The sequence below is a fragment of the Rhinolophus sinicus genome, chromosome 15, assembly GCF_057876585.1.
Source record: "Rhinolophus sinicus isolate RSI-liver-muscle chromosome 15, RSI-T2T, whole genome shotgun sequence".
Taxonomy (NCBI): Eukaryota; Metazoa; Chordata; class Mammalia; order Chiroptera; family Rhinolophidae; genus Rhinolophus; species Rhinolophus sinicus.
The window spans coordinates 1,931,915-2,002,345 of record NC_142515.1 but is presented as its reverse complement, the minus strand read 5'-3'; the positions used below and the strand labels follow the sequence as shown (position 1 = coordinate 2,002,345).

The following is a 70,431-nucleotide window of genomic DNA, read 5'->3' as shown; positions in this document are numbered from 1 at the left end:
TGCGGCCCCCGGCGAGCTGTGCTAAGTACTTCTCCCTGGGATCCTGCATCACTAAAAATACTGTTTGCTTTTTATTTAACACTGAACTTTCGATGCTCTAGAATACAAAAATAGTGTCTTATTATTTTAAAAGCTTAGAGGGAAACTAGCCATATTATTAGAAAAAGAAGATATATGCAGCTATAGTCTGTTCAAATATCAAGAGGTGTGACTTTTCAAATTCACATTTCAATCTTTATTTACATAAGACTTAGAAATAGTGGGTGTAAATATTAAATCACCCAAGCCTCGGTGAAATTTTATTGAGAATAACTACAAATAAAGGGAAACTGATTTTTTAAAGTCGGTTTCTGAAATTTAGATGAAAAAGAATATCAAGCATTAACAAAAAAATGATATATTTACATATCAATATAGGTTTTCTGCTCATAGATTCATTTCCTCTGAAACATAACAGAGGCAAGCTTGGGGAATTACAAAGGAAGGAAAACCCTCATCAAATAGGTGCTGTTGTTCAAACAGAATATTAGCTAAAATGATCCAATCAGTTGCTTGAGCCAAATTTTTTTTCCCTTTACACCATTCATGCCAGAACACAAGCTCCCAGGGCGCCGAGAATCCGTGCTCCACTCGCAGGGTTTGCCCCACAGATGGGGGTTTGAAAGCACATTCCCCTGGCGTGCGATGAGAACAAGGACAGTCACAGCATTAATGCAGGTGCCCAGAACGGGGTCCTGTTTCTCCAAGTGACTTATCTCTGCATGGCAGGGTCTGTCTGGCAGTTGCATGAGTCAGCCTAAGCACGGCAGTTCAAACTGCAGGGCCCTGATTTCCCGCTGTGCAGGAAGGACTCTGCCAGGGAACGTACAGAACCAGCGGAAATGCTCCTGGAGGTGGAGACACACGCCTTCAGGGACTGACTCCGAAACAAAGGCTCTGTTTATACTTGTCTAATGACTTCAGATAATCAGAGGTTCACACGGGTGACAACTGCCACAGTTTCAGGTCTTGGTTTAAAACACACTCATTGCCTCTCGTTGTGAAACACAGTAGCTTGCCAGCGTGTCCGTTGAAGAGCTCTCTAATTTATGGACTCAATCTTTTGCTCATCAAAAACACAGCAATACATTTCTCTAAAAATCTTTAGGGGGCAATAGCAGAAATACACAGACACGCGCACACACACACACACACACACACACACACACACACACACACTCCTGGTTTCTGTGTTTGGAAATTAAACACAATTCTATTTTATTACAGTATTAAGATTCCAAATTTTAAATTTAAAAAACCCCAAGAATTACAGAGCTTATCAAATATATATTAACTTGTTCTTAAATAAGCTCAAAATTAATAACAAAGGTATTATTATGCTAATGTGCACTCTAGGACGTTCTGCCTGATACAGGACCCTGAGACTGACTGGCAGAGTCAGACCTCCCTTTACTTTGAACTAGTGGTGTGACTGCTGCATGTCTCCTTCTGAAATGTGTGGTTTATGGGAAGTTTATGGAAACATGACAGAGCAGCTTAAACAGAGACCAGAGAAAACAATGTGCATTCTATTTGGATGACGAAATGAGGGCAGGTCTTGTCTCCCAGATGCCCTGAAAAGATCTCTGTGTCACACTATTCCATGGCCTGTTCCCTTCCCTGAGTCCTGCTTTTAGAAAGAATTTTAAATGTATTTTCCATTTCTATTTCCAACTTGAAGCTGGAAACAAATTAGTTTGCACCCCAGTAGAATACTAAGAAAAGCTTAAATCAATCTGCACCTTTTTATTTACATCCCTCATTCCTTAGAAACGTAATTGCCATTTTTATTAACTTTGTTTTATGGATCTAATATTTAAGAACAAGTCTATCTTTTATGTCACAGCAAGAAGGTTAATGCACTTACAGATTCTCCTGCAATACATCTCGGGCACGGCTGGGCCAGGCTCCTTCCACCGTTTGGAGGAATCTATTTAACAAATCACAGACGCAGATGTATCAGAACAATGGTTATTTACACTTTTTATTAAAATATTTAAATGGGTTCCCAGCTGGTGTGGCAGGAACAGGAACCTACCCCCACACGTGGTGGCCCCTGGCCAATGTCTGGCCTCGTTGCAGGGAGGTGGCCTCCAGGCGGCCAGGCCAGATTCTCACAGCCCCAGGACCCCAGGACGCTGGCCTTGCCTGGGGGGCAGCCCCGTTCCTGTACAGCTGCTTCCAAGCTCCTGCATGCCCGTTTCTAAAACAAACAAAATTTCACATGAGATGGCCTCATAAAGCACACAACACTCTAATTAAATTTGCTTTCTGAAAACTTTAGTGGCACATACAGACCCCTGTGGAGCGGGGAAAGTTTATAGGACATCTGAGGAGATGACTTTAAACTTTATCTTCAGCAATAACCGCCATCAATTACATTTAACCTGATTATTTCCTGCATCGTCTGATATTTACTTAGCTTTATAGATTTAAAATAGTCATTTTAACAATTTTGGCCGAAACTCTTGTAATAAACTATTGTGATTGGTTTATTGATATTGAAAATGTACGAAACCTATAAATTTTGTTCAAGAAACTAGTTCTATGCTTCAACACATTTTGCCCAGTGCTACATTACATACTTTCTTAATGCAATAGGAATAATTCACATGTGAATAATTCTTTCTCTTACTGACACTTTAGAGCAAATTAATTTTATTTCAAAAGTTGCAAACACAGTTCATAACTGGATACCTTTGGGAAAGTTACCACTTGGTTTTTGCTTCCCTGAACTGAAGAAGATAAATTATCAAAACAATCCTCTAATGCTAAAGACAACATCATTCACTCTCAAAGTTCCAGGACTTTGTGTATTCTGAGAGGTAACTCTGCTTTCACTGACAGAGGCAGGAGGGCCTTTGCAAACAGCCCCGGAGTCGGCCTTGCTGGCGCCAATGGCGGCCGGGTCCTGAGCCAGCCCTCAGGCCCCGCTGCTGGACAGCTCCTGCTGCCGGCAGACACTTCTGTTAACACAGCGGCTCCCAACGCCTCCGGTCACTTGCAAACCACAATTGCTATGATCGTGCCACATTTGTTTATCTGTACTATTATGTATTTAATATTTTCTAAATTGACTTCTTTTTATTTAATGGATTTATTCAATATAGAAACTTCGTATCATTGGTGTATACTGTTAGTTTTACTATTCTCTAACATACCTTAAAACACTCAAGGATTAAAATGAAAAATGTTGAACTCTGAGCCCCGTAAGCCACTAGAATAATTTATTGGGCTAAGCACTTGACTCCCAGGTAGCCAAGGACAAGCGCAGGGCACAGCTGTCACCCACCTCTCTATAGTTCTTCCCAAACGACACAAAATTACAGAAAGGGAAACCAGAAATTCTACACCTAACCACACCCTGGTTAAAACTTAAAGACAGAGACTGCCGAAATCTGAAAATAAGGCTTATAAAAATACAAACGCCACCAAATTCAAGTGTGCCCGCCCCCCCACCCACCGACGTGGGCTCCGTGGAGGGAAAGAGCAGAAGGAAAAACTGTGATGGACGGAGGAGGGACACTAGCACAGAGGGTGCGAGCGATTTACACGCCACCCTCACGCCCTACCCCCTGCAAGGTCCACGACAAACATGAAAAAGCTATGAAAGGACCTGCGCAGACCACAGCAGGGACTCAGGGAAGCGATTTCAAAGTCCACACAATTTAAAGGACCAGCTACCATGTAAAGATGCAGGCTTCAAAACTCATGACTACCGGGGGGAGAACAAGGCAACAGAGGAAGGGAGAAGCACTCTTTGGGAATTGGTTGGTGAAGATAAAAAGAAGGAAGAGAGGGGAAGTTTAGGGACCATAATACCAGAAGGGTTGCACATGCGGTTCCCCGTCAGTCACCTAAACACACACGCAAACAGCAACCTGAGCTGGGGACTTGGCTCCACTAACAAAAGAGGTGCCATCACACTAGCGAGCTTTTGAAAAACACAAATACCATGAAAATTTCCTCCTGAAAACAATCATGAATCTAAAGAAAACTGTAGGTCAGTACTCTAAAAACATAATTAAATATGTTCAAACAAACAAGAAGATACGAAAAATCACCTTGAATTAGAAATGTAAAGTTAAAAGCAGAAGGGGACCAAAACAGAGAAAGGAAGGAAAAGGTGAATGAACTCAGGAAAGTAATGAAAGGAAAAAACGACATTATTTCAGAAACAAAGAAAAAATTATAAAGTGCCCAAGGAACATAAATTCAAATAACAATTAGTAAAGGGCATGGAGGAAAGATAGGAATACAATGGAGAGAATGAAAATGCCATTTAAAAAAAGAATTAAAGAGTAAGAAATAAAGCAGCGGGAGTGGAAGACAAAGAAGGAATAACGCTCATAAATCAGAGTTCCTGAAAGAGGAAAGCAAAATAAAGGGGCAAAGCTAATATTTAAAACTATAATCCAAGAAAACTTTTCAGAAATAGAAAAGGGACTGAATCTTAAAATGAAAAGGTTCACAGGGTACCTGGGAAATCAACCCAGAATGATCAACTCGGAGACGTATCCTAACAAAACTATGAGATTTCAAAGACAAAGACAAAAATCCTCAAGGCCCCTGGCTGGGCACAAAGATCAGTGAACGTGCCAAGGAACGAGACTGGCATCAGACTTTGCAAAGCCAACATGCAAGTAAGACAACAATGGAGCAACACTTCTAAACAACTCAGTGAAAGAAAGAACGAACCAGGAATTTTAAATCCAGCAAGCTGCCTTTGTTATCAAGACTATCAAAAACCGTTTTTAACATACGTGAATTTAGAGAATACTACACCCCTACACCCATCAGCCCTTCCTGTGGATTCTATGTGAGGATGAGCTTTATCTAACCAAGCGGTGACTGGGAAAATTCCAGCAAAAGGATTCTGACGAGCATTTCTAGTTATTTAGATGCGTATCTAAGACTGAAATGAAGGTGGGATTTGGCTGACAGACTAATGTACAAACATTATATACAAAGCAGAAATAATTCAATTAAAATATGGGAGATGAAGGGAGAAGGAAAGTAGAAAAAGTCTGATTAATATCTAGGCTATTATTTATAGGTGTGTATTAAAGGATACCGGAAAAAACTGGTAAATCAGACAGTGACGAGTAAAATAATAAAACAGGTTACTAAGGACATCAAAATAGGTTTAAATACAAATCTGTGTAAATCCAAAGTTGAAAAATCTCAATAAAAGAGAAAAGAAGACAAATCTCATAGAGAAAGAAATAGCAAATACAACAAAATATACATAATTATAAAATATTACGATAAAGAGTTGCAAACAAATTAGTCATGCCAATAAATATTAATGGGCTTAAGTCATCTGTTAAAAGAAAGAGATTTTTAATTTGGCTCACAGAACAAGACCCAACTATATGCTGTAAAGAAGAGACATACCTAAAACGAAGTCATTCTGAAAGGCTAAACATAAAAAGGATGGACAAAAGTACACCTGGAAAATGAAAACAAAAAGAACAGGAGTAGACCAAGTCGAAATCAAGCCCCAACGTGTTAAACACAATTGAGGACATATTTCATGCTAAAAGCCGCAGTGCACGACGGAGACATAATACTCATGAACATGTACGCACCAACTAACACAAGCACGACCTTCATGAAGCAAACACGACAGCGGACCCAAGGAAACCCAGTTAGAAACACACTAATCTTAGGAGATGTACTACACTATTCTCAGTACAAGGTAGAGCAAGTATACACGAAATAAGGAGACAGACGATCTAGACGCTATCAATCAAGGTAGAGCCTATGGCTATATCTTGAACTCTACACCCTGATGACAGCAAATACACATTCTTATCAAGAACCTGTGGCACAGTCACAACAACTGATCATACATTAGGTCACAAAGTAAATACCAACATAATGTAGAAACTACCTCCTTAAGGTAGAAATACTGCAAACAACACCTTCTGATCACAATGCAATAAAACTATACATTACTAACAAAAACAAAACACAGAAAGGCGCTTGCACCTGGGTATTTAAAACCCCCATCACTGACTCTTAGGTGAATAAGAGGAAATACAAACTAAATACAGACTCTAAAACAAATAATGACAAGAAAACATTACATATCAGAATCTATGGAATGGTTTATTTAAAGCAGTAATCAGAGAAATAGTCATTATGCTAACATTTTTATCAATAAAAATGAAAAAAATAAAATTAACAAATAAATCTCAGCTCATGAAAACTAGAAAAACAACAACACAGTAACCCAAAAGAAAACACAAGGAAGGAAATAATTGAGGGAATACCTGATTGATGAGGTAGAGGTTTTTCCATTGTAAAACAGATCTAATAAATCTAAACTGTAGGTGTTTTTGTGTGGTGGGAGGAATTAACAAAACAGACAATCCACTAGCTAAGTTGATCAAGAAAAAAGAGGTAAAAGCACAAATGTAGAAAATAAGAAATGACGAAGAGGAAATAACCAGTGAAAACATACACTAATTGAATGGTCTCAGCAACTACATCACACGTGGGTTTGAGAGAGACTCGCACCCTCCACAACCCTCGTGTCTTCTCCACATGAAGCAACTGTCCCATTCCTGGCCCTTACTGAGTGTCCCTCTTCTTTAAATTTAACTGCATGCTCTCCTGCAGACCCTCATTAAATTTAATTTGATTTCCATGTTGTATTCTAGCATATCAAAATATAATCAATCATTCTGCCAAATACTGCAGTAATCATGTTAATGCTGCAGTAATCATGTTAATGCTGCAGTAATATTAATGCTGCAGTAATCATATTAATGCTGCAATAATCATGTTAATGCTGCAGTAATCATACTAATGCTGCAGTAATCATATTAATGCTGCAGTAATCATATTAATGCTGCAGTAATCATGTTAATGCTGCAATAATCATATTAATGTTGCAATAGTCATGTTAATGCTGCAGTAATCATATTAATGCTGCAGTAATATTAATGCTGCAGTAATCATGTTAATGCTGCAGTAATCATGTTAATGCTGCAGTAATCATGTTAATGCTGCAGTAATCATATTAATGCTGCAATAATCACAGTAATCATCTTCACGACTTGCAAATAATGTGGCCTCCTGCACCTTCACCTACATCAGATGACAGTACTGGAGAAGAAAAGACCAAGGGCCTGGAGCTCTGGTCATTCGGGATCTGCTCAATCTTTATACTGTAAAAAGAGGGTGAAAAGACATGGAGACAACCTCAGTGTCCTTCAACAGACGGCTGGACAAAGACGTGGTACGTACACACAACGGAATACGGCTCGGCCAGAAAAAGATGAAATGCTGCCATTGCAACAAAATGGATGGATCTTGAGAGTATGATGCTAAGTGAAATACAATGGCTGGAAAAGGACAAGAACCGTATGGTTTCACTCCTATGTGGGATATAAAACAAAAAGCAACAAACAGAAAATAGAAACCAAACTCAGACCACACTATGCTGGTTACCAGAGGGCAGGGGGAAGGACGAAGAGTGTAAAGGGGGTCAGATACATGGTGACGGAAGGAGACTAGACTTTGGGTGGTGAGCACATAAGAGCGTACACAGGTGTCGTATTATAAAGCTGTACCCCTGAAATCTATATAATGCTATTAACCAATGTATCCCAATACATTCAATTTAAAAATCAGGTGTAATGTGTTAAAACTGGTTTACTCTCAACTTTCAATAATCTGTGCTAAAGGGAAAAGGTAGAAATACTACTTTATGCCTAGGTCTCCCTTCCCCATCAGTGACACCAGTCGGCTAGGAGCAATCATCTTTTCCCTTGTTCCTCCTGAATAACGTCAGACCTGCCAAGAAGGAAAGCACAGGGCATGGACGGACGAGTGAGAGGCAGAACCTACACTGACGATGAAACCTGGACCCTCTGGGGCTCCATTCTGAACCAGTTCTGTGGGCTCACCTAACGTGTGGCACATGAAGCTTGGCAGACCTGTGATCGTCCATGGTCCAGCTGGCATCCTTCAAGTGGCTCAGGTCAGGCCCCCACACACGTGTGGCAGGCGAAGGGGGAGCCACTCTGAGACCAAGGTGCTGGGTGATGGCTGGGTGACGGCCGGGCTCCTCCAGGGACGTGATTACGGGCTTGGTGGCCCTCGGCCAGCTGAGTGGACTGAATGATTCATGTTCCTGCTATTTACTGCGGACACGGAGAGCTGACTGTACACGATATTGACCTGGACACTTACTTGGCAAACAGCCCAGTGCCGGGGGTGGTGGGACCCAAGCAAGTGAAGGCTGCAGAGGCACTTAGCTCCAAGGTGCGCGCATGACGGGTCACTCTACAGCCTTCTGGAGGGGGTATCAGCCTTCCTAGAGGCAGGTGAAGATTGGCCACCTGGCTACAAAGCCCCCATACTGTAGAAACAAAATTAAAATCCTGCGTGGACACAAAGACCCCATTTCTCCACAGTAACTGAAGACCGGTCCAACAGCAACCTCGCCAGAGAACAACTGCAGGAGCAACATGACCAAGACACTTGATAAGATGCATAAATTAAAATATAAACTACAAACTACGTCTCACGTTCCTCAACGGTGGAACAGAGGTGGCAGGTCTGGGAAAGACACGCTGCCCTCACTGCGGAGGCCGATCGCGCCTTTGTTGCCCGGGACCTTCTCCCCTATTGGAAGTGAGGGGGCCCCAGTGAGCTTGAGGAGAGGGCCTGGGCGGCTGGGAGGGAGGGGCAGGTGCTAAAGGCTTCACGGCTCCTATGAAATTTGAGGCCCATGAGGAAGAGAGAAACCAGACGGGGATGCTGTCACCCCACAGCTGGGCACACACTGGTGAGCCCATGAACAGAGCAGGGAACAGGGCACAGAGAAGACACAGGTCAGGTACCAGCACTGCGGGGGCTGAACTCGGACATGTGGCCACCTCCCAAAACCCACCCTCCACTCTACTAGGGAAGAATGTGGAGAATAAAGAAAAAAAAGACACCAACTTCCTTGCACACTTCGACAGAAAATCAGCACAGCCAGAAAATGGCACGTCCTTAAAGATTACACACCTTGAATTGAACATACGAGCGTCTAACATATATGCTAATATGTGAGTTAGGTATATGCACCATGTGTTGGAATACCAGTGTAAATCATTAGAATGCAGTAATGCAATCAACGGCGTCTACACACACACACACACACCCTTCATTTTGAGGATTTGTATTGACTAGTGGCCTTTATTCTGAAGATCATGTGCATTATAAGTGTGTCATGCTGGTTAATTGCATCCTAGCTGCCGGAAACAGTTTGTCCAAGGAGGCGTTTTAGTTTAGTTTGGTTTAGTTTTCATTCCACCGAAGTAAAAACAGTTTACTTTTGCTGATGTGGATGGAGGAGCTGACGTGGACGTCCACCAGCCCTGGACACAGAAGTGTCACCGCTGACGAACTCGACTGGCAAGGCCCGTCACACCGCCATTCAGAAGAAAGCACGGTTTCCATCACAAAGTGTCCTCCTCGATGACACTTTCATCTGGAAAATGACCTTGCACTTAGGAGGTTTGCTCTACAACACAGTGAAATCTGGCACCGTGTCAACGCCAGAGAGGACAGAGCGAGGATTCCTGCTCTCCACTCCCATGTCATCAGGGCGAACGGGGCTCGAACCAAACAGATCTGAACGTACGGTGCCAATCCAGCTTGGCAGAGAGAAGGCGATTTCTGAGGAGACGACCAAGAGCCCCTGGTCAGAAGGGTGCCAACTCAACTCTATGAGAGCTGGTTATCTGAAGGAAGACAGCAGGGAAGAGCAAAGAAAAACCAGTCACTTCTAATCCACGTAAAAAGACATCAATGCACACACTAGACTTACTGAGGATGAATTTTACGCTTGCAACATTTATCAAGAACACTATAACCTGAGTCATACTCCGGATTACAATTAAGGACCTTAAGGCAAGCAGGCACACACATTTTCTTACAACAGACAGACCCTAATGAGCATCCCTTCCCATCACAAAAACTAGCTTACAGTGTTTCCACATTTCTGTCATTTGATCCTCACAATAATTCTGTGACACGGGAAGAGCAGGGAATTCTATTTCTATTTCATAGATGAGGAGAACAAAGTCCAAAAACCGAGGTTAACTTGCCTGATGTCCGATGATTTGAAATGTAAGACCTGGATCTTCAGTGTATTTTCAGTCACAGACAAGACTGAGAAATACAACTAAAGAAGCACTAAAAGTTAAACCGTGTAGGAAAAAGATTTCTAGTCTTAACGTAAGTCTACAATAATTGAGGCAGTGTGTACAGGAACAAACACAGAACTGAGAATCAGAAGAAAATCCTCATATTTATGGCTAACCGACTTGTCAAAGGTGCCAAGACAATTCCACCAAGAAAGAACGGCCTTCACAAAAAAATGGTGCTGCCACGATTCAGTATCCACATGCAAAAGGAGGGACTTAGGGCCCTACCACATATGACAGATGAAAATTAACTCAACATGAATAAGAGATCTAAATGTAAGAACTAAAGGCATAAAATTTTTAGAAAAGAACACAGGAGAAACTCTTTGTGATCTTGGGTTAGAGATTTCTTAGATATGACACCAAAAGCATGATCCATGAAAGAAACAAATTGATAAATTAGACTTCATCCATATCTAACTTTCGGACTTCAAAAGACACCATTAAGAAAGTAAAAAGTCAAGCCACATCCTTGGAGAAAATGCACATCATACATATGTTAAAGGATTTGTACCCAGAATATATAAAGAAGTCTTTCAATTTAACAAGACAAATAACGTAAGTTTTTGAATGGGCAAAGGATTTGAATAGTAATTTTTCCAGCTAAGATGCACAAAATGCCAATAAGCACATGAAAAGAGATTCAACATCATTAGTCCTAAGAAAAACGCAAATCAAAAACACAATGGAAAAAAAACCATAACCCACAATAGGATACCACTTCCCACCCACCAGAATGGTTACAACCAAAAAAGAGACAATAGCAAGTGATGAGAAGGGTGTGGAGAAACTGGAACCCTCATTCACTGCCCGCGGGAATCTAAAGGGTGCAGTTGCTGTGGGTACAGTCTGGAGATTCCTCAACCTGCCAAGCACAGTCACCCTATGGCCCAGCAATTCCACAATTAGGTAGCTACCCAAGAGAAATGAAAACATCTGTCCACGCAAACTTGGACGCGAATGTTCTCGGCTGCATTGCTGATAAAGCCCGGAAGTGCTAACAACCCAAATGCCCATCAGCTGATAAACAGGTAAAGACAATGTGGTCTGTCCAGACGATGGAATACTGATTAGCAACAAAAATGAGAAAGGCACCGATTTTCCACATGGATGTACCTCAAAACCTATTATGCTAAGTGAAAGAAACCAGTCACAAGAGACCACATATGAACTATTCTGTGATTCCATCAATACCAATTGTGGAGAACAGGCAAACTCAAAGAGACAGAAAGTGAACTGACAGTTGCTTAGGACGGCGGAAGCAGGAAGCAGGGAGTAGCCGCTAACGGGTGCCAGGATCCTTCCCAGGAGATGGAAATGTTGAGATTAGATTGTGGTCTTTACACAACTGTGAATATACTGAAAAGACGGATCTGTGCATTCCAAAAGAGTGAACTGTAAGCTATGTAAATTATACATAAAGCTTTTTTTAAAAGCGGGCAAAAGATTTTTTTTAACAGTTCACCAAAAAAGTTCTGAGTGATGAATAAGCACATGAAAAGATGTTCAAAATCACTAGTCATCAGAGGACATCAGCTTCGTACCTATTAGAACAGCTGTCATCAGACAGACGGATGCGCATGTGGGCAAACAGGAACCCTCATAAGGCGCTGGCAGGGTGCACTCTGCAAAACAGTTTGGCAGTTTCCTAGAAAGTGAAAACATAAATCTACCGGGGGACTAGCCATTCCAGTCCTAGGTGTCTACCTAACGGAAATGAAAACGTGTCCACACAACGATCTACATGTAAATTTTCCTAATTTTCAGCACTGTTCATAAGAGCCAAAAAGGAAAAGAAGGCCTAATGTCCATCAACTGATGAACGGGCAGACTGAGCGTGGTCTCCTCACAGACCAGAATATGAGCTAGCAATTAACAGGAACAAGCGACTGACGTGTGCTTCTTCATGGACGAACCTGAAAAACATGCCTTGAAAAAGAAAGAAAATTTTGCAGTATGTGACAACATGGATGGGCTTTGAGGACATTAGGCGAAGAGAAATAAGCTAGACATATACTGCATGATTCCACTTATAGGCGGTATCTACAATAGTTAAATGCATAAAATCAAAGGTTGGTTACCAGGTGGGGAGGGGAAATGGAGTCATTAATCAACAGGCATAAAGTTTCAGGTAAGTAAGATAAATAAGCTTAGAAATCTCCTGTCTAACATTGTACCTACAGTCACCATTAGTGTACTGCACATGTAACATTTGTTAAGAGAATAGATTTCATGTTAAGTGAAATAAAATATTTCACTTATAATAAAATAAAATAAATTTTAGAAAACAAGTCTCAGTAAACTTAAAAGGGCTCAAGTCATACAAAGTATGTTCTCTGACCATGCTGGAATTAAATTAGGAAGCAATAAAAGATCTCTAGAAAACCCCAATAGTTGGAAACTAAATAACACACTTGTAAATGAGAAATGCATCAAAGAAGAGATCAAATGGAAAATTATAAAGCATTTTGAATTGCAAAAAATGAAAACAAAATGTACCTAAAACTGCACTAAAGAAAAACTTAGGGGGCGATGTATACACCGAATGCCGACAAGAGAAAACAGGACAGGTATCCACCCAATGAACTCAGCTTTCACCCTAAATACCACCTTAAGAAACAAAAGAACTGAACCAAATGTAAGAAGAAAAGAAATAATAAAGATCTGGGTGAAAGTTAATGACACAGTAAGTAGGAAAGCAATCTAAAAACATCAACAAAACTTAGAAAGACATTCAATATTCACAGAAGACTCAATATTGTTCAGACGGAATCAAATTAATCTATAGATTCAACACAATCCCTACCAAAATTCCAGCTGCCTTCTTTGCAGAAATTGACAAGGGACCCTAAAATTCGTATGGAAATTAAAGGGCTCAGAACAACAACAAAGAACAAAATTGGAGGACTCCCATTTCCAGGTTTAAAAACTTACCAGAAACTACAGTAATCAAGACTGGTACTGACATAAGGATATAGACATAGATCAACAGAATAGAATTGAGAATCCAGAAAAAACACCCTCACATTTACAGTGTATTCGTTTTCAACAAAGGGGCCAAGGTAATAACAAGGGAGAAAGAAAAGCCTTTTCAACAAACAGAGCTTTGAACAATTTACTACTATACGCAAAATAATGAGGTTGGAACCTTACCCGACACCATACAAAAAACTAACTTGAAATGGAACATAGATGTAAATGTAAGAGCTAAAACGATGACTTTTAGAAGGAAATAGGGATACAGAATGGGCGAAAAAATACGCAAATCATACATCTGTTAAGGGACTTATATTTAGAATACATAACAAGTTATTATAACTCAACAATAAAAAGACAAAAAAACCCAATTAAAAAATGGGCAAAGGATCTGATAGACATTTCTCCAAAAAAGATACACAAATGGCCAAGAAGTACATTAAAAGATGCTCAAAGTCTTAAGTTATAAAGAAAATGCAAATCAAAACCACAGAGAGGTAACACACAGGATGTCTATAATTTTAAAAAACAGATAACAAGTTTTGGTGAGGATATAAAGAAACTGGAAACCTCATACACTGCTGATGGGAATATGAAACGGTGCCGTCCCTTTGGAAAATAATCTAGGAGTTCCTGAAATGTTTAAAGATAGTTACAGTTACCACACTGACCCAGAAATTCTACAACTGGTATATACCCAAGAGAAATAAAAACATGTCCATACAAAAATTGGAACATAAATGTTCATAAAAGCATTATTTATAAGGGCCAAAAGTCAAACTATAAACATGTGTAGTTTGTTATACCCCAACAATGGCATTAAAAATAAATAAAAAGAAACAGAAACAATAAGCAAAACATCCTAATACCAGCCAATGAATTAATGCATCCTTCTATTTTATTTCTAAAGGACATCGACTAAGAATGGAAAGAAATAGCAACAGAGGAAATGGCTGCTTAGCCTCGGGATCAAAAGCTCGGAAAAGGATCCTGAATCAGCTCTGATGGAACCCGAATGGTACCGAGTGGACCGTGAGCCCAGGCATCTCAGGTGTGCTCAGAGCCCTTGCTCTTTCAGGAGAATCTTAGCGGAGAGGAAAGACTGAGTGGACAAGACGCTTATGTGCTCCCGGAAGACAGTTTCATTCTGAAACATGTGGTGTGGTGAGTGGCGTGGGCAGGGGGACTGACAGAGCCAGCACGGGATGCCCCACGTCACAGGGTCAACCTGACTGAAGACTTCACTTCTCTTCTTCCAGAGCCCAGAACACTGCTTGGTATATAACAGGTGTTCAAAAAACATCTGCCCAAGGGACACAATAAACACCACTGGTACCTAACTGCTACACGTGTTACCACATTAGCTAACTTCCCACAGTCAGAATTACCGAGAGGTGCCAGATGCCAGCTCGGCACGAGCCCCACTTGCGAAGCTAGTAAAGATGGGTCCCGGCTGCTGCAGTTCCTAAACCTCCACTGGTGGTTACAGCGCACAAGGTGCAGAGCCACGGGTGTGTGGGGGGCGGGCAGAGGGGAGGAAAACTTGGGACAAGAACTTGAACACTTTATTGACCTCAATCTGGATTATTAGATCAAAGACTAGGACACAATACAATATAAACAAGAACTTTATCAAATTAGGAGGCCACACACACCAGGGCAATAAGACACCCAACTCACTCTTCACTGGTCCAAGTATTGCAACCTGAAGCTGGGCACTTCGTTTCAGCAATTTCAACCTGAAAGATCATTCGAAGTTTCTTCCAGAAGCCTTTCCTGTTCTTTCTGATCAATAATGACCCCTGGTTGCCCGTCCCTGACAGCCCGTGCCATCACACTTTCCATCATTTTATGGCCAACTTAGGACTTTATTGCAAAGCCTCCTGTTTCAGTTCCACAAGTCCCACAGTGGAAGCTGTAGGGCCCGGTGGTTAAGGGGGCAGGCTTTGCAGGCAGATGGCAGGGCTTCAGACCTCGTTCCTCCACTTACTAGCTGGGTATCCTTACGCCAGCCGATTAACCTCTCTGTACCTGTTTCCTCACTCACAATAACAGGGTGCTATGAAATTCAGATAATCCAGCCGGTAACCACTCCATAACTCGCAGGATGTACCACATCTCTGCTAAGCGTCTCAAAGGCCGGACACTCAGCACGGCCTAACTGCAATGCCTCGTTTTCCCCGCCACAGCCCCACACCGACCTTCTCTCAATAAAAGCACCACTTTTATTGGGAGGTGCTTTTATCACAAGGCTGGGAGTCATCCTGGACGGCTCCCCGTACACTACCTTCCACATCCACTCCATCAGCAAGACGTGTTAGTGCTTCCTCCAAACTAGAGAGCTGAGTCTGTCTACTTTCACCATCTCACCGCTGTCTCTGCCCAAGCCTCCGCCACCTCTTGTGATCTATATGTTCCTTGCCCACCCCTCACCTCACCCCACCTCCACCTTCACTCTGACCACCATCCCTGTCATTTCCACAGAGCTGCTCTTAAAACGTCAGTGTGACCCTGTCACTTTACTATTTCCTTCCCACTGTATGGACTGTGAGCACCGTAGTAATGAGCCAGCACTGACCACGCAGAAAAGGACAAGCAAGACTCAGGGGTAGTAGCAGGGCTGAGACAGAAGGAACTGGGTCCCTGGATGTCATCGACCTGTATTAGGGTCCCTATGCTCCACCTCCCCAGACCGCTCACCTCCATACTGTTATGTAGCAGAGAATCAAACTTCCACCTTGTTTGAGCCAATGTCGTTTGAAGTGTCTCTGCTACAGAAGCTAAACCTAGTAACATGGTCCCTGAGTAGGGTGGAGCTGTGACAGTGGCTTCGTGGTCAGGCAGTGGGTGGCGAGGAAACAATGGAGCAGGGAGAATGCTAGTCACTCGCTGTGCTGTGCAAAACACGTGAAAACAACGTAGGCTGCATTAACTCGGAAGACAGACCCTGCGCTCATCCAGCCTGTAGTCCGGAAGAAGCAAACAGAAAGTCAGATGCCGGGTACGCTGGCTGCTCTTGGCGAGGACCCAAGACGTAAACGAGGTGGAGGAGGAACCAGCAATTTGCAGACAGAGGCGGACGACAGCAAAGCTGCCCCGAGGCTCTGCCTTCCCGCTCGTCCCGCTGCTCTTTCAGTTCCCTAAAGGGCCAAGCGCTTTCCCAGCTCCTACGCTGTTTTCCCTTCCAGTCTCACAGGCCTGATTACCCACCCACCCTGCCTATCACCTCTCATCCTGTCGACCCCGGTCAAAGCACTCAGCCCACGCCCGACCGACAGACGACTGCTTAACTAGTACCCCGACCTCCCGCAGCCCAGCGCCTGCGCGTGTCGACGGGACTCAGAAAGAAGAGCGTGCAGACCGTGCGGCACCACGTGGACTAGACACCGAGTCACAGGCGGCGCAGGGAGCCCCGCGCACCTTTGAAGGACCCTGGTCTCCAATCCCCGGGAGCGTGCGGGTCTGGCGGCGCCCGGGTCCCGCGCCTCTGCGCAGGCGCTACCAGAGGATGGGCCACGCCCACCCGGGGCTCCACGCCCACCCGGGCTCCGCCCCCACAGGTGAGCCGGGCGGCTGCCGCCAGGCCTCCTCCTCGTCTGGGCCGCCGGGAGACACGAAGCCCACTGTGGGCCCGCCCAAGGACACCGCCTTCCCGCTGCTAACGCCCGTGCCCCGGGGGACTTACCGCGTCCCCGGGAACCTGCAGCTCCTCCGGCTTCCGCCGTCGCCACCTGCCCAGCGCCACAGTGTCCATTTGGCCCACAGGCCAGAGTCCGCGGACTTCTCATCCACACCCTTGGCCGACCGCCGCGTCCACGCCCCCTTCCCTCACGTGTCCCGGGGAAGCCAATGAGAGACTGGGACAGGGCACCGCAAAGACGCGTTTGAGTCTTATCCGGCGAGTGCCGCAGGCAGGAGTAGCGGAGACCCGAGTTCTCTGGACATAATGACACGTCTGCCCAGGTCTTTATTTCGCAGAGGGCCGGCCTGTCATTTCTTCGATCACTGAGTTGGCACAGACGCACCGAAGAACCTACTCTTTAAGGGTCCCGCCACGCTTCGACCACAGAGCTTGCATCTGCCGGAGGAGCGCCCGCCTCCTCGATTTTGTGATTGGTCAGTGAGCCCCGTCTGCTGTCGTCTTCCTGTGACTGGTTGGCTAATAGATGGCACAGAGAGCCAATCAGTATGGGCGAAGCCGCAGGGTCTCTGGGAATTGTAGTCCTGAGGAGGCGGCCTCACTTCCGGGAGGGAGGGACGTGGGACGGCTACGCGGCGGCACAGTGGTCTCAACCCGGGCTTTGCCTTCTGCACTATAGCTTCCGGCCCGAAGGCCCTGGGGCCGCCCCACTTCTCTGCAGGCTGAATGAAGGCTGAACTGCCGGGGCCCTCGGGCTGTGCAGAAGGGGAAACCGAGGCCTCGCCGCCCACGCGCTCGGGGTAGGGTTCCATCTATACGTCTCCTGAGCAGGGGCTCTATGCCCAGTCCTCTGCAAACCGCGGGCTTGGGCCCAACTCCACTGCGTTGGGCTACTCAGGGCCAGGAGTCTGTTCACACCTGTCCAGGCTGGAGGGCGCTCAGGCCCTGCGGGCCCCTGTACCCGTCACCCTCCCCACCGCCGAGCTCCCGCCCGCAGCAAAGTGCCCAGCCCGGGACCCATTTTGATTCCTTAAAATTGGTCTAAACCCCTCCTTTGCTTTGGCTCGCGGGGGACGGGTCACCTAGTCTGGGTCAGTGGGGAGAAAAGGCGGTCTGTTAAGGCCTGGACTCTGGGGAAGATGTTCCCTCCTGTTTAAAAAGGGACTGTTTGGGTGGGCACTTGCGTTCCTCCCTGGGGTTGTTGCCAGTGTAAGCTTCCTGGAGCTGCTGCAGCCCTGCTGTCACTGTGAGGGTGGCTGGTGGGAACTCTAGTGGAAAACAGGGAAGCACCCAGGCCCAGACAACAGGAGCTTCTGAACCACCGAACAGCCAGCTGCCTCCCCGTCTCCAGAATTCTTATGTCTCTCGAGCTGCTGTGAGTTTACCGTTGCGCTACAGTTGAAGGCTCCGTTATTACAAAGCCCTGTTCTTAACCTGGTGAGATGTGTGAAGAAGCCCTGCTCACCTGGGCTACTCGCTACATGATGTTCGGCAAATTAAGTAGCTAATCTACCTTAGTATTTTCCTTAATAGAAGCTAATGACTCGGTATCGTGAGGCTTAAATGATGCGTTTACATATAAAATACTTTGAGCAATGCCTGACACAAACTCAGTATTCAAACAGTGGTTTCTTACGACTAGTAGTACTCCTAGGACTAATACTCCCACAACAGTTCACGTTGCTGGATCAGAAACCCTTGGGGGTCTTCAAGTTATGAGATGAATAAGGTCTGGGCGTGTAATTGTCAACCAATACTAAACTGACGCCAATTCACCAACAGGAATCCCTGATTTGGGGGGCTATGAAGAAGGAAATTATTCATTCCAACAGCTCAAAGACCTCTCCAGAAGTTGGGAAATGCTTTCCCCAAGCCACAGGGGAGCTGATGTAGAGAGAAGTCCCCACCACTGGTCCATGATTGGTCTGTTATGAAAATGAGGACTCCAATTTCTCACAATTTGGTAAAAAAAAACTATTCTTATTGGTCAGTGAATATGATGGAGCTAAGCTGCTCAGCTCTGATTGGATGGGGAAATCTCAGTCCTGTTGGTTGCGATGCAGTTCCAGGAATTCCTTTAGAAGGGCTGGCTCAAGAGGGCAGGAACATAGTGCAGGCAGGAGCTTAGTACAGGCTTCTCCCTGAAGTGCAATTTGAGTGAGAGGGCCCTGTTGAGAAAGGCTGCTAGGATCTGCTTTTCAATTGGAACCCAGTTAGCCACCAGGAGCCCTTCTTAGTAGGTGTCAGGTTTCTCAGGGTCCACATAACGTACAGCAGGGTGATTATAGTTAATACTGTGTTGTGTGCATGAAAGTTGCTAAGTAGATTTTTTAAGTGCTCACTGTGCGTGCGCACAAATGTAACTCTGAGGGGGTAGCATACGTGTAACTATGATACACGTCCAGCAGCGTCTGGGAAAACACCAATATTTCTGCTGCAAAAATGTGTGAATGTCCACAAATAGTCACCCTAAGTGAGATATAAAGGCTATAACTGCTCATATTCGTTCAAATGAGTTTGCTCCAAACTTAGGGATAACCTAAGTTTTAAAATTTTTGTATTTCAGGATTAAAAATCGGATACTATTGTGCACTGTACTGTTGCCTCTGCTGGAGATAGCTGCTGGGTAATGGGGCTGGAGGGGGCGAAGCTTAGCCCCTGACCTGGTAACAGACACTCTCCTCGATAAACTACACAGGCTCCCCTGAATTCTCTTCTCAAGTAGGCCCTGGCTCGGGGCTCCCATGCTCATCTCTGCACTGGCCCGTTTTAGCAAGAATCCTGCTAAGTCAGCTTAGCTAGAACCCCCCCAGCCTCGCTATCTGCTGGGCTTCCTCCCCCTCCAGCATCCCCCAGGAGATGTCTCATCACCCCGGCCTGCCTTCAGCAAGAGTCCTATTAGGTCAATTAGCCAGAATCCCCCCTTACCTCTGATGTTGGCTCTTAGTGATTTTCCACCGCTGCCCCCCACCCCACCTCACCATGCTCCACTTGTCCTGGTGTTCAGAGTTGAGCCCAACCTCTCCCCCTACTCCAAAACCCATTGCAGGGTCTCTACTTTTGTGATAGTCCCTGAATAAAGTCAGCCTTACCATTTTTTAACAAGTATCCTGAATACTTATTTCTTTAACATTGCATACAGCAATTGGTGTATTTAGAAGGATGCAGTATAGCTTAGCATGCTGTTTACCGAACATCAGTCATTTGGGTACCACCCACAACGTGTACACTAAACCTCTCCTACTATTTACCCAGTATATTTATTTAAATTCTTACTACCTAAAACTTAAAACCTTTAAAATTAATGTAAAACATCTATGAAATGAGAGTTTAAAGTGCTCGTTATTTTAATATTGTGTTTCCCCGAAAATAAGCCCTAGCGTGATTTTTCAGGATGACAGCCCCTGAACATAAAGCCGTAATGCGTCTTTTGGAGTAAAACTTAATGTAAGACCCGGTCTTATTTTTGGGGAAACATGATTTATTAAAATAAATACATTAACTATTAGAAGAAAACATAGGGAAAGCTTCATGACATTGGATTCCAGCATAAGATACCAAAAACACAGTCAACAAAAGAAAAGATAGATAAATTGGACTATTTGAAAATTAAAGACTTTTGTGCATCACAGGACACTATCAACACAGTGGAAAGGCAGCACACGAAATGTAGTAAATATTTGCAAATAATATATCTATCTGATAAGGTATTAATATCCAGGATACATAAAGACCACCCACAATTCAAAAACATAAACAACATGGGTGAAAAATACACAAAAGACTGGAATAGACATTTCACCAAAGGTGATACACAAATAATCAATAAGCACATGAAAAGATGCTCAATGTCACTAATCATTAGGGAAATACAAATCAAAACTGCATACCCATTATAAAAAACACACAAAAGTGTTGGTGAGAATGTGGAGAAATTGGAACCCTTGCACATTGCTGGTGAGAATGTAAAATGGTGCGGCCACTTAGAAACGCATTTCCTCAAAATATTAAAATTACCTTGATTCCACAATTCCGCTTCTGAGTATGTACACAAAATAACTAAGCAGAGATTCGAACACCCGCTTTATAGCAGCCTCATTCGCAGTAGCCAAAAGGTGGAAGCAACCCAAATGTCCGTCGACGGACCCAGTGCTCCGGGCACACATCACTAGGTGGTACCTCTCACTTCCAATTGGTGTCTGTAGCCTGCTCCAGAATGCTGGTGCCCGGACGGAGCCGGGCCTGCAGTTGGCACTCAGGACATAACTGCCCACGGATGGCAGAGACTTGACTAGCCAATTTTGCACCTGGATTTCATTTGATCCTCACAGCAATGCTGCCGGTTACGTTCGTGTTCAGGTCGAGAAGCAGGCTCAGAGATGCTACCTGTCATGCCCAGGGCTGCCAAAGGATGAAGTGGCACACCTGGATTCAGAACAGTGTCCCTTTCTACCCTCTGCTGCCCAACAGCCCTGGGCTCCTGTGAGCGCTTCTTATTAAGCTGCAGTCTTCATGCAAATGGCGAGTTTGATAAAATAAGCAAACAAACACAAGCTCTAGCACCACCATTTCTAAGGGCCTTAATTTGACAGGACAAGTGCAGGGCCCCCCAAGGGCCTTAATTTTAAGGGGCAAGTTTGGAGGGAGCAGGGCCTGGAGCGGCTTACATGGGCACCAGTGGTCTTTATTCTGAACACCCACCTTTGCATTTGGAATGACAAGGGCTTTGTCCTCCTAAGAATCTGTGTTCCCAGCATCCAGCAGACGCGGGGCCCAGAGAGGGCAAGGCTAGTGAATGGATGAGTTTAGCCGTTAGCTGTGTGGCTTCTGCTCCAGCCATGGCACCTTCAAGGGAGGTGCCCCCACCCACACCCCAGTCTGGTCTGGGCTGTGGTCAACTAAAAACCTCTGTAACATCCCCGGGATGTTAAGGAGAACCCAAACAATGCGAATGCACAAGATACCCACCAGGTCACCTCTCGTCTTCGTAATTACATCTTACATTTCTGTGTTCAGATCAAAATGTTACTGAAGCATGACCAGTCAGGACTGTCTCCAGGGCCCACACCTGGTCCTCAGCTGTGTGTTGTACAGGTAACCGGCATGGTCTGCTCACTGGGGACAGGTTGCTCTTCCCCAGGAGGGTCAGGATCCCAAGGATGCCCCCCCCATCCCCCAAGTCAGCACATGTTTGTTTTTCTGAGGGTCATGGTTTTGTCCCAATGTCATCTTCACTCAGGTGTTTTTTTATGATGAGACTCGGTATAAGATTTTTCTAAATGTAATACTTATAATGATCTAGGCATACTTCATTAAGGCAAAAAGTAAAATAACCCCCTGCTTTTGAACTTTCAAAATATCTCTACATGGAGAACTTCGTGATCTCAGCCAGTGCCCTGTATTATTTACTGACCTTGTAACTATGCTCTTCAGGGATGACCAAAAATAGATAATTATTTACCATTGTAAGACTTTATGACCAGTGCAAATGAGAGATGTACAGGCTACTGGGCACTGTGCCCTGACCCACCCCCAATGTAACTAAACACTGGCTACGTCCAGAAGGCAGGGATCTGAGAGCCTGTCGTGTTGCGTTTTCTTCCTAGGTGCTATAGGTCAATAAAAATATTAGTAACTGCAAGTGTGCCTTCTAAAGCCCACAGCTTTAGCGTTGGCCAGAAAGCATTAACTGTGTCCCATTTTAACTTATCCCTGCTTCTAATGTCTTGGTAATGTTTGTTAAATGCCAGACACCAGTGCACTTTCTGTGCTGCGCCATGTTTCAACAACAGACTGAAATTTTAGCATGTTTTATATTTCATCCTAAAATTTTTTATTAGCAAGTGTATGAAGTCACATCGGTTATGTTTGATAATCCATTTTTGGCACGTATTCTCACATAAGTTATAGGGTGTTTTGCCTCTCAGCTCTCACAACATAGTACAGAGAAACCCCAGCACGTGGAAATATGACTGATGCCACATCAGTGTGTGGCTGGAAATAATAAGGATTATAAATGACTCACTAGGTATAGAAAATAAGGGGAGAAGACTTATTGGGGGGAAGCAAAAAAGCTTGCTCTCTTTATGCACAGCTGAAAGAAGGCACCGTGAAAGATATATTACTATTCACCTTTTTTATTTCTAAGGGGGTTTTTATTAACCCCTTTTTATCAATCAAAATAAATTGATTGCCAGTGAATGCAATATTTTCTGACTATTTGAAATTATAAAACAAAACCAAAGGCACGCAAACTCACATACTACATCTTCTGGCAAATAAGAGACAACCCCCCCCCCTCCAATGAGACTGTTAAATAGTGTTAAAGATTTTCTGGCCATTCCTTAAAACAGGATGTTTCATTTAAAGACAGGAATAGACAGGCCTTGGGACGTGTCTGGAATTCGGCTTTCTCCTGCTGTGCTAGTGAGCAGGTATTCCAGAACGCTGCTCTTTAACCTTTATGTCCCATCATAAAAGGACATGTTTCTGTGGGGTAAATACAGCAATGGCCAATAACTCGTTTCTGGGTGAGGAGCGATACAACCTGATTCACGGGAGGGAAAACCGGGTGGCCAGGACCCCACTGACAGTGCACCCTGAAGAGGCGTCCAGTCACGCTAGCTGTGATACACAATCTACAGAAAAGAGAACATACACAACAGGAATAAAACCCAGCAGTTAAAAGGTGAGGCCCTGTGGGGCTTCCCGTGAGGGGCTATGGCCGAAGGCCTCCCTGGAACCGGGAGCTCTTTGGTTTCCCGCTCAGCCCTCAGGGCAGCTGTGCCTGGCAGGGCTGGCCGGGCCAGGCCTGTCTGCAGTTGGCCAGACAGGGCTCAGCACTGCTCTGGCCCTTGGGTCCCTGGCATCAAGCGTCACCCATTTCAGGGTCCACACGTCTGTCTCTTCCCCATTGTATCGCCTGTTACTCATTTCTTAGTTTAATAGATGTGAGCTGAAAATAGAGTATGTATCACAGTTAGAAAGTCCTAGGTGATACTGGCATCAACATTTTTAAATGAGATATTTCTTCTGATTAAAACGAAGTGGACGTGTGTCCTAGGAATGAGCGGATAGTAGACACTAACTTAAACTTGGGCTAATAATGGAGTCACGGCAAGTTTGGGCTTTGAGGAGAGGACAGGAGTGAGCACAGAGGTTTCAACCTTAGCGTCTCTATCATGAGAACGTGCACTACGGCCCCTTTATTTTATATACTTCCTACAGAGCAACAGGGCTACACGGCGTTTAAACATCAGCGGGTTGCTTTTCTCTTTCCTTTTTTGTTTCATTCTAGAGGAAGGAAATTAAAATCAGCAATCATTCCACAGAAGAATCATCCCAGCCATTGAAATCCGAGGTGGGCAGGGCCGTTTGCAGACCCTCTGAATGGGGAACCCTTTCAGAGTTTGAAGCAAATCCAAACGGGTCACATGGCCCAGGGTTATTTTATTGTCACCATCTTCCTGAAGTGCCCCCCAGCCTCGCTGGGAGCAGCTGCTGACCCCTGGGCACGGAGGCCCCACGGCTGACCACGCGGGGTGCTGCTGGCATCACACAGCTTCCGTTCTGCTCCCTGGTCTCTAATGTGGCCACCGTGGTGAGTAGCATCACACAGCCCAGGCCAGACGGCTCTGGAAGAGGCTCGAGAATACAGATTTCAGATGATTGAAAGAAACAGCACTCGGTGTTCCTTTGTCCTGCACCCGGGGGACATGCCACCGTCATGTTTTAGAGGACACAGAGAACGGGAAAGGAGCCATTGTGGCACTTTTGAGGCACTGTGGCAAACATAGGGGGACTATGGTGGTCACGATCTAACTGTAGTTAAACTGATTAGCTTTCCAGGCTGGGATGGCACCTGCTCAGTGGGAGAAAACTGGCGACCAACTCTGTCCTTTGGCCATAGCTTGGACCCCAGAACTTAGCTGTGTCTCTAAGGGGTGTGTATGCGCTCTCAGTGTTCCCACACCTCTGTTCTCTGACTCCCTTCCACAGAGAAGGGCCAGGTCTGCTTGTGGTGCCCGCTGGACACTCCAGACGTCCACTCTGTGAGGTGTCGTCTCTCTGCCAAAGCAGCCTGTGAGAGAGTGCCAAGGTCAGCAGGACAGAAGACCCTTGAGCTCACACGAGGCAGCGTGTGCGTGGGGCCCATGTCCAGAAGGGACCTTGTTGAGATGTGAGCTCTTGGAGCCGCACAGCCTGAAGTAGCTTGCCTGGTGACAAGTTCTTTGCTCTCTGAGTTTTGTAAGCGATCGTGTTTGTGACACCAAGGCAAACTCATCTGGGTCCTTAATTTCTCAAATTTGAAACAAGAATTACAAATAAAAGCAGAAAATTTACTCCAGGTATACTTGGAGAATAAATACACACGTGCGTACACACCATGGTGTTTTTCTGTAAAACACCTGACAAGATACCGTGCAGCTGCATATAAACGTACACAATGATGGCGAATGATAACCACCCCAAATCTGCATCTGGGTCATCACATGGGGAACTGGCCCTTTGCACCCCTTGTTGGCCCCACCCCTCCCGTGCCAGCATGCTTGCACATGCACGGTACAGACTTGGTAAATTGTACAGGGTCTCAAATACACAGCCGACTGAAATGGGAAGGGAGGGAGAAGGTGTGAAGTGTTGGCAGGTCCAGGGGAAGCACACGTTTTTGGTGGCTCAGCAGAGCATCCAGAGACACATCACCAGTTTGTGCAGATTCTGAATTGTGGCCTCTAGGTTGAATACAGAAAAGCACTCAACAAAGGACGCCCCTTCCCAGCTTGAAGAGGTGGCTGATGCCACCTACAGCCGGGAAATCGGCACTGCAGCCCTCACCTGTCACCCTGTCTGGTCCTCCCTCAGTGAGGAATTCTGAGGAAATGAGAATTCATGTAGGATGGAAAATGGGCAGTCAACTCTCAAGATGAATCTTTTTCTGATAAATTGTAAACAATTAAAAACATGTTTAAAAATTATTTTGATGAGAGTTTTTGGAAATTGCACCATGGGAGTGAGATTTGTGAGCTACGTTTCTTACGTTTCCTCTAGAGAGTATCATATGGGATGCGGTCACATCTTCTTCCCCCTGTGCAGACAACTGCAAAACATTCAACCCAACACGTATCTAGGTAGTCTTATCTTCTTAAAGGAAACTGGGTTACTGTGAAACCGTCAGATAACACACTTCTGAAAAGAAATGGAAGGTATTTTTATTGGCAGAGCCAAGATGAAGTATGACTTGAAACCCGTTTTACAAATAAACTTGAGCATAAATTGTCCATTCACTGCTTTGAGATCTTTTTTCACGTTTGAGGAGCTGTCAGAGGTCCTTCATAAATATGAGTCTTATTTAGTTTACTGGATATGTAATTCTTCTTTCCTTTGAAAATCATTATTTTTCAAGCAAGTACAGCAAAAATACAACCCATAAACATCTAGCTACGACAGCATAAACCACCTTTACAGCCCGCATGTACGTAGAGTTCTCCCAGTAAAAGCACTTCCTGGTAAGGAAGACAACACAGAAACTTGGCTGACTTGTGCCGGCCCAAGTTCCGGCTCCTACGGGCTGACAGAGGGGCCCTCACAGCCTTCCCACTTCCCTAGCCTGCATCGTCCTCGCTATCAGGGTGACAGCTGGAGCATCCCAACTGTCAGGCTGGCCCTTGGGCTGAGAAGGAGGGCTAGTGGCTTGGTAGGACCTAGAATCCGGTTTATGTCCACATGGTTTGTGAGGCTCCTTTCACAAAGCCCATTCTTGGGGCCACCAAAGCTAATGGACAGTGGGGTGATATTCCCTGGTGGGCTCTGGAGGGCAAGATGCAGACTGTCCACCTCTCGGTTCCCCCATTCTGCGTCCAGGTTGATGGTCTCTCAGCGAATGCTGTGCCAAGGATGGTGGCAGGGCTGGGCGTGGGGATGCAAGTAGGCTTAGGAGAACCTAGTCCGGGGATTCTGCTCTGGGCTTTGGTCCACCCGTCAGGGCTCCGGGGAAGGCGTTTGGGCCCTTCCCAGCCAGGCGCCCATCGGTCACTGAGCCCCTGGACATGGCCGTGGGCCCCCGGCCAGCTGTGTGGTTAGAGCCCGGGAGACTGGCACTGAGCTGACTCCTCCCGCGAGCTGTTAGCAAGTTCTCAGCAGACGTGCGGGTGCTCACTGATGCTTTTTATAGCAGCTCCAGAAGATATCGCAGCTTGAGAACAGAAATGAAAATATGTATCCTTCAGGTGCCAATCTACTGTACTTACAGTTTTACTATTTCTCTGCAGGGGGCCCCATTAATCTTGCAACAGTGAAATTCCTAAGGAAATTAATTCCCTCCAGTTGGGGTTATCCTCAACTGGTCTTCGGGGGCAGAGTAATTGGAATTTAAGAGTCTCTTAAAAGAAAGGAAATGTTGGCCACTTTACCTGAGTAACACACTTTCCAGTGCAAATGCTTCACCCATTAAAGCAGGCTCACTCCTTCCCTCCTGGTACCCTGTGTGTCTCAGCTCCTGGGGTGGGGTTTACAAAGACTCCGCCAGCTGGGGGTTCAGTTCCAAGTGCTCCTCCACTGGCTGTCACTCCTTTCCACTCTGGGTTATATGTGCCCACCTGGAACTCGGCACTGTGCCCTGCCTGCCACGGAGGATACCACCTGGCTGGGCAAAGGAATAAGCCAGGCATCATCAGAAGGGCATGGCTGCAGTATTTCCCTGCCTTTGCAGGAGCAGTAAGTGTTAGCTGTCATTACTGGGAAAACACACACACACACACACACACACACACACACACACTCCTTTAGAATGGGGCAGTTTGGGCATAGGCTGGCATTCCTTTGCGACCTGCAGCTTTGTCTGGAGCTTCGCTCTCTCAGGCCAGGCCTCAGCCCCGAGGACCCAGAGCCCCAGCTTCCTGGTCCCCATGCTCCCGGCCCCTGAAGTGCCATACAGCACCTGGGGAAACCTAATTGTCCCATCCTTCTCAGGGCTGTGCTGCTGTCCTAGGAAAACTGTTCCTGGTGCCTCACCAAGAGGGGCCCAGGAGAAGCCCCTGCCCAGAGGGTACTTAAGATGAAGTGTCACTGGGTTCCAAAGGGGTCCCCACCTCCTTCACTGCTCCAAATTGGAACTAGGATGTGGCTAAACGATGCTTACATATGGAGTCAGCAGAATGTCGGTGCCTGGGATGAACCCACCCTGGGGACACAGGCCCAAATCAGCCCCCGTATCTTGGTTTCCAGTGGTTTTGAGCTTTCAAGCACTAATAGGGGCGCAAGGAAAAGCCAAGTCCAGAGTGTAACTGAAGCAACAGGCCAAACCAGTTTAATATGACAATGACAAGTTTTCTCCTCTGGGCCTGAACAAGAGAGAGAGGACTGGGCTGTCCAACATTGGAGCAGCACGTGGGATGGGGTGGCAGTGGGAGTGAGACGAGCTTGAAGCCCAACGGGAAGGCCCCGGGGTGAGGCCTGACAGTCACTCGCTGGCCCTTGCCTGCTGTGGGTCTGGCCGGTTTCCTTGGCTATAAAGTGGGGTAGGCAGTGAAGGTTTTACAGCTGAAGGTTGCACAGAATGCTAAATGCAGGCACGTGTGCAACCGCTTTGGAAGGCTGAAACCACCATATACCTGTGTATACACTTATGTACTTGGAACCCAGATGCCACAGCTCCCCAACATGCGGCTCGGGCTCAAAGCCGAATGGAGCAGTCTTTGTTGCCTACGTGAGAGCATTTTCAAGCTCAGGCGTCATCTGCTGATGTCAGGCCTGTTGATACCAACAGTGATAACTGCAAAAAGAGCAGGGGGCAGGACTGGAAATGTCTGGGAATGTTCCTAACTTTTGTTTTGAAGTAGGGAGTGCGCTCTGTAGCTGGTGTATGCTGCTTTCGGCAAATTCCATTTAAAGGAAAAATCAGGATTTTTAAAACAGCCACATTAGAGGGCTGCTTACTGTTTTGCTTTGTTTTTGAAAAAGAGCCATAGACCACATTTCCCTGGTGCATTACAATTTCATTGTTTTTTAAATTACAAGGCCAGTTCTGCTCTTTGAAACAAACGCCAATGACACTCAGAAGACTACAATGTGAGGCATGAAGGTCCTCCCTTTAAAACGCCCGTTTTCACTCTCTGGAGGCGAGCTCTCCTACCACTTTGGGGAGACCCTCCTGAAGGCCTCTTCCTATGCTACATACAGCCATGTACAGTTATATATTTGTGTACATATAATTCTGTTAAAAATGGTTACTGGAGCCTAACCCTGTTTTGCAACATGCTGTTTTTCCCCCGTTGAATTCCCCCCCCCCCCCCGTAGTAATCTCTCGGTTTCCTTTACTAAAAAGAAAAAAAGAAAAAAGAAAAAGAGTAACTAACCTTTTTATTTTAAAATAATGTGGAGTCACATGCAGGTATCAGAAACGATACAAAGAGACCTGTGTACACTTTCTCGAAAGATAACATCCTGCAAAACTGTAGTAGTGCCACACCCAGGATGCTGGTATCCATACAACCGACCCATTCTTTTCAATTGCCCAGTTTCACTTGTTCTTGTTTGTATATATTTTGTTCTATGCAATTTTATCACATGTTTGAGTATCTCCCACCACAGTCAGGAACAAAACAGTTCCTCATTGCTCTCCTGTTGCATTTCAAACACTGTAATTTACCATTGTCAGTAACACCTATTTCTCAGGGTGAGGCACATGTTTAATGGGCTCCTAACCGTCACTGTCAATGACCAGAACAGCGCTGCCAAGGGAAAATCTAGGGTGAGCCGCAAATGAAAGTCACTACATAACTAAATTTCTAGCAACCCCATTAAAAATACAAAAAGATGAAAATTAAATTTAATAACATGTCTCACAAAACCCAATATATCCCAAATGTTATCATTTCAACATGCAATCAATTAAAAATTACTAATGAGATAGATTATTTTTTTGGTACTACTAAATCTTTGAAACTCAGTGAGCCCACTTTTCCAGTAGCTGCGCGTGGCGAGCGCGCACTGAGCACGGCTCTGCCCGGCTCTAATGCAGACGCTGGGGTACGCACATCCCTGCCTGCCTCCACGAGAACTGAGCTGCTGGAGGAGACAGCACAATTCCAGTCCGGTGAGATGTGCACGTGGAGAAGCGGCACAGGTGCCCTGGACACGACGGAAGGCTCCATCGGGCCTGCCCTCAAAGCCTGTCCAGAACCCCAGGGCTGTCCAGGAGGAGCCCCGCCTGTCTGGGTGGGAGCACGAACTGTCAGTGACGTGGGAGCTACAACAGGAGCGGCGCTTTGGAGAAAAGGCCAGGTGTGGTGTGGGGTCCTCCAAGAGGAGACAGCCCTCCCCAAAGCAGATGGCGACTGGGCTCTGGGGGTGGAGGGACTTGCCGTCGAGATGGAGGATACTCAGGGCATGGACATGACTCAGGCCGGAGAGTGTGTGCGGGGCCTGAGAAGTGTGGGAGGACGGCACCTGGAGAGTCAACATTAGGGCGATGCCCAGGGAGCCAGGGAAGGGCTCGAGGTTCGAGAGTATGGGGACCTGGAGGCCCGAGTGAGGGAGGTGCAGGGGTCCCGGAGCTGGGCCGTGTGCCAGGCGGCGCTGCTCCAGGTCACAATGGGTGGTGGGGGGCACCGCTGGACTCGGGTTCGGGTCCTTCAGGTCCGAATTCGAAGGTCTTCGTCCGTGTTGAGGTTCCGAGATGGCACAACCTCTCTTTCCCTGACCGCCCATCCAGCCTCACCTTGGTGTAATTTCATTTTAGGTTCAATTTTTGTTTTGTTCTGTGCAAACCTGACTTCACTTACACTCACATCACACGCACATCCTTGTCCCAGCTGCTGTGGGAGGTGCAGGGAAGGTACGGAGCAGAAAGCCCCGCAGGCAGGACTCCTGGCCGTCGGGGCCGGGAAGCTCAGGAGCAGTGCGCAAGCTCAAGCAGCCGGAAGCTTGTCCCCAGGTGTCCTCGTCTCGGCTGGCGCTGGCGCTGGCGCAGGCGCAGGCGCAGGCCCGGGGCGGGGCGGGCCCGGGGGCGGGGCTTCGCGCACAGAGCCGGAGGCCCCGCCCCCCGGGCCGCCGGCGCTCGATTGCTCCTGTCTGGCGGCGGCAGCATGGCGGCGGGAGCGGCCGAGACGGCGGCGCTGGCCGTGGAGGTCGGCTCAGCCCAGCAGTTTGAGGAGCTCCTGCGCCTCAGAGCCAGGTGAGCGGGGCGGCGGGCGGCAGGGGTGAGCGTCGCGGCGGAGGCCGGCCTCGCGGGACGGCGCGGCCCGGCCCAGGCGGAGCGGCCGGCGCGGCCCCGGGCCCTGGCCCCTCACCGCGGCGGAGGAGCGGGTCCGGCCGCACAGCCCCGGCGCGGCCCCTTCCGCGGTGTGACCGGCGGCGGCGGAGGAAGGCCGGGCGGGGCCGGCGCGGCTGCCGGCTGCGGGGGCGTCTGGGGCGCGGGGGGCGCCGCCGGCAGCCGCACCTACGGCCGCCCCGGGCCGCGGCCCGCGTTTCCTGTTGGCCGCGCGGGCCGCTGGGGTCCTCCCGCCGGGAAGGCGCCGGGGCGGCGCGGGCGCGCGGTCCGCGACTGGGGACGAACGGGCCCCGTCGTGCCAACCGCACTCTGTCGGGGCCTCCCGCCCGGGACGCCCGTTCTCGGCGTGGCCCTGGCGGAGCGGCTCCAGCGCCCACTGCCCGGAGCCGGTGCCCTGCTCAGCCTGCGCCAGCCGTGCGCCCCCGGGCAGGTTCCGTCGCCGGGCCTCGGTGTCCGCAGCGGTGAAATGGGGCAGGACAGTGCCCGCCCCGCGGTTGGGCGCACAGTCGGCTGCTGCGGGCACCGCCCCGCGCGGCCTCGCGGGCACGAGCGGTCAGCGTTCGCTCCGCGTTTTCTGGACGGAGCGGAGGGCGCGGCGCTCGCACGCAGCAGATGCTCACGGACCTAAATGCGGTAGTTTTGCTGATGAACTTGAGTTAGAGACAGGTGCTGCTCTGGGCGAGTAGCTCGGGTGGCGTGTGCAGGTGAGACGGGGGCGCAGTGCCTTCGTGGAGGATGGGGAGGGTGCGAATAGCTGGTCCTCGGCCTTTCGTGCTTTAGGAAGGGGATGGAGTTAAAAGTGTTAACCACACAGCTCTTCTGGCGTTTCAGGGGTACCTGGAAAACGGTTTGTTTGAAAAGGAGAGGGGGTGACGTCTACTCATTGATGGAAGGTGGGTTCTGGTTCATCCCGCGCTCCACACATCTGAAAACAGCGCAGTTATGAAGTCACCAGAGGTGGCCTCTTAAAATGAGCAGGGCTTGTGTGGACCTGCCCTCAGTAAATGAACTTGCTGCCATCTGGAAGACCATTTTGCTTTTTGTGTATTTCATTTTTTGAAACATTAAGGTCCTTAAGGTATCACTATCAGGAAAAATTTAAATGTAAGTACTATTTGGATGTGTTCTTGTCACTGGTCTGTACTTGAAGTGACTCCAAAACAGTGCACCTTTTCCATAGAGAGAGTTTCATTGGGCACATGGGAAGTGATGCCTTCTATGTGGGGAAGGAACAAATCTCTGCAGCTTTTTGTGAAAATCAAAGCATTTAAGAATTATTAAATAGCATTCGTTAATGTAATAATTTAAAGTCTACTTTCCAAATCTTCACTTCTCAGTTTTAAAATTTCACATGAACTGAAAATTTTTCTTTGCTTAACTCAATCACATGTTTTACATGTTAGTGAAACCTCAGGTGGTCTGTACAGTGGGGATATTAATATCCATTTGCAGAGTAATTAAGGTTTTGCCTATTTGTAAAATGTTTACTAGAGTCTAGCATGTGCTAGTGTTTAAGAAGTGGTAGCTTGTGTTACCTGCAGATGAATAACTGTCGGAGCAGAACACCTGTAATAATAGAAACAGCCAGTAATGAGCACAAATTGTTTTACTGATGAAGAACCCAGGTTCATGGCATTGTCTGAAATCCCATGAATCAGGATTTCTCTAAAGGTTTTCCTTAAACAGTGCACCCTGCATTTTGGGCTGTCCGTGAAGATGGAGACAGTGCTGTTCCGTGTAACCCAAGAGAGGGTGATACATAGCATTTATGCTTGTTTCAGGTTTATGTCCTTACGACATTAGGCACCATGTACTGAACTGGAAAGTGGAAGCTACGCGTCTAGATACGAGAATATTGCGGATGAGTCACAAGAACAGTGAACATTAATGTCATTCTTGAGTGTTTTCAAAGTGCTTTATATTTTTGTTTGATCTTCCCAACATCCCAGGATTTGGGTTATTGCTGCTTCACAGAGGTGGAAGTTACATTACTCTTAAAAGCCACATTCGTAGTAATGAAATTTAAGTTGTATGTGTGTACTTTTTTATTTTCTTTTTTGCATGTCATTTCATATTGTTAAAAAGTTTGGTAATGTATTTCAATTTTTAAAATACATGTAATTATGTTGTGAGCATTTTCCCATGTCATTAAAAAAATCTTCAACATACGATTTTTTCATGGCTTTATAATATTTTATATGACTTAAAAAAACTTGTTGAGCAATACATTTTTGCATTTATTTGCTATGGAAAATAATAGGAAAGTATTCATTCACATAAACCTTTGTCTCTAATACTTTCTTTGGATACTTGAAAGTGGGAAATTTCTGACAAGTTCCAATTTAATTTGAACCAGCAGGATATGAAAGTGCTTGTCTCACTCCGTCTTTCTTATCATTGAATATTATCATTTAAAAAATCTTTTTTCGATCCGGTAAAAAGTGGTATCCTAACTTTTAAAAAATTGAGGTATTAACTTACATACTATAATAAAATGTACAGACCTTAATTGTTAGATGTGATGAATTTTGACAGTTGTATACACACAAATAGCTATCATTCAAAACAAGGACGGAGAGCCGCAGAAAGTTCTTTAGCCCCTTTCCAGGGCTCCCCAGCACCGATCTGCTTTCTGTCACTGTAACTCCGGTTGCCTGTTCTTGGACTTAATGTAAATGGAGTCACACAGCTCCTGGTCTGTCGTTTTACTCAGTATATTTTCGAAACTCATCCATGTTGTTGCAAGTAGCCATAGTTGGATTCTTTTCATTCCACTGTATGAACGTACAGCAGTTTCTCTAGGATTTGCCCCTTGTGTCCGAAGCTGCTATGAGCATTCTTCCACGGATCCTTTGGGGACCGTTTTCCTTTTCGCCGTCCCTTAGGCTTTGGGGCACCCCTTCATTCTCTCAGAGGCTCTGCGTGATGAGACTGGAGTGGGCAGAGACTCACGCAGGAGGGTTTTGAAGGGCCAGGTAGATTACTTCTGACCTTTATCCCATCAGCCAAAACTCACACCCAGGGCCCCAAACAACTGCAAGGAACACTGGGAAACGTAGACTAGCTAGATGCTGGACAGGAAGAGGAAACAGTGCTGGAAACACACTCTAGTGTCTGCCGTGGACGCTGAGGCCCACCTGCTCACACACGGAAACTTCTGAGTTCTGCTGGGTACAAAGGAAAACACACAGATGGGGGTCTTCCCTAGGTGGGTCCTCCTTTAGAGCCTCCTACCTTCCTTTTGTGTGCCCCTGGGCAACCCTCCCTTCTGTGTCAGTCGTATCTCTGACCCCTGTCGTCCATTTTCCTTTGGTTCAGAAGAAGACCGTGCTTCCCACCTGGGGAAACAGGACTTCCAGAAGCATCGTCTCCCAAGCTCTCCTCCTACTTGCCCCCCCCCCCAACACCTACACATATATCTATGGCTTTACCCTTCTTTGAGTCCTTTGCTTCTGATCCAGAGGGGACAGTCCCTCTTCCCAACGTGGAGCCTGTGCTCTAGATTTTCCATCTCCTGCCACCAAGACCCTGCATCCTCAGCTGTCTCTTGTGTCTTTTTCAGCCTCTCGTTGTCCATTTGTACTGTCCCCTCACAAAATAAATGGTCCAGGTTTTCTGGTTCTAATGAAAAGCCCCTTCCGAGATCCTGTCTTCGCCTCGTTCCCTCCCTGTTTACAGCCAGATCTCTCAGTGGCCTGTGCTTCCTGGTTGTCAGCCCTCCACATCCTGCCATCAGACTCGCTGTCCCACCCCCTGGAATTCCTCTTGCCTCTGCTGGCTGTCCTTTCCTGCTGCGCTGGGGGATTGTCCCTCTTTCCTTCTTGACTTCTGTGAGGCGCTCATCTCGCTGTGCCTTTTAGGGCCCTTCTCTGGCCCACTGCCTGCCTCCTTTTCCTCCATCTGGCCTGTAACTCAGGCCTTGAGGCTCTGCCCTTGGCCCCTTCTTTGTCCTGCTGCATTGGGGAGTGAGCGTGATGCCGGCATGGACAATTTGATTCCCGCGTCTGCAGATCAAGGGCAGACTTCTTTCCTGCGCTCCTGATTGCCAGCAGTTCACTCGCCTTCCTTTTCTTCCGGGTGGCGGCTTCTGTACTCTGATTCTTGGCTGGTGCCCCCATTAGCCATCAGACCTGAGCCCGAAACTTAGTGTTTTCTGTAGACTCTGCTTCCAATGTCTCCAAATCCTGCCTTCCTTTTCCTGGAACCCCCCATTGCCACCCTTTGCTTCCACTCTCCTTCCTCACCTGCACTGGTCTGGTTTTACAGCGTGTTTGTAAGTCTTTTCCTTGCCCACGGGTTAGTTGTCCTTGGTTCCGCTCTCCACGTAACGTATTTTAAAACATTTTCTTCCTGATTTTTCACATTTTTTTGGTTGGGGGATTATATTTAAACTTAGGATTCTGTGAAACTAAAGTGTTTTGCAGTTGTATATGAGGATAGACTTAAAGATACCTTTGCTGAGATAATTTTATATGAAAATAGTTGGTAGATGTGCACAGATTCCTACGAAGGTCACCAACAATTAATCCACTGTTCTGTCTGTTCATACTGTCAATTTTTACAGTCTTTTGTAGCATGGTACAAAAGTATATCTTTGTAAAAAGCAGTTCCATTTTCCCATGTTTTCTGCTTGCATGCTTTCATTTTCAACATTTCTATTCCTAAGGGCACAATTTTGCCCCTTCATCAGAGTATCGTGTTTAAAAAGGTAAACACTAGCATTAATAAGCATGCTTTGACAGTCATTTTTCACACAGTGTGCCTCTACTGCAGAAACCTCGTCTCCACCTTTCCTAAGGGCTGAACATACGGTGGATTTATGTGACTATTAGTTGAGATGGATGAATATTCAGAATCACTTCATATGAGCTAAGTATTGACTCAAGAAATAGCATTACCTTGGAAATTCATAGACAATAGTCTCAAGACCTTGCAAGTCCTTATATGTCAGTCTGTGTTTAATATAACAAAATTCTAGCAGTACGAAAAGCATTCAGGCAGATCTCATAAAGGTTGTGTTTTGGTGATAGAATTTAGTTTATATCAGTATTTGCTTATTTCTGAAGATACCAGAATTTTTAAAAACTGCGTTTTATTGCCTTACAGGTCCCTCCTTGTCGTCCATTTTTGGGCACCATGGGCTCCACAGTGTGTTCAGATGAACGACGTCATGGCAGAGTTGGCCAAAGAACACCCCCAAGTTTCATTTGTGAAGGTACTTCATTTCCAGTGTCGTGTCTTTTATGAGTTTATATCAACGAATATAGGAACGGAGTGGTGTGGAATTCCACACGTTTATCATTGGTGTTGGGCTCTGTGATTTTTGCAGTAGATTCTGCATAAAAATCTTAAAATGGTTTTGCATTTCTGAAGTCCTGAGTACTGTGAGACCCACCACGCTTCTCCTAACGTGTGCGTGGGGCAGGAGGGAGCAGGATGGCAACACGGGAGTTTCTGAGTGATGACCGTGGTTTAATATAGGAAAATGAGTAACAAGATGTGTTTCATTGGAAAGCTGGGTGCGATGTGCAAAGGGATGAAGGGGTGTAAGGTGCGGGGATCCACGGAACAGGAGGACGTTGCTGTCTGGATCGGGTAGCACTACAGAGAAACGGACCGGTTTTCTCACTAGTTGAGGAAGCAGAGGACAAAGGAAGCCAGGCAGTCTCTCTGGCTTTGTGCTCCGTGATACGTGTATCCTGCTTTGTTTCGCTCTGTTCTGCGTGCTGTGTGTCCCTCGTGCCTCCGCTGGGCGGGTGAGTACAGGGAGGCGGTCACTGCACCTGTGGAGGAGCTCATTTCTTTAGCTAGTGAACGTCGTCAGGACTCCAGGCTGGTTTAGGCAGCGTGGCCAACATAGGAGTTGAGAATCTTAGAAATGAGTTATTGGGAAGGGAGACACACCCTGTTTTCAAAGCCTGAATGCTTAGGATTTAAAACAAACAAACAAAAAACCAAAGCCTTATTTTTTCAAAACAGAATTTATGAGTTCATGGGACATGTGGGCAAGTACACCTATGTATGGGTGAAAAATGACAGCGCTGTGTTTGACTGCATGGCATTTTCTGTGTAAACAGAAAACACTGAATTTGGACGGGCTAATTCATTTGTACAGTAGGTATATAACTTTCAGACAGTTTCTGTATAGGTCAGTGTGCTTTGCACTTAGATGGCTTGAAAATCAAAACCAGGTCGAAGTGCATTGAGTAGGCGCCCCCGGCATGTCAGTGTGCATTGAGTAGGCGCCCCCGGCATGTCAGTGTGCATTGAGTAGGTGCCCCCGGTGTGTCAGTGTGCATTGAGTAGGCGCCCCCGGCATGTCAGTGTGCATCGAGTAGGCACCCCCAGCATGTCTGTGTGCATTGAGTAGACGCCCCCGGCGTGTCAGTGTGCATTGAGTAGGCGCCCCCGGTGTGTCAGTGTGCATTGAGTAGGCGCTGCCCGCCTTCTCACTTCGGCCCTCATGTCCCACCCCATAAGTAACTGCTTGTATTAATTTTGTATGAATCCTTCCAGTGTTTCTTTATGCAGACAGAGCGAGTGTGAATATAATGGTTAGCTTTTTAAAATTTAAGGACTTATTTAAAATTCCAATGAAACGTGTAATGTAACCTTAGACTGTCACCCTAAAATGTCCCATATAAATAATAGAAGGGGACATTAAAACTGCATGTTTGGTCAGTGATAAAAGATAATGATTACAAGTGAAATGAATGATTAAACATTTCAATCATAAGATTAATCAAGATGATGGTAATTGTTGTAAGTCTGCTTTTATGTGTCTAATGTTACTGGTTTGGGTAGCACATTGTTCTTAGGTGCCATCTGAATGATTTATTTAAAGTGACTATAGAATTCCCTCTCACGTTGGTACCAGACTTGGCAGAGAGACTTTAAGTTGTTCAGGTGCTTAAGTGTGTCAGCAAGCCAAGCTTGGGAAGCCCTTCCCTGTGGACACCTGAGCCCACTGCACCTGCCATTCCCGGGCCGGTGATCGCAGGTGCGCGCTTGTGCGGGCACAGTGACTTTCCAGGTAGTCATTCCATGGCACGGTTTTCCTTTCACTAGACATCGTCCAGGGCAAAGACAGTTTGCATGGAATTTGTGAGGTAGGCCATTTAAAAGGCCACAGTGGCTAAACACCGGCGGGCAAATGTGGAGTCAAATATTTGCAACGTCTGTTGGCATTTCCTAGTAAGAGAGGCATGTGGTTCATTTGAAAACAGCTTTCTTTTCCCAATAATGAGAGCTTTTCGAAACTTCTGGGCTATAGAACGGATGTTCTGCTATTTCTGTGACTTTTAATTTGATTTCTTAGTCTTTTTTTAATGGCTGCAATAGTTTGGCACTTTTGACTTGTGAAGTATAGCGATTAGTTCATTCTATGATTTAGATTTATAGAATCATTAGTAGGGGATCTTAAACTTGATGTTTTTAATAGTTTGATGGTAAAGTTTGGTGACCTCAGCAATTTCTCATTTTGTAGAAGATGGTAAAATAATACCTGAGAAAAGTTAGCATACATTTTGGGTCCAAGTAGTTGGTGCTCACATCACCGAATCTGAACCCCCCCATTTCCCGGGCTGGTGACGTGCTGGTGACGTGCACGTGTCCTCCTTCGGGGCCACGTCGATGCCGCGTGGGGTCCCACACACCTGCGTCGGCAGCTTGTCTAGTCACGTCCTGAGGCTCTGGGTCCCAGCCTCGCATTCCTTCCTCCCGCAGCTTAGAGGAGACACATGAATGGTTTCTGTTACTACAGTTCTCATAGAAACCTTATTTTTACTGAATAAAATTAAATAGTTAATGAAAATGTCAAATGCCTTTGCTTTTCCGATTACGTCAAGTCAGTTTGTTAGCACGACCTAAAGTGGGAATACACATTATCATTTAATCAGTTGTTTGGTAGATAGAATCTTTCAAGATACAGTGTCCAGCAGAGGTGTATAGCAGTGATAGTCACATCGAACCGTTTTGTGTGAGGCCGTCCCTGTGTACCCCTCTGGCTCGTTTATTTATTTATTTGTTTATTTAGTCTCCGAACTTAGTCTGTGCCATTGGTTGAACTATTTGTCAGGAAATACCTTGTATTTTTGTCCTTTAGTTCCTGTTTTGATTGGCTTCTTGACTAGGTGGTGGGTGCTTGAAGTGTAGGCACCGTTACCTACCATTTTTTAAAATCGCTCTCCTTTGTGCAGGTGGCTCCCACCTCCCTTGCCAGCCTCTGTCCCCGCCTCAGTTCCCGGATCCCACAGGGCTGGGGCCCTCGTTTTTACCATGTGATGCACTTTAGTATGAAATTCTCAGCATCAGTCTTACCAGCCATCTGGTCAGGGAGATTTCACACTATCGTATTTCATTTACTATTAATCTTGTTTGTATGATAGCTGCTGTACTTGCATTTTATGTCCATTATAACTTCAGATATAAAGTCAAGGATACAGAATGAGTTATATACTTAAATTTGTATTTTTTGGTTCTTTACAAAATAGCAACCTTTATAGTTTGATTTCTTAAATGTGCAGTGTCTTAAAGATATAGCTCACTGTTTAATTTCTGAAGGTCTGTACAATCGGTATAGGTAATTTCTGTAGTTTACACTGTTTAAATGTCTGTACAATTAGTGTGTGTAAGCAGACAATGTAGGGCAATCTCCAGACGGTCACCAACTGGCTAGGTAACTAGGTGCCAACTAACTGGGTACCAAGTAACTAGGTACCAACTAACTGGGTGCCAAGTAACTGAGTGTCACCTAATTAGGTACCAACTAACTAGGTGCCAACTAACTAGGTGCCAACTAACTAGCTGAATTCCTATTCTTCAGTGTCAGAGAAAAATCAACCAACTTGTTTATGTAGGATTCATTTTTTTAGGAACTCTAAAAATGTCTCATAATTCTGGTAGGATTGTTAAATCTTAAAAATATCCTAGTTTTCATCTATGTTATCATGGAAAAAAATAACGCAGTTAACTTAGTTTATTAGCTGTTACTGGGCTACATTTGGCAAGAGGCTTAAAAAAAGTTACCAAAAATGTTAATTTAAATGTTCATTTTGAAATTTATATGTGACTGACTGACAGAAAGAATATGATTTTGAAAATTGTTCCTTTTATATCACACGTCACAGGGTAGAAAGAAACCTCTGTATGAGGTTTAACAAAATGTCCCTGAACGTAGGTTTAGTCGTTCCCTCCTCAACCGCGGTGCCACAGTGCTGCCACCGGCAAGTCTTCTGTCCTGTTCGGCTTTGGAGTAGTGACCGCCATTTGTTCAGTAGTCTGTCAGACTTCATTGATGAGACACTGTGTGCCACTCATTATGCTAGTCAGTGGGCGTCCAGAGCAGAAAGGGTATAGACAGTCATGGGTCACTTGTCACCAAGGTCATTGCAGATAGTAAAAAGTGCTACAGAAGAAATAAATGGGCGTGCTATGAAAGATGGGGCTCTGTTTAGGTTGGGCGGGAAAGAGCGGAGAAACGTAAAGGAGCCATGAAAAGGAGATGGTCATTGGGAGCGCTGGGGCACAGCTTTCAGGCAGGCTTAGCAGTGCAGGTGTTAGGGGAGCGGCAGCAGCCGGTGGGCTGGCGGGTAGTGAGAGGGGAGAGCTGTGCCGGGAGTGTGGAGAGGTGGGCCAGGGCCAGGGGGGCTTCATCCCGCCCGGGTGCAGTGGGAATGACAGTCCAAGTGCTAAGGCGCTGACTCTGGCCGCTGCCTGGAGGATACCTTAGGGGGTAAGGGTGCAGACGAGAAGCAGGTACACCAGGGGGAGGCTGTGTCACTAGGCCAGGGGACACTAGCAGGGAGAGAGCACTGAAATGATGTCATGGCCTGTCTGAGTCGGCTTATGTTTTGGTGGGGAATTCAGATGACCTGTTGGTGGGTTGGATGTTGTGGGGAGGAAAATGGATTAATCAGGGTTGTCTTTTTTTGATTTGAGCAACTGGATGGATTACATGGAAAGACCATGGTTAGTGGGCGATGTCTAGTAGAGATCCGAGTGCCGCGTCGAGCGCAGACCCGGAGGGGAGGGCAGGGCAGTTGTGGCCTGGATACACTGCACTGAGTGTCGTTGCCGTATTGGGTTCCTTGGAGCTGTGGGTTGGATGAGACCGCTGCGGGGGGTGAGGACAAGCAAGCGCGAAGCCAAGCCTGGGCTGTGCGGCCATGCGGCTGTTGGCCAGAGGTGCAGGCAGAAGCCAGAGATGAGTGAGAGCTCGAGAGGGAAGAAGAAATGGAAAGCTAAGCGAAGGGTGTCACCAGCTCAGTGCCGCGTGCTTAGTGAATGACACTGAGAGGTTGGTAAAATGAGGAAAAGTGAGTGATCTCTGGGTTTGGTAAATGGCAACGTGACTGGAGCTAGGCGGCCTCCGTCCGCCACTCAGCGGTGCTGGAATCTTGAGCAACGTCTAACGTCTCAAAGCTGCAGTGTCTTCCCTGAGCTGAGTGTAATGACAGCACCGAGATGGTGTGAGGATTCAGTGAGTCAGCACACGAGACGCACGCGCTTAGAGCCTCGTCTGGCCTGAGTGAAACCACAGCTTTGGCCATTACTGTCGTACTGGCCTCGGTGACCCCGGGTAAATTGGAGTAGACTGTGGAGAGAGAATTCCCTCCCCCTGGCTTTATCTTGTGCTGGTGACACCTCCCTGCCTCTGCTCACCCCTTCTCCACGGACCCACGGCACGCTGCGTGGAAAGGGTCCAGGTTGGAGATTCACGGTACAGGAAGCAAGTGGTTCCCACCGGCAGCATTCTGTCTGTGGGATTCCGTTCTGGAAATGTGCGTGCTTGGTTGTCCTGAAGTCATGTGTCAATCCTGTCTGTGACACTGAGTCTTTCTTTCTGATTGTCGTTGTAGACAAAACTAACCTTAGTGTAGTGAAAGCTGCACGGGCTTTGTCAGGCACCCTTGGGTTTGTCTCTCGGCCCATCTACTTATTAACTGTGTGTCTGGACAAGTTACCTCTGTCCCTAGCCAGGTGTGAGGTTGACGTGATGATATGCGGCCACCTTTCCAGTTGTACCCAAGTAGACAAGGCTTATGTAAAGGGCACACGTGGTCTGTGGCAGAGTCGGCCTTCTGGGAAAGGCACCTGGTCTTGACCGTCTTTGATCTCTTCTGAATGCAGAACATTTAAAAGTACTTATATACTTATTTTCTATTTACATATCACTCATATTTTACATCCATCAAGAACATTTCTGAGGAGTTTCAGTGCTGCAAAGGTTTCCGGAGCTCAGATGCCCTTGGTGTCCCAGGAATGGCTTTGCCTTTGATGATAGGCCTGTGCTCAGGAGGGTTTGTCTGTCACTACTGCCTTGGTCTCATTAAGAGCTGGTCTTCCGGGAGCCCGCCCGTGGGGGGAGGCACATGTAGTGGTCCTCCCAGCTGCAGCAGGGACAGCAATAGGGTCGTTTGCTTCCCAGGAGAGTTATCCGTCAGGGACCCCACTGAAACCCAGCAGAAGACATCAGCTTTTGAAAGCCTATAGGAATTGGTTTTTATGAGTCAGGATGCTACCTGTTTTGTTCTGGTTAAAGACTGTATTCTCCTGTTTCTACTTCCTCCTGCCCTTTTTTGGGATTGTATCCTTTCTGTTAGAATCCAGTAATACCAAAGGTGGGGATCCTACGTGAGCCTAGCCCGTGCCCAGTGTATGGTGGGCGCTCGATGGAAAGAGAATCATGAACTGCCTGTGTCGTCACCGCCTCTGCTCCGCTTTGGTCTGATTGCGGAATTGTGGGAAAGAAAACAGCTCCAAAGTTTCTAAAATTGAGAAAGCGTCTGTTCTAAATAGCTGTCTCCCAGTGCTTTTTGTCTTTGTTCTTTTTTCACTTGTATTGAACAGTTGATGTTGATTTAAATGTATATAGTTTTCACATAAATACATTTAAAAAATGAAAATAATTAAAAATACTGTTTCAGAAGGATGTTCTAAAAACAACGAGCACCCAAGAATATATGAGTTGGAAGATACAGACCAAAAACAAATGGTGGTGCCTGCACTTATCTTCACGGTGCATTTAGGCGGGGAGGCTGGGTTGGTTTAAGCACTAGATAGAAGTGGTCTTTCAAGCCCAGTAGAAATCTTTCAGTCTTTGAGAAATACAGCACATGTATTTAAACAACTTTTAACAATGTAATTTATCAATAAATCTTATTTCCTATAGGTATAATATGAATACAGATTTTTATTGGTTTTAAAAAGTTTATATTACATTGGCAGTCCTGTGAGGGAAAGATATAATACTCTCGGTTTTTCTCAAAGTACACTGTTTATGAAGTTCTACCTAAATAGTTTACAGTAATTGTGTTCTAATTATTTGGAAATTGTGTCACTAAATTTGCTTTAAATCCATGTATCAGGTATCATATCATTTCTTGTTGAGGGGAAATTACCAGACAGAGTGCAGCCGTCTTTTCTAACGTGCATTCAAATGTGTAGATAGACCCTAAGCAGGTAACCTAGCAAGGTATCTGCTTAGTGTCAGCAGCCTTGCAGGAGTTAAAAGTGAACTTATCAGACATCGATACTTTATTGAAGAAACATTCCTTTTTGGTTGTAATTTGCAGAAGGCTGCAACTGTCAGTCATGATGCACTGCCTCTCGAAATTAGTCAATAGAGCAAACGGCAAGAATTGCTGTGGGCAGAAAATAAGCGCTGTAATCATGACATAACTGGGGTCAGTGATTTATGGATTTCAATATAGTAGTAGCTGCATATGATTGAAAATTTACTAGGTCACTAGTGCACCAAAAATTTTATTCACAGCCTGCAGGCATCTTTTGAAATGTGCAACAAAATAAAAACCTCTGAACCTGTTTTGACACTGCATACTCAGTGGATGTCATGCCAGCCCAGTGAGTCTCATTTAAATGGAAATGTGTCACAAACTTTTGTGTACTCTTGGAAAAAAAAGTCAACTGATTTGCATATGAAGTAGTGAAAAAGGACCTTTTTATAATCAAGCTTAAATTCTTTTCTTTTAAGTTGGAAGCGGAGGCTGTTCCTGAAGTATCTGAAAAATATGAAATTAGTTCTGTTCCCACCTTTCTGTTTTTCAAGGTAAGGATAAAAATGGCTCAAGAGATTCTCCATCTGTCCCGGGCCTGGGGGTCTGTTTTGGTTCCTTTCTGCTCTCCCCTCTTTCCTGGACATGGGCGTTGGGTTGTTTTGGCTTTGCCCTTTCTTCGCGTAGTCTCTTTGTTTGCTTGTCCTGGGGGTCCTGGAAAAGGGACCTAGACTGTGCAGGTCCAGCACCTAGAACTGAGCTTCTTGAGAAAAATCCAGATACGTGCTGTAGACCCCAAACATTCCCTGAGTTGGGGCAGATGTTGGTCACTAGGGCATAATGAAACATCTGGCTGGGTCTGGGTTGATTTATGGTTCTTAGGAGATGGTGCAAATCTGTGCTTCAGAGCACCTCTGGGTGTTACCACAGCTCCCCAACTCTGTCATTTATACTTAAAGTGTTCATCCCAGCGAGGGTGGGGCGATCCTTTCTCTTTCAGATTAGACTCTGATCTGGTGTGAGTGTGAGATGTGAGGAAGTTTACAGCTATCCCAGTGAGTCTCATTTAGATGTAAATGTGTCATAAACTTTTGTACCGCAGTCTTTCAAAACATTAACTACTTGAAGGGATTTGATACTTGAAAATTTACAAATGTTTTCCTGGTGTGTTCCCAAAAGGGGGGGGGGGGGAAGAAAACATTTCTTTTTAAAATTGAGGTGCATCGCAGGCAAGCGGTAGTCAGAGTGTTACAAACTTCTCCAATAATAGTGTTGCCCCCTTTACAAACTGGCTAGAACTATGGATTTATACTTGTTCCCATTTCGGAGCCTAAAGTGTAGAGATGATGAAGGAATGTCACAAGTATTCTAAAGGAGGTTTTTGACTTTAGAATTCTCAGAGAATTGACCGGTTAGATGGCGCACATGCCCCAGAGTTGACCAAAAAAGTTCAGCGCCACGCGTCTGTGGGCTCCTTCCCACCCAGCGGGAGTGAACACCCTAAAGAAGACCTCAGCGTCCGCCTGAAGAAGTTAACGCACGCCGCCCCCTGCATGCTGTTTATGAAGGGGACTCCCCAGGAACCTCGCTGTGGTAAGGAGCTGCTGTTAAGGTTCGTGACCAGGCTCCAGGAAGCCGGGCTGCACACGCTCTTTCCAGGCTGCACCGTGTGTCTTAGACTTGTCTTCAAACACCTGCAGAAAAGCAGAACGGTTCTAACGCCCAGTGGCGTTGTGTGAGTGGGTGATGTGAATGAGTTTGCACGACAGACTCAGAGAATGTTGAACCCAAAGGCATCTTAGACGTCATCTAAGTCAAGGTGGTGGTGGTACCCAAAGTACCCAAAGGTGTGGGCAACTCGCTCACGGTCGCCTGGTAGCAGGGTTGGGCTTAGGATGCAGCTCCCATCTTGCTGGCTCCAGGAATAGGCTTCTGCCCGGTGAATTTTGCTAGTAACAGCCATCATCTCTTTCTTGGCAGCCCCCTTTCCTTCATCTGGTCCGGATTCAGCAGTTCACACCTTGGCAGGATTTGGCAGTGCCCCTCTGTCTGCCCTGGTGCTTCTGCCTGGCCTGTTGTCTCTCAGGTCTAATGACCATGTCGCCCGCACGTTGCTGTCATCGTCACCCAGGGCTTCTGGGAATTGAAAGATTCCCAATGCTGTGGCTTGTAGTCACTCTTGTTTTCTGAACCTCATACACCGGCATGCTTGTGATTTTGTCCTTACGTCAGTGGTAGAGTTCTTTGAGCCCTCTGGTATTGGGTTTATGTTTTCTTTTTACTGTGCCTCGTGTGACATTATACCGCATAATTGAGCGTTTAGTGCCCTTTGATGATTCTGTTGAGAATCTGAGTAGTTATTTCAACTGCACAGGTGGCAGTATAACTGAGTGTGCTGTTCAGAGGGTTACTACCTGTCCGGTGCGGCTTTATAAAAATAGCCAAGCCTCCAAAATAAATTGAATTGTAAATTCTTCACAGGGTGGCTACCAAATTGCATATTAAATTATGAAAAAGTCTACAGTTTAAAAAATAAAGGTTCGTGGTGAATTCTAACTTAAAAAGATAAATGGTTCCTTTATTTCTCAATTCTACTTGAAAAATTTCCTTGCTGGTATTTGCATGTGAGATGCTGCCCTTGATGTATTGAAAAGCTCACTTGGTCTGCACCAGAATTAACTAAAAATGGCAACACGGTCTCTGTATGTGGTGCTTGGGTTTTAATGGAAGTTGCATCTGGTTTGCTGCCTACCATCAGGCCTGACAGTCCTTTCTGGTACTGGATGTGGTGGCCTCATGACAAGGACTTGCAAGGTCAGTGTGGGCTTTCAGGTCCAGAGCGCTTGGGACCGTCAGACACAGGAAACCGACAGGAAAGCCCATGGAGTGGCGCCTTCCTCGGGATCGGCAGGAGCGTCCTCGGCAGCTTTTCTGAAGGACGACCTCATGCAATGGGCAGGTGACGAAACCGACGCCTCGGGCAGGTGGGCAGGTGGCATACTGGGAAGCGTCGTAGGCTGGATGTCACGACAGGGGGCCGGTCCTGACCACCGTGCCACCTGCCTCGGTAACTGGAGTTGCAGCTTAGTGACCCCCCTCGTGCCTCCATTCACTTCTTCCTTGCGGGGCAGGGGTTGCGGCCAATCCTGAAGATCCTGTTTAGTTCAGATAAGTTAGAGTTACACTTAGAAATAATCACTTTCCTGCTCACCTTTTACTTTGCGAGACTGAATTTATGATGTACTGATAGCCATTTTTATATTACCTGTATGAGTGGCATTTAGAAGACTGTACAAATAAGGTAGAATCAAAAAGAAGCTTTAAAACATTTCAGGGCAATCTGAAAAACACGGTATCAGACATTTAGATAATAAAAGACGTAATGAGGGAATTAAGAGATTTTTAGATATATACAATTTAACAGTTTCATTCCGTACAAGTACTCACGAGTATTTTATTCTTTATAATTTTTGTAGGTACACTTTTATAATGATAGGCTTTTCTGTTTCCCGATATTTTGGTTTCTGTTACATGTCTTTCTAGCACATGCAGTTATTAGATGCTTTTACGGTGTTGGTGTTCTCTAATCAAAGCCCCACTCAGGGATGAATCGGAATGCTGTCATTGTCACGGCCGTGCGATGCCCTTCAGTGACGGCCCGGACCCGCGGGCCCTTTCCTGGGTACACTGCTGCACACAGTGTTTAGCTTGACTCTTTCTTCCTGCAGGAACCACATGCCGTTCCCCCTCTTCCTGTCTGAGCCTGTTTAGTGGAATGTTGCTTTGCTCCTCTGTTGGCACGTTAGAGGTGGAGATAGGCAGAGCCTCCTTTGTCAAAGCAATGGCCATGGACTCTCGAACTTGAGGGGCTGGTATTTTCCGTATTTTGTGCAGAATTCACTTTGAAAACACTCCCTTCAGTAATACCCATTACTCCCTTTTTGAGGAGTAGAGCTAGGCTTGATTTTTGATTAGCTGGCCCCCACCTCACTTCAGTTAATCAGGAAACATGAATGAGGAGCATTTAAGTGGTGAGTCAGGAAGCCTTGAAAGCTACGTAGCTGTTTGGGGAGCTGCCCTGGAGTGTCCTGGGCTCAGTCCAGCCCCTGCACGTTTCGTTTCACGGCTCTGTCTCCCGAACCTGTCCTTGGGCGCTGCCTCAGAACCGGGCAGTGTGTTAGGGGCCTGACGTGCGGCTGGGGTCTCCGTGGCCAGAGGGTCAGCTTGTCCTTATTCTGTGCTCCCAGGAGGACAGACAGGGTGCTCTTGTGTTTCAGGAAGACTGTAACGAAGCACTGAGATGGACATCTGTTTAAACAGAATGTTAAGTCCTCGAACGTGCAGGTTAATTTGGTTATTTGGGAATTTATCTATCTATTTCCATTAACTAAGCTTTGAGCAAAACAAAAGGTATTTGAACCACAGCACAGAAATTTCTCCCGCAGTGAGGGGTCATCTAACTGGTTTACTTTTTAAATCAGACACAAAACATTGCAGGTTCAGAAGTGTTTTTTGGGGTGTTATTGTTGTGAGATAGTGATGAAATGTGGCAGGTGGGCCTGTTACTCATGTCTGTCAGGAGTACACGTGACTGGATAGAAACAGTGGTTCTGTAGCGGTTAGACATGGTTTTTCTACTTTTCAGTATTTTTATTGCATGCATGCATGCATGCGATTTCTTAAAAAAAAAGTGTGCAAATATTTTGTTATTAGAATAAAGCCTTCATACTATTTTATCCGAAGCATAACATTTCCCGTCTGCCACTTTAACCCTTAAAAATGAAACACTACCAATCAATCTTTCTAGTCTGCATGTAATTGCCTAAAGCTAAAAGAAAGGTTTTTCTCAGCCAGTTACAGTCGAAATGAGTTAATATATTGGCAACAGAATAACCATCAGCAATCAGCCGTTAGCTGTTTACTAATGAACTCCCAGATGAATGGAAAAATTTCAGAATCAGTGTTTTACTTCAGGCTGTACATGAACTTAACACTTTAGTTGTAGGAAAAGCAACTTATGTGCTATACAAATAAATACCGGTGCTTCATCTCAGTAAACTGCACATCTGGAAGGTGCCTGGAGCTCAGGAACAGATCCATGTTTCAATAGTGAAAGTGCTTTTGCAGGACATCAGATAATGCCTCTCCTTGAAATTGATCTCATGCTGAATTTTATGGTGCGATTTTTATTTACAAATAATTGCTGATGTTGTTAAATCTTGTAGGAATGTGGAATCTGAAGAATAGGTTATTTCCCAGTGACTTAGAGCTGTGTTTGAAAAGAAGAGTTATGGAACATGAACGAGCAGAGTGGTATAAAGTGTTGGGAAGAATTAGCTTACGGAAAGGAAAATACCCTCTTTCCAGACAAGATGCAGATTTGTAAAAGGCTGCCGTTCCCACCCTTACCTTCAGTGCTAAGGTCATAAGAAGAAGAAGAAGATGTCAAAAAAGCCCGGACAGAAACGTGTCACTGACTCACAATGAAATCATGGGACTTAGGTTGTCACCACTGTGTAGTAAAAAACATCGCATAACATGCTTTGGGGAATGTAAATAGTTTTAAAGGAGAGACTGTCAAGTTGTGACACCAGATGAGGAAGAACAGCGTGACTTTATTGACAGTTCATACATAACAACCGAGAAGACAGCCCTGAAACTCACTGTGCTATAAAACACCCGTTTTAGGCTGACAACACATTCCGTCCTGATGTTTAATGTCTTCTGCTTAGAGATGGTGAAGATTGAGAGCTGCTGAGATGGATCCACAGGAAGTAGTACAGGGCAGCAGGAACCAAGCAGAATTGGGTTTCCAGTCTGGTCAGCTAGCAGTTAAAATAACTATGGGAGAGTTTTCTCCTCCACCTGGTGTTGCCTCGCACAGATTTACAAACCAGCAGAAGTGGGAGGGACTGTCCAGGGCTCCAGGCCAGTCCCCTGAGTCCCAGGGCTGCCCTGTGCGTCCCCTTGGTGGATGGGCCCGGTGCCGGGCTTGCGATCTCTGCTTTTTGGCCAGTATTGTTCTCCTATACCAAAAAAATGTGTGCAGTATTGAAGAGGAACTTTGATAAACACACACACACACACAGTTTTTTTTAACTCACCAGTGTGTTAAAAAATTAAGCCATACGTGGACGTGGTATGTGGGTCTGGGTCAGATAAGGGGTTCTTGGGACTCGCTTTCTCTTTGCATGCCATTCAGCCGTGTTGCTGAAATCGCTGGGAAAGCAGACAGGTCAATAGATAATGTGTGCTCTGCATTAATTTAAAATTGCGTGTATGTGAGCGAGAGAAACTAAGTTCCTCTTGTCTTTCTCTGTGCGCAGGTTTCAGCAGGCAGATGGTGGAGATTCTTAACAAGCACAATATTCAGTTTAGCAGCTTTGACATCTTCTCAGACGAAGAGGTTCGTCAGGGCCTCAAAGCCTATTCCAACTGGCCCACCTACCCCCAGCTCTACGTTTCCGGGGAGCTCGTAGGAGGACTGGACATAATTAAGGTCAGCGCTGAGCCATCTGCACCTCGGAAAGAGTTTTCGTTTAGAGCACACTTTTATAAACGCTGTAATAAAGCTACATAAATCTCAGGAATCTCTACATTTACCTGTGTGAATCTGGGACATATGCAAAGTATTTCTGACGAGAGGATTGACTAATATACTATTACATTATGACCAAGGAGATGTACATTTACAAGTATTTTCTTAAACTTTCATGTGTGTTTATTTCAGGAGCTTGAAGCATCTAAAGAACTAGATACAATTTGCCCCAAAGCTCCCAAATTAGAGGAAAGGTAAGTGTTTTAAAAGTTTCCAATAGTCGATCATTTATTATTTAAAAAAATTTTTAATTCTCAGTTTTCTCATTGCCTTTCTATATAGAAGTCAGAGATTTGTTTTTCTCTGCTAAGGTCATAATTGTGTTATTTATAGCCAAGCTAGTCATGCAAATTTGGGAAGGTCTAATTTGGATTGGGGAGAGTTTTGCATCAATTTAATGATGAAGTGGAGAATGGTGTTTGTTTTTATAGAAGTGTCATTGTCACAGGGGGCTGACCACATTTTAGTTCTCCATATTTTGGAGCCAGGATCCAGCTGTCTTGGTGTTCAGGTGGTAGTAACAGTTCCTGCTCACGGCATAGACCTGGACTACTTGTGTTTTCTTGTGCGGAGCTGCCATGCCTGCTGCTGTCATTGTCCCATTGGGACGCGTGCAAGTGTTGAGTGTGAAAAGCAGACGCTGTCCGTGGTTCACCTGTGCACACTGCCTCTCTAAACCGCGCGAACTTCGAGTTCAAAGAGGTTTTGAAGCTGTGAAACCTGCCTTACTTGTTTTATGAAGGGTCTCAATCAGCTTGTAGAGATTTTGTCTCATAGAAAGTTGGGACTTTGGCCCCTAGGGAGCCCTACAGGGACTTTTATTGTAATAAACAGGAATTAATGCCGAGGTTTAAAAGGAATTTTGAAATGCGGCAGCCTGTCAGCCGTTCATTGTTGGGGCTTCAGTGTGTCAAGTAAAACGCCTCGGTGGTTGTCGTGCCACATGCCATTTGGAGAATTTCTCCAAGTGTTTAACAAGAACCCCCTGATTTACCTGCCCTTGGGGACGGAATTGTCCTCAGCAGTGGTGTTCGTGTGTGTCAAGAGGACCTGTAAGCGCCACATTTCAAGTGATCCCCAGCCTTCCCAGCCTTTCTGACAGGGAGGTGATGCCGCTGTCCCTTTGTGACTTGGGTCCTCTGTTGTGTCCCTTCCCTGGGAGCCCACGCGGGGTGGCGGGCCTGCTGTGCCCTTGTCCGTGCACATGCTTCCCTTTTATTTTGCTCTGTGTTGACTGCATTGCTCTTGTGTGTGTCCCTGTGTCTGGTTCCTCGTGTGCTGCTTCTGTACATCCTGTGGCTTCAGACACCAAAGGACGACTGGCTAGAAATATGTAAAAAAGAAAGTAACTGCAGTGTATTTTGAGCGATAATTTCCAGGGCTCCTGGTAAGCGGTGCTGAGACTTGGCGGCATCTGGGGGTGGGACGCGGGGCCGTGCTGGTCCCCTGGGCCCGGTAGGCGGGGTCGTATGTGAGCGAGTGGGCCCAGCATCGTGTTCTTTGTTTCTTAGTGGTTTTCTGAGGACCAGCTAATCAGACTGGAGTCAGTGTGTGCTGAGCTACCTCTGCGAGGGTGGCGGTTTCACTGGTGAGGACTTGATTCTGTGAGCAGATCTTGAGCCTCGAACGATCTAGAGCACCGGGGAAGCAGGAGAACACGGTGCCGGGACCACCAGGGGCTGAGCAGTCCTTGGGTGGCCCTTGTCCCCACGCAGACTGGTCCTCAGTTCTGTTACCGACTCGGCATTGTAGCAGAAGGACGTAAAATCCCCGACAGCAAGTCAGGTCCTGGGGTTTAGGAGACTGTAAATGGTGAACCTGAAGACCAGATGAGAGCATTACGTCCTCCCCGCCCCCCAGCTGCTGCCAGTCAGTCTCAGGGGTACCCACCCACCCAGGTGTGACCTTGGGGAGCCAGCACAGCCTCCTGAGGAAAAGGAGGGAACACACGGGCTGCAGTTCTGGAAGTTCCTGATGGGCTCCATGGACAGGCCCCTGACTGAACAATTCCTTACTGAGTTGGTTATTAGTATCTTTTTAGTACTATGAGTCGATGGGCTTGAATTGCAGCTTGAAGGAACATTCGTTGCCTTAAAAGGCCATTTTGTGTTTTACAGTGGCTCAGGGAGGGAGTGAGATAAAGGAAAGTGTCAGTGCCTTTGCTTGTTCAGTGCCAGTCAGAGCTGTGAACTGTCATCCCGCTGTCCCTGAAACACGCGTGGGGCTCCTGAAGCGGACCTAAGTGGTGTTTAATAATTGCGCTGAGCCGTTTTATGTCACTTCTCTCTCCTTAGGCTCAAAGCACTGACAAATAAAGCCTCTGTGATGCTCTTTATGAAAGGAAGCAAACAGGTAAAGAACTCAAAAATGGTTTTATTTGTAATTTCTTTCGATGTTCACATGTGCACCGAGGGGCCACTTCGGCCTTTTTTCCAGCGTAGCTAATGAAGCCGCGCGGCTTCAGGAAGTTCTCCAGGCCTGAACGGGGCTCATGGAGATCAAACAGGAGTCTCCATGGTGCGTTTCTTTCTGCTGCCAGCGTGGTCAGCACTGTGACCTGCGTCCTGTTCTGTGAGCTGTGTCACCATTTGAGTCTGTCCACTGACTTGCAGCATGCAGTTCGGCCACTGTACCTCTGGATACAGGGACGCTCCGAGCTCTTGTCCGAAGTGTCCACGGTGGAGAAATAAACCCTGGCTGCCTTGTGTGTGCTCAGTACTTGTTTGAGTGAAACAGTTGGGCATTTTTTTTTTTTTTTGTATGTGACTGTGTATTCCTCCTTTTCTAAAAAGAGAGTTCTTAGTGTTCATCCAATTCTCAGAGTCTGCCCCTAACTGGTTATGAACCACTGATGTATCTGACTTCCCTCTAAATCCTGTTTTGTCTGGGTTCTTCCTCTGACATCAAGGCAACTAATTCTTTTTTGTATTGGATGGTTCTTGTAGCTTTTTGACTGAACTTCACAGAGCCCCACTTTCCCCTTTTGTGAACAGACTGCATGATACTGAGAACGAGGTTGCGATAACTCGTGGGAAAGTTAATATAACTAATGTAATGAAACCAATTAGTTTCCATAACGAATTAGTTAATAAACTGTTATAATGAAAGCAATATAACCAGGAAAATGGTAGTATAAATTTCAACATGTGCTCACTGGATGGGACCTAGATTCTGTGAGCAGTTCACTGTATTTATTAAAACAAAATGGAGGATGTTAATAATTCCCACTAGTGGAAAAGTCGTCTTTCTTTTTTCTTCTTGGTGATTATTTTTATTCTTGAAACGTTTTTTTCTGGAAGCCCAGAAACTGTTTGTGCATCTCGGGAATATAATTATTAGCGCTGTTAAGATGCTTATGTGGTGGCAAAGCTCTTCTTCAGGATTGATGGGATGTGGGCTCCTGTGGCGTGAAAAAGAGCGTAAGATTTCCAGAACCTCAAAAAAGTTTGATGCTTTTGTAAAATAAGACAAAGTTACATTCATCTTTAATGTAATGGACCAGGGAAGCGATGATAAAAATCGCCGCCAAAAGGCTGAGCTGGTTGAGATCTCCGTGTGAGAGAAATAGAGCAGTAGAGCGTCCAGCTTGGACTCAGAAGTACCTGAATCGCAAAGGTCAGAGGCTCCGGTGGCCTCCTGAAACCTCGTCATCGCGGTGGCGTGTCACTGTCAGCTGCTGTCAGCTTGACAAAGCGTTAGGTACAGCCATGCCAGTGGGCCGTGTGGAAAATGCAACCCACCTTAAAATTTGTTTTTCTAAATTTAGGAAGCTAAGTGTGGATTCAGCAAACAAATTTTGGAAATACTGAATAGTACTGGGTGAGTAAACCTTATTTTCAAATGGTGTATTTAAGAAATTCCAACTTTTCGGTTCTGCCACTGATGGTTTTCAGTTGTGATGTCTGTTCATTCATGTGTTTTTATCTACGTATTAATTTTGCTGTAATGTTTGTGAATGCTTTAACTTAGAGTACAGTAGAATTTTCTGGCCAGCGTCATGCCTGTTGGTAACAAAGGAGGTTCTTAGGCAACAGTGACATAACTATTTGTCTGCATTCCCAGAGGAAAGTTAATAACTGAGGTCTTACCAGGCATAAGACATTTTAGGGAAAGTGTATTGTGGGTTTTTAATTTTCTTCAAACACAATTCTAGTTTCTAAACAGTTCACAGAACTGATAGGCACACATTAAAGTCCCTTATCTGAATCTGAGATGTAGGTTAGGTGAGATTGCAGTGTCCATGCTTTTGATCTGCTCAGGGATGAAGCTGCCAGGTAAGAAAATTGTGACTAAAAACAAAACCATTTTATATGTCAATTGTACTTCAATTAAAAAAAGTAAAAGCAGAAACCACTTACTTGGAGGTAATTTATTTAACACGTTCTTAAGGTTTGTCACATGTTTTTGCTTATTTCTCACTTCATGATTGCTCTTTAATATTATAAAGATTCTAACCATAGCTGTAAATAGAGCAGGCAACCCTATGAAATTACAGGGAAAGTAACCTTCGCAATATTTAGACATTCTTGGGCAGAACAGAAAGTATCAGTTGAGCAGCACGGCTTGAAATACCACCTTTGGTAAGTAAAGAGAAAAACGATTGATTTCCTCAAATGATTGTGACATTTTACAGACGAGAGTCTAGTCAGCCTGTTGTCCTGTGGTGTCCAGCCTGCCCCTTCTTCACCCGCCTGCGGGCGGAGGGGAGGCTGGCTTGGTTTTGGTCATCATCTTTACGGCCCCCTTCCTCTGTCTTTCTTCGGCCACAGCTCCACGGTGAGACACTCCATTCACCTCTCCCTGGCCTCAGCGTGTCCCCTCGGGGCACAGGCCAGGACAACAGTGGGCCTGTCTCAGCTCGTGTACGGGGAAGTCTCTCTGTCTTTGCTTTCTGTCCCATATCTGTCTAAAACACATTGATTGAAGTACCGGTTTTCCCAGAGCAGGGGCCGCCTTTGGGAGAGAATACCTGCCCAGCGCTAGACTCGGTAAACACAATCGATCGCTCTGTGACCAGCGAGGCCGTGGGGACCTCTGTGGCTCCTTTAACAGACCGTGCTCTAGCTGGGTCATGGCATGTGGAGAAAACTGGTTTTTTATCCCTTCTCCTCCACTCTTGCACTTACCTTTTCCTTGCTAGCCCAAATTCACATGCTGTGAGGGGCTGAGTCCCAGGTGTATATCGAGGTGTGACAGGTACCCTTTACAAAGGACTTTCAGGAGGTGTATCGGCTGTTAGGATGCCGTGGCTGTTAGGATGCTGTGGCTGTTAGGATGCCGTGGCTGTTAGGATGCCGTGCAGCTGCTCACACTGGGGCCCGGTCTCCTGGACCCCTTGCAGCTGCTCCTGTGGCTCATTATTTGTATCACACTGTTCGATTCAGAGCTCCACGTCCTGGAGTTCAACTTGAAGGTAGACTTACGTGGTGTGGGTCCTTTATTCAAACCGCTTTTTGTTCTTTCAGACAGTCCCTTTTTTGGTACTGCTGCTGATTTATCCTGTCTTATTTTTTTCACTGTTTCTGCACATGGACAGTTTTCTTGGGAACTTGTTTACTAAGTAAACAAGATTTTCCTCTGCAGGTGGTTTCGTTTTTTTTTTTTTTTTGAGGCATTTCCTTTGGCCAGCTTTTGGAAGTGCACACATGCCCTCGCCCACTGCAGGGACTCGGCCTACGTTCCTGCTGATTTCCTGACCACGTTAGAGTGAAATCCTTCCGGGTAGATGTATGTGGTTGGAGGTCGGTGCAACCACAGATTTTTCATGCATTCACACAAGTAGAGTTCATGATACAGCATAAAGAAAGCTGTGTCTGGCTTTCTGCATACTGAAAGCGGCATGCGTGTTCTGGAATAGGCAGACCCTCACAGTGCGGGCGGCATTGGCAGTTTCTCCCGGCCGGTGAGCCCCGCTCAGCCCGTGCGCCAGCCTCCAGCCGTGGCTGCGGGCCTCAGTGTCATCTCCCCTTAAGAAAAAGGACGCTGACCCTGGTCTAACCTAATGGTGCCTAGAGGAAAATTCGCAGACATTTGTATCTTGGGATGACTTATTCTGTGTAGTTCTTGACAGATTAAGAAGTAAAATCGTTTCCATTTTTCCACAGTAAATTTTGTTAGCAACAGATGTTTTATTTACTTTTCTTGACTTTTTAAAACACAAAAATAGGTTTTACAATTTTTGTTGAAAACAGAAATTTTCTGTATTTCCTGTTACAATGTTTTCTCTTTTTTGTAGTGTTGAATATGAGACATTTGATATCTTGGAGGATGAAGAAGTGAGTTCTGTGTTTTCTGTCCTTTGTCTTACTTTTAATCACTGCAGTGTGGTGGAAGGTTTCAGGGTCCCTTCTGTTTCCGTAGGTTCGGCAAGGATTAAAAACGTTCTCCAACTGGCCAACGTACCCCCAGCTGTATGTGAAAGGGGAGCTAGTCGGAGGATTGGACATCGTTAAGGTAAGGTCAGGCAGAACTCATTGGCCTCCTGCACAACTGAGAGCTTTGACGTGTGCGAAAATTATCATTTCATTTTGAACAGAAACTCGGGGGTTGTCCTGGCCGCCTTTCCTTTCTGGCCCCATCCCGTCATTTCTAACCAGTGTTACCGTTTCTACGACCATCCTGTCTTGTCCTTCTCACTGTCACTCTTCTTGCCTCTCACCTGAGCTCGTCGGTCACGTCCCCCAGTGTGGGGCCTTTCCCGACGTGCTGAGTCCCTTCCGAGCGCCTTCCGCTCCCAAGGGACTTCCAGCTCAATCCCAGCTCTGGAACGTGGTGTCAGAGAAGCCGAGTTATTCCCAGCTCCCAATTTGATTTTACTCCCAATGTATTAACGGCGATAGGACTTTTCCGCATGTTTTCAGCTTTTCTTCACCCTGGCTCCTGCTGCGGACGGCCTTGCGTCTCCCACCCTTGCGTCTTCCACAGCTAATCTGTTTCTGTGTCCTTCAAGGCGTCTTGCCTGTGAAGCATGTACAGATTCTTCCAGCAAGAAACGCCTGTTTGGCTCCTGCTTCTGAAGTTCTCCTTTCCTTCCTACTTGTGTTGTTATGATGACTATCTTCTCGTGTCACTCATTTGGCCTCACTCACATGCTCTTGGGTGATGGAGTGAAAGGTGCTAGGCCCTGGGCAGGAGGTCTGAGTCCCAATGCTGGCCCGGCACTGCCCGAGGTCACCTACTGACTACAGTTTCCTAAAAGGAAAATGCAGGATTGCGTTGGGTGCCATCTAGGCCCCCGTTTGGTTCTCAGGTGTTAGCAAATGGGTCAGCTGTCAGGCTGTAAGCGTGCTTCGCGAGACACCGCTTCTTATGCGTCTTTGATGGTGAATTTCCTTCCTTGGTTTGCTTTGCGTCAGCGCTCTTTGAATTTTAAATGGGCATGACTTCTCTTCCCAGATTGAAAGTCTAGAATTGAGGGCACCCCTGTGCGATCGCACCAGAGCTGTCTGTTAGCCGACCCCCAGAGGGAAGCTGAGCTTTCCTGTCCTCACAGCCTCCCCCACCCCACTGCGCCTAGGGCTGTGTCACGGTGTTGGAGGAGCGTGGCAGTGGATGGGTGTGGGACGGCCTGCGCGGGAGTGGGGTACGCTGGAGAAGCACAGGCCCCCCCGGCCGGGCTGGTGGAGCTGCTTTGGCCCGGCCGTCCTCTGCTCACGGCCAGGAGGCCTTTCCTGCAGTCACATCCCTGCCGTGGTAAGCGGGCAGCAAGTGTGAGCAGCCGTGGTTCCAGCTATGTTACAGGGCAGGAGGCTCGCGCTGGCACTTGGGGACGTAAAGGCACTCGGGTCTACCTGAGGGTATCAGCACGGGGGTCGGGCCGGGTTTGTAGACACAGGCCTTCGGGTGCAGAGGCTGCTGGCCCCACGTTGTCTCCATGCAGGTGTGTCCTGCTGGGCTCCCGTGTGCGGCCCACTTCGTAAGCAAGCCAGTGAGGTGTCTTCCTGGTAAATAAAGTCTCGTTCCTGGCGGGAAAAAAGGCCTCACTTAGCAGCTTTTGAATAGTCCTAAAGCACAAAAGTCGGCCTGCGTTTGTTTATATATGTACGTGTGCACACACACGTGTGCGTATTAACTTCTGTAAGACGCAAACCAACAGTCTTTAAACCCCAATTACTCTTGAGCCTGTTCTGGTCTGAGTGTTCGGTAACCTGTACCGTAGCCATTGGTAACTCTTGGGAAGATACAGTCGATAAGTCTCATTGTCAGCTGAGCTGTGGGCAGCTTCTTTGTAGGTGTGTAACAGGGTGTTGTGTGATTGTCATGTGCCCCTGCTGAGAACAGACACGTTTGGAAATGTGCGCTGTTGGCAACATTTCTTCTGGAGGAGATGACCGGGCCTAGCTCCAGACTGCCGTTTTGCTCTGTTTCTGGCAGAGCGCAGTGGTTCAGCTTTAGTTCAGTGGAAACATCAGTTGGTTCCAGACGGATCTGTCCGGCTGGCCTCTGCTGGAGCTCTGAGGGCCTGTTGTGTGGAATGGCGACTGCGTAAGTGGATGACTCGTAGCTCAATGGTGAGTAAGTCTCAACGTCCTCAGAAGAACAGCTGCTAATTGATGTGAACTCAGTGAGTCCATCTCCCCTCTAGCGAGTGGACAGTTCACTGCTGCTGACTGCTTGGCCTCCAGACATTCTGGAGCCGACCGTGGCCCTCTAGGCTGCTGGTGGCCATTGACGGCAGTGACGATGACAAATGCCCTGTGCCACGCACACCGCCGGGTCTTCCAGCAGCCCTGTTCTCAGCGGAGGAGACAGACGTAGAGAAGGGGGTGACTGTCGCAGTGTCACAGCCAGTCTGCCCGTGAGGCTACGTCCTCCCGGAGGGCCTTCAGTGCAGCGGGATCTCCGCTTGGCAAGGGGTGGGCGAGCCCCAGACACCACGGGGCCTGCCTGAGTGTGTGTGGCAGGATCGCGCCCGGTTGGGTTTAACCCAGAGAGGAGCTCGCGTGGGTTTGAGTGGTTTTACTGATTGCTGTACATGCTGCTCATAATGCTCTGACATGTTACATCCGGTTGAATGTTCACGTTAAACTAGAAAATCTTCTCTGCCTTTTTGTCTTAAACTCGATGCTGTATTTCAAATTTTAATTCTCAGAGATAGGCACAAAAGTTTCTGGATTATCATGTCTTTTTAATGATTTCTGGCCTTCACATTGGTATTTACGTGGTAGGTAGTTCTGTTGCTTTTCCAGGTGGGGTTGAAATAGTGAAGTGTGTTACTACTTGGGGGCAGCAGGCGTCATGCGCCTGGTGGGTGAGTGGGCGTTAACATCACATCCCTTTTTCCTTCATTCAAATGTTCTTTTCCTCTTTATAACTTGTTTTAATGGTAGGCTTCATAGTTTTGCTTCAATTCCTGTATTCGCTAATGCTAAACAATCTGTTGGTTTTAGAATACCTTTTCACTTTAATTTTGTGATCTTATCGTTTTTATGACATAATATTTAGTTTGAGTGTGTTGGTAGACTGGACTTTTAATCCAATAAGGTGTTTCTTTTGCTTCTCTGATACAGATGAAATCTGTACTTGTTTAGATATTTTCATTTTTTATATATACACGTTGTTACTGTTTTCTTTTTCTTTTTTTTTTTTAGGAACTAAAAGAAAATGGTGAATTGCTGCCTATACTGAAAGGAGAAAATTAATAAATGTTAACCTTGGTGCCCAATTATTGCAAGAAATCTTTCATTACAGTGGAGCAGTTCATGAGTTAGTCGTCAGAAATGGACTGGGAGAAGAAAAATGCGTCTTCCCCATTTTCGCTTTGTGTATTCCAGAAGGTTGTGCTAAATAAATATATGTTACATTTTTTCCCCACCAAAAATAGAATACAATAAACATGTTCAAATTAATTAAAAATAATTGTGTAATAAATGTGCATCTTTACAGTGATGTTAAACATAATAGTTACCACTTTAAGTTTCCTTTTCTTAAGATGTGGGTTTCTTGTAGCGGTTGAGGAAATAGCCTTCAAGAAACAGAGAACTGGAGTGATGGAGTCTGTAATCCACACTATTTAGAACAACTCACAGACCAAACCAATGGCTCCCCTCACTGGCCAGACACCTCTTTACAGCTTGGGAAAATTCCAGTTTACGTCTTTTTTTTCCTGATGGCATTTCTGAGCTTGGCCCTGGTGAGAGCAGAGGTGACGCCGGCCTACTCGGGCTCGCTGCTCGCTGCCGAAAGCACCAGCCGTGTGTCACCCGGAAACCGGAGGGAGTGACTTCTCACTGAGTATGTCACAGAAGGTGCTTTCTTCATAATGGAGAAGAATGTGTCGTCAGCTGGTGTGAAGCATCACAGCTCATTTCAGTCGCTGTATGGACAGGATTGATTTCACTCTTAAGTAGGTTCATAACATCCTGAGGTCTGTGAAAATTTCAGCAGCATTTTTGACCCTGAGTCTAGCATATTGAAAAAATGGGTGCTCCCTCAGGCCTCAGTCACGCATGCCATTAACAGGTGACCGGATTCACTTCCATGGTTCTTAGATTTTTGGAGCCCCTGGGGCCTGTGTTATGGTCATGAACTTTCCCACCTATTGATTGGGCCGTTAGGGCTCCACAAAACCTGGTGGCAGTAAGGAAGGGGCGTGCGAGCCAGCATTTAGAAAGGAGACGGGACCTGCGTGCAGTGCCAGTGAAGGGTAGCTCTCATCGGACGCTCGTGTGCTGTGTGCTGAGCGTCAGGCGGGCTCCCTCTGTGTGTGGTGGTGCTGTAAGCAGGAGACAGCTAAGACTGGGCGTTCACAGAGGGCGGTCTGTCTGCACAAGGTCCAGAAAGCGACTGTTAAAGGGACCAGAAAGGCCTCACAGAGAAGGGGCGGTGTCTCCTCTTGACATGTGTGGAGCCTGGAGGTGACTTCCTTACGAGGGAAGAATCCTAGGGAATTGCTGCCCACTTGCTGTCCACGTGGGGAAATGGCCTGCAGGAATGGGTAGTATCTAAACTGATTTTGCTTGGTAACCAAGGATGGAAAGAATAAAAGCAGTGAAAGGAGTTGGGGATTGTGTGCACGTGAGGAACTCGGGACATTAAGACTTTGTTCTGGGGGTTGGGGGTTCCGTCCAGGATTCTTGCTCCCTAAACCCAAGGCCGGGTCCTTGTGCGACGCGGCCCACCCGGGTGTGTGGTCTCTGCCTTTACACCTGTAGCGAGAAGTGCCAGGACTCTGCCGGCGCCGGGGAGGGCAGGCAATCTTCCTCGTCGTCACCTGTTCACTTTGTCAAGTCCCAGGATTGACATGAAGGAGGCCTCGTGGGTAGGGGTGTTGAAACTTGCTCCAGGAATGGAAACGGCCCTCGTGAGGATCAGAGGACGGGGGGAAGGGGGCTGGCCCCACCTGCATGGGGACTTGGACCTTCTGGGTCATTCTGTGGACAGCTGAGCCTTGCAGGGCCCCTCTGTCCTTGGCCTCTCTGTCAGGGACTCCAGGCCTTGTCCATCTTGACTGACCACTAGCTCGAGAAGGAAGAGGAACGTTATTTTCAATCTTGACAAAAATGTGTGTTCAATCCTACTGAGGAGTTTAGGTGAGACTAATTTTTTAAAATACTAAGCACAGTTTTGAAATTAGAAAACCTCATTTTAATAACTTCCTTTAAAGAAAGCTAGTGGAGCACAGAAGCTGAGTTGATCTCAGCGAAACGTGCGAAGCCCTTGGCTAGGTAATCAGTACCCGCATCGCGGAGAAAGCCACACCCCTAGGCCCCGCCTGTGGTCACATCAGATGTTCAGAGCTTATGGCTGAAATGAAACATGGTTTCTGATTGAATTTTTTAAATTAAAATCAGTTTTCTTAAATTTGACAATTGGTACTTGTTACTAAAATCCAAACCCCTTTTTCTGTAAATACAAGTAATTTGGTCCTTTGCAGATAAGTTCATTTTTTTATACGTATTGCAAATGCTGAGTTCTGGGAATGGATAGACGTTAATGTAACATACTGCTGCTTCATTCACCAAAATGGGGAATTACAAAGACAAGTTTGTTTAATTGATACCCCCTCTCTGGTGTGGGAATCGGGTTTTGTTTTTTTTCACGTAGCTTTGTCTGATGTTTCCTGATGTCCAGAAGGAGACAGTTCAGTGGGCTTCAGGGACAGTCGGGCTCGTAAGAGGGTGACAGGGTCGCCTGTGGCTGGTGTGTGCCCAGCTTGCCGTGCAGTCTCAGGCCGCAGCGTCCTTTGTGGAAGAACTCACGGTGCATTTAAGTCACCACCAGTTAAGGCCTACTCAGTGCTCTGAGCACCCCCACCCTGGCTGCCGGGCAGTACCCACAGGAGGCTCTCAGCCAGGCACCTTGCAGAAGCCTCAATTTCTACATCTGTGTTAGGGGTACTGTGGATTTTAAAAATGAAGGGCCTGGACGCAGAAAATGGACTATAAATTGTAAAAGGCCTCTGCTGGGCCCGCATCTTCACCTAAATGGTTGTCATTTTTAGATAGTGAATTTTAATATTGAAGCATCACAGAAGCTCCAAGTTTCCCCTATGAACCCAGACAGGGAGAGTCTGCCCTTTTTCGTAGTTGCTTGGGGTGTACCTGCCCGGTGGCCCAGTAAGGGTTTCTGTCCCCCTCAGGTACAGCCTGGCCTTGGGACCAGCACATTGAAGCTGGACTTAGAAGTCTACTCAGGAAGAAGGGAAGCTTGATATTTGCATAGCAGTTGAAATAGTTTTCTATGCTGTTACCTGTGTTTTGTGGTTTAATAAAGGACTATGATATAATGAAAAATTAGGAGTTTGAATGCCCTCAGAGAGCCACTCCCCCCTTTCAGGTCTGAGGAAGGTTCCAGGGCTTTAGCCTTGGTGGATGTCAGCAGAGAGGGCCAGCAGTGGAGACCTCGCCTCTTGGGGTGTGGAGCAGCCCAGGGCACTTGTCCTTGGGGTGTCCTGGGTCTCACGAGCTCCTGCGGGGTGGGGTGTGCCCCACCCTGCTCCGCACCTGGCTGGTGGATTCAGCGAGGAAAACGGAGAGCTGTGTTTGGGTGGTGGCTGGTGGGGACAGTGCTGGGGTTCCAGGTTCAGTGTCCTGACTCTTGTCTTCTAACTGCGTGTGCTTCGTTACATTTTGTAGACCAGGGGTGTCCAAACTTTGTTCAACGGTTTTCACCAAGGGCCATATGCGGTAAAATACCTAAACAGCCGGGCCACTCACTCGAGGTGATGTACGTATTGCCTCACCTGGTTTATTTAAGTAAACTATATTTTTGGAATTTGCTGTGGGCCAATTAAAAATGGATTGTGGGCCGCAGTTGGCCCGAAGGCCGCAGTTTGGACACCCCTGTTACAGACCTTTAAACCTCTGGTTGCTTTGAGTCTCACTGACCTCCCACACGTGGGGGACGCCGTGTGTTGGCATCCTTTACTCACAGGGCATTGCCACTGCTGTGTATGAAGGGGCGGGCAGGAACACAGGTGGACACATGTATTCCATGTCTGTTCCTGCGTCCCGTTGGACCCAAGTCCAAAGATAAAGCGGTCAATTTCAAGATGACAGCATGACACTAAGTGTGGGCCCTTCTGTCCACCGGGCCCTGGAAGGCCCTGCTTGCTTCAGAGGGTGTGGTCTGAGGCGCGATGGGGTGGGGGTGTAGGTGTCAAACCCTGACCCAGGTTCTTCCCTAATAGATGCCCTTAAGGAACCACTGAATTTAACTGCTGCCCTGCTGATAAAGCTTCTTTGAACTCGATCAAAACTGTTCACTACAGAAACGAATAATTACCCTCAACGTGGCCACCTGTCCTGAGTCTGCATTCCTGTGTGGATGGGACAGCACCTCACACCTGCTCATTACGCATCAGGTACCATCCCAAGTATTTGACAGTGAATCGCTACAACCCTATGAGGAGGCGTTACCAGCCCATTTCACAGATGGAGGAACCAAGGTTAAGCAAGCTGCTGCACGTGGGGCTGGTATATGGCCCTGAGGCACCTGGCTCTGGAGTTCACCCCACCCCCACCCCTATGTGGAGATATGGCTCTTTTTCTCTGTGAGTTGAGAGGGAGGCCTGAGGACACTGAGCTCAGAGATGGGCCCCAGCTGGTCCTAACAGGGCAGGGGGCTGGTGCAGGAGGTGGGGGCGGGGCCAGCTTCCTCCGCCACCCGCAGGAGAGAAAACTGACCATCCCAGGAGCTGCCCTGTGTTGAAGGCCAGGTGCTGCTAGGGGCACAGTGCATATTATTTAGAAATGCCAAGGCCGCAGCACAGTGGGTGTCATGGGTGCTCTTTCTGCCGGCGGAGAAAGAGGTTCGGAAATCTGCCAAAGTGAGCCAGCCAGCTGAGTGGTTGAGCCGCGGTGCAAACCAGGCTGGACTCGTGCCCCTCCTGGGCAGCGAGTGGTCATTCTCCTTAGTAGGCGCTGGGGGTGGGGAGACCAGAGCCTCCTTGAGAAGAACCCCCCTCCAGCCTCCGGTGCAGAGCTCTGGGTCCTGGGTGGGTGCTGTTACCTGGGGCCCCAGAGGGGCGACGTCGTGACCAGGGGCGGCCTGGCGAGCAGGTCAGCGCTCAGCGAGCAAGCCTCCAATCCTATGTGCAAAGGTTGACCTAAGTCAAGCGAACAAAACTTTACGTGTGCTGTCCTCTTATCTTGACAAATACACTACTGATGTCCTGGAGGACCACGTTTGAATTTAGAATGACTCATCTTCCGAGTGCTGTTCTGGGCTACCATGGCAGGGCGCCATCTCTCCCCCCACCCTGTTTTCCTCCCCCTCCTCAAGGCTAGGGGTACGGAGGGTGGACGCGCGGCCCGACGTCGAGCTCTCCCCTCCGCCCCTCCAGCACGTAGCTCAGGTGTGCGCTCCGTGGTCAGTGCAGGAGCACGTCGCGGGGTCTGCGCAGGCTCCCGGCGCGCCCCCTCCGGGAGGGCTCTGTCCAGGTGTACGGACTTTCTGGAGCGGTTGGCCCGGCCCAGGTCACCGCGGTTCTGGAGCGGTCAGTCCCAGTGCGTCCGCCTTCTGGAGGGGTGGCCCTCCGTGCACCACTCTGTTCTGCAGAGGTTGGCCTCAGTGCGCTCACCTTCTGGAGAGGTAAGTCCTAGAGCACCCCACCCACCTTCTGGAGGGGTCGGTTCTGGTTCGCCCGGTTCTGGAAGGGTCAGCCTGGGCGCTCCCCCTCCTGGACGGGTTGGTTCCGCGTGACCGACCCCCTTTTGGAAAGTCCCAGTGTACCCCCTTCGACAGAGCTCGGCTCCTGTGTGCCAGTGTGTCCCCCTTCTACGTGGGTCGGCCCTGGGTGCGAGGCTCCTCCGGCCAGGACGTGGGGCCGGTGCTTCCCGGGGAGGACGTGCAGACACCAGCTTGAACCAGACGCCAGGCTTAGAGCTCGCAAGCCCTGCCTGGGGTCGCTACACTTGACCCCTGTGTGCCGCGGTCGTGGGGTCTACAGGGGCGCCCCTCTGCCTCCAGCCCTAGTGCCAGGGTCCCGTGTGACGCTGGCAGAGCTTCCCAACCCCCACGGTATATAGCACAGGCCCAGCGTGACCTTAAAGGGGCCAGGCCGGGTCGCGAACTGCCTGCCATATACGGAGAAAGCCCCGCGAGAACCTCTCAGGCCCAGTTCCCTCGAATGCCAGACGGCCCGGGCCGGTGCCCTGGCTCCCAGGTTACTGTGGGATCCTAGAGGTCAGCGCGCGGTTAGCGCTCGGCGGGCCCGAGTAGCCGCCACACTGGCCGCAGACCTTGAGGGCAGCGGGAGACCGCGCGTGTCCACGCGAGGGCGCTGCGCACCGCGCTCGGGCCCGATCCGCGCCGCCTGCAGGGCCGGACGCCGGGCGCCAGAGGGCGCGCGAGGACCGAGGAACGCGCCGGAGCCGGCCTGAGCAGCCCGAGCGCGCGCCGTGCCGTGTGCGCGCGCGTCCTGGCGTGTGCGCGCCCTGGCGTCTGTGCGCGCGCGTGGGGGAGGCAGGTCCCAGCGCCTCTGCGGAACCAGCCGCTTTCCGGAGGGCGCCCCCTGGGAGGCGTGGCCCGCGCACCTGTGTGGACGTCACCCGCCACTTAGTAGCTGGGCCAGGGCGTTCCCTGTATTACGGTTCCGTCCTCGGCACGACCTCCCAGGGCACAGAGACCGCGGAGCTGGGGCTGGGACCCGAGGGCTCCCCACCCAGCTGCCCCTCTGGCAACCCGGCCCTTGGGAGGGGGCTGCGAGGTGCCCGCACGGGTGGGTTCCCCCCGCAACTCCCTGCGGCCCTGCCTCGTGCCTGGGCCCTTGGAGGCCACCGTGGCCCAATCAGCAGGGTCTTGGGGAGCAGGGGACCCCAGCAAGGCGGGCGCTCCGAGACCTCCCCCCGCCTGGTCCTTGGTGGGGCCCAGTTGGTGGTGCCGCGCTGCGAGGGGTCCATTGGGCCTTGGGGTTTGCAGTTCTGCAGGTGAGACACCTGTGAGCCCTCCTGGCCCCAGCTGCCAACAGCAGCCAGGACCCTCATCAGGCCTGTGGGCGGCGTATCACAGCCCCCCCCCCCCCCCATTTTATCCTGACAACCCCTGGCGTGGGAGGAAGGGCAGCCTGTTCATTCCTGAACACCTCACTCAGCATCCCTAGCGATCTGTGTGAGCACAGAGGCGACAGTGCCTGGTGCCTGGGGACACACGACAGGGCTGCCCAGGGCACCTCAGCAGGCCCTGGTCGCTGGCCTCTTTGGGGTCAGCGTCCCCCAGAAAACTATCAGTGTCTCCTCAAAGAGGGGAGCCAAGGGAACTTGGGGGATAGTGGGGACACTTGGGGTTTAGTTTTTTAAATTTAATGTTTATTCTTAGACTAGTCTTAGATTTCCAGAAAAATTGGACGGTTCCCATATACCCTCCTCCGCCCAGTTTTCCATGTTATGAGCACCTTATGTTAACATGGATCATTTATTATAATTAATGAACCAATATTGGTACATTATTAGCTGAAGTCCATAGTTTTTCAGAGTTCCTTATTTTTTACTTAATGTCCCCATGACCCCATCCAGGATCCCACGTAACATTTAGTTGTCATGTCTCCGTCAGCTCCTCTTGGCTGTGACGGTTTATCAGACTTGCCTCGTTTTTGATGACCTTGGCAGTTTGTGGTCAGGTGTTTTGTAAGATGTCTCTGTCGGGATTTGTCTGAGGTTTTTGTAATGATCAGACTGCTTGGGACAATGGTTTTTGGGAAGACCACAGAGTAAAGTGTGGTTCTCATTATGTCATAACAAGGGTGATATACATGGCTTTTGTTATATGGGTCCCTGTTCTTCTGTTTGGAATGTTTCCAGTGAAGTGAAAAAAAATGGGGTTATGGGCAGCATTGAGGGCCTGAGCCAGGCTGGTGGACAATCACTGTGCCATGGCACCCCCGCAGCATGGAGGGCTGGGCCTGGATGGGCGGCCGCTCCAGCTGTGTGGACCCCTTCTCCCTGCCCCAGCGCCCTGTCTGTGCTAACGGCTGTGGTCACATCCGGGTCTCCTGGAGCACACGCCCTGCTCTCGCTGGCATCTGAAACCTGCCATATTCAGTGTCTTTGCTCAGCCAGCACAGACAGAGCAAGTCTGGGACCGGCTGGGTACATGCCCACTGCCTTGCCCAGGCCTGCAGTGAAGGCAAATGCAGCTTTGCAGTGCTGGGCTGGGGGGCAGCTGTGGGCACACGTCTCCCACAGGGATCTTCAGACAGATCCGTGATTTGTGCCCCAAATGGGACTCCTGCGCTGGGTTTCGGCCATGCCCACAGCCCAAGAGCCAGGGGTGTCTGTAGGGGTCAGCCACTCTCCCGAGCTCACCCCACCTGGCTGGACAGCCTCCCGCCTGGGCTAGCGGACGTGGGCTCATTACCTTGTCTGCCTTAGGGAAGGTATGAGCTGGGCAGTTAATAAAGGATTTTCACTAAAGAGGGAAGAATCATTTTGGCAAACTGGCCTTGGTCCCAAACTCAATAAGCTGTCAGAGTTTTAAGTTTGGTTCATTTCCATGTGAACCTCTGCTGTTCGGGGGAATTCAGCCCAGAGCCAGAGCTGGGGTGAGGCTGGGCCCCCTGGGGGAGCTGGTTCCCTCTCTTCCCACGTGTGGAAGCGCCAGGGCCCTTTCTAGCCCATGCTGCTTCAGCCACCCTTCCCGTCCCCCAGGCTCCCAGCAGGTCCAGATGTGCCCACTGACCCCTTCTGAACACTTCCGCCGGGTGGGCAGGTCTGGCCTCAGCACTTGGGCTCCTCCAGCCTGTTCTCCAGGCCAGTGGGCCTTTGACGAACCTTCAGTTAATCCCAGGTTCACATGCCACTGTAAAAAACAGATTGCTCAGAAAAGACTGCCTGGGCAGGGAACTGTGGGGAGAAGCTGTGGCAGGAATCCAGGTGCAGGTGGGCTGGACAGGTGTGGCCGTGGGCCTGGGGAGACAGAGTCCAAAGGCTGCAGTCCTGGACATGGGCGTGAGTAGCGGTGACAAGAAGCGAAGGCCATGCTCGGGTCCCAGGCTGGATCCGAGGGGGCAGTCCTCGCAGCCACTCCCGGCCACGGGCGCCGTGCAGCGATGTGAAGCCTGCCGCAGGCCGTCTTCGTGCTGTTTGAAGAGGACACGAGCGGCGTCCTCACCACCTGCTGGGCCAGGCCTTCTCAGCAGGCCCGTCTGGCGTCCTCCTTAGGTCCCGTTGTTTCAGAGCTACAACTGGACGGGTGGCCCTTACCTGATTATCACAGCAGGATCCTGGCGTCCAGAGTGGGGGTGCAGGGCCAGCACCGACCTGTGCTGCCTGGCGATTTCATAAGATTCCCTTCTTTCTGGGTATGCTTGGTGTCAGTGATGCTTTCATGCCAATGGCACGGTTGCTTTTGTCACCCCTGTACCAGCTATCTGTTGACACAATAGCAGCAACTTGCCCCGGCCCCCACTTCACTCTGCGTCTGGTCTTACCTGGGCCCTCGCGTGTCTGCTGCCCTCTGGAGGGTCGGGGGCTCTCGTGTATGTAAGGTAGGTGGGGTTGGCTGGCCCTCAGCCCGTGCCATGGGGCCTGTCATCCCCCACCTCCACCTGTCTGGGCTTGTCCTCACTATGGTCACAACATCCAGAAGGCAAGCGGATGTGTGCAGCCCCTCTGAGCCCAGGGTGCAACTGCTGTCCTGTTCTCTCTGCAGCTGCAAAGCGCCTGGGTTCCGGGGGCAGAGGGAGACTCTGCCACTTAGCCACAGAGGTGCCCTGAGATGGTTGAGGGGTTACGGGTCCAGTACCTGGGTCCCTGAGAGCAGCTGCCAGGTGGTTTTGTTGGGTGGCAGGTAAGAGCTGCCATTCACAGAGAGCAGGATGGAGAGGTCCCAACCTGGGGGGTGCCAACCTGGAGGGTCAGCCAACAGGTGCCAGTGTGCAGGTGATATGAGAAGGAAGGGACCAGGCTGGTGCCAGGACAGTGAGTCCCTGGGGAGGCAGAGCCAAGGGTCGGGCCCTGCAAGGAAGCCAGGGGCCACGGCTGCTGAGTGGGTGCAGGCGGGTGTGAGAGGGACAGAGCCCCTGTCCTCCCTGGTAGCCTGGTGGCTGCCTTCCATGCTGAGTCTATGGGGGCTGCTCAGGCCTTGGATGGCCAGGCTCCTGGCGCGTCTGCAGTGAAACTTGGGCAGCCCAAGTGGAGGGCTGTGTTAGGGTGACAGGCAGGTGGCATGTAGGTCAGGACGTGCTTGGTTACAGACAGCAGTGTCCCTGGGGTCGATGATTCTTACCAGCTGGATGTGGGGTGGGCCCGCGCCCGCCTCTGACGGGCACGCCGCATGCCCGAGACCGGCCCTTGGTGCTGTGAGCCGACCTGGTCATGGTTCCCGCGATGATGGTGGAGCCGGGGCTGCGGGTGGTCCCGGAGCTGCAATCCGGGCAGGAAGGAGGGTGCTGAGTCATTGTGTGTGTGGATACTTTTACTCACGTGCTTTCACATTGGTGCTCTGCAAGGGGTCCTGGTGTGCGGGGGCTTTTTCAAACAGGAAAATCTGCAGGAATGCCACCGCCACCCCCAGGCTGCCACCTGGCTGTTCCCTTCCTGGCCCCCCTGCCTGTCTGTGTCGCTAATGTGCGAATGCCCTTCTGCTTGAAGGCATCTTATAGCTTTCTGCAGCCGGGCAGCTCATCGGAGGAGGAGGTCCCGGCCCTGGCCGTGGGCAGAAGGGCCAACCGGTGAGAGCCCAGTGGCTGCCCCCCGCCCCTGCCCGTCAGCATGGCGCATGCGCAGTGCCAGTCGAGGTCCCCA

The 70,431-nt window shown here is 47.8% G+C and overlaps 2 protein-coding genes and 2 long non-coding RNA genes across 10 annotated transcripts in view; 2 read left to right on the top strand and 2 right to left on the bottom strand.

Annotated features, from left to right (window-relative positions):
* Window positions 1–17,052, bottom strand: part of C15H10orf143 (chromosome 15 C10orf143 homolog) — a 27,892-nt gene extending 10,840 nt beyond the window's left edge. For 2 of the 4 annotated variants that reach the window (XR_016018847.1, XM_074338795.2), the window contains exons 1-3: window positions 16,912–17,052; window positions 2,078–2,242; window positions 1,907–1,969 (exon numbers count right to left, since the gene is read on the bottom strand). Coding sequence is in view for 3 of the 4 variants with exons in the window: in XM_074338795.2 (XP_074194896.2) it covers window positions 1,907–1,969; window positions 2,078–2,242; window positions 16,912–16,980 (297 nt within the window). In the remaining variant the exon portion in view is untranslated. Of the gene's footprint in view, window positions 675–716; window positions 888–1,906; window positions 1,970–2,077; window positions 2,243–16,911 lie in introns of those variants that run through there. The other 2 variants (XM_088791745.1, XM_074338794.2) reach the window with 2 other exon arrangements.
* Window positions 9,209–16,705, bottom strand: LOC109445695 (uncharacterized). The gene is made up of 3 exons (XR_012498351.2): window positions 16,647–16,705; window positions 15,927–16,188; window positions 9,209–9,785 (listed from the first exon to the last, which is right to left on the bottom strand). It is a non-coding gene; the product is annotated as an uncharacterized LOC109445695 (long non-coding RNA).
* Window positions 17,053–17,203: 151 nt separating the features above from the next.
* On the top strand, window positions 17,204–19,972 carry LOC141572872 (uncharacterized). Of its 4 annotated transcripts, XR_016018848.1 has the most exons (4): window positions 17,204–17,342; window positions 17,546–17,666; window positions 18,649–18,829; window positions 19,433–19,972. It is a non-coding gene; the product is annotated as an uncharacterized LOC141572872 (long non-coding RNA). The 4 variants fall into 4 exon arrangements; XR_012498350.2 differs by lacking the exon at window positions 17,204–17,342 and having other exon boundaries at window positions 17,353–18,241; XR_012498349.2 differs by lacking the exon at window positions 17,204–17,342 and having other exon boundaries at window positions 17,353–18,303.
* A 10,910-nt stretch (window positions 19,973–30,882) lies between these two features.
* GLRX3 (glutaredoxin 3) lies at window positions 30,883–60,106 on the top strand. Its single transcript, XM_074338793.2, has 11 exons — window positions 30,883–31,039; window positions 36,242–36,350; window positions 44,130–44,204; window positions 45,042–45,243; window positions 49,977–50,149; window positions 50,381–50,442; window positions 52,543–52,600; window positions 54,015–54,067; window positions 56,484–56,523; window positions 56,609–56,701; window positions 59,839–60,106. The coding sequence occupies exons 1-11, from the start codon at window positions 30,951–30,953 to the stop codon at window positions 59,887–59,889; spliced, it is 1,005 nt and encodes a 334-aa protein (XP_074194894.1). The 5' UTR covers window positions 30,883–30,950; the 3' UTR covers window positions 59,890–60,106.
* Window positions 60,107–70,431: the final 10,325 nt, after the last annotated feature.

What these genes read in the sequence shown, in the direction of transcription:
- GLRX3 (XM_074338793.2), top strand. Translation starts at nt 30,951, where the DNA reads ATGGCGGCGGGAGCGGCCGAGACGGCGGCGCTGGCCGTGGAGGTCGGC. An exon ending in CTCCTGCGCCTCAGAGCCAG is followed by an intron (nt 31,040 to 36,241) that starts GTGAGCGGGGCG and finishes ATTGCCTTACAG; the next exon opens with GTCCCTCCTTGTCGTCCATT. An exon ending in GCTCCCAAATTAGAGGAAAG is followed by an intron (nt 50,443 to 52,542) that starts GTAAGTGTTTTA and finishes CTCTCTCCTTAG; the next exon opens with GCTCAAAGCACTGACAAATA.